Genomic DNA, 63,427 nt, shown 5'->3' on the forward strand with positions numbered 1-63,427 from the left:
ATGAACGGAGTGGGAATGGAGGGATACAAAAGAATGGTCTAGTTTGGACCATGGAGCGGCGCGGGCTTGGAGGGCCGAAGGGCCTATTCCTGTGCTGTATTGTTCTTTGTTCTTTGGTCTGTGCCTGTATAGACATAAGAGGGAAAGGTGTCTGGAAACACTGGACACAGCTAAAATTACACAAGGGAACAAATAAGTAATTAAATTGACGAACTAACAGAACTGCTTTCCTCAACTGCTGCTGCCCGGTGGATCCAGAACTGGCTTGCCCAAAGGAGGCAGAGAGTGGGTATAGATGGGTCTTTTTCTAAATGGAGGTCGGTCACCAGTGGTGTGCCCCAGGGATCTGTTCTGGGACCCTTGCTGTTTGTCATTTTCATAAATGACCTGGATGAGGAAGTGGAGGGATGGGTTGGTAAGTTTGCTGACGACACGAAGGTTGGTGGGGTTGTGGATAGTCTGTCGGGATGTCAGAAGTTACAGAGGGACATAGATAGGATGCAAGACTGGGCGGACAAGTGGCAGATGGACTTCAACCCAGATAAATGCGTCGTGGTCCATTTTGGCAGGTCAAATGGGATGAAGGAGTACAATATAAAGGGAAAGACTCTTAGTACGGTAGAGGATCAGAAGGACCTTGGAGTCCGGGTCCATAGGACTCTAAAATCGGCCCCGCAGGTGGAGGAGGTGGTTAAGAAGGCGTATGGTGTGCTGGCCTTTATCAATCGAGGGATTGAGTTTAGGAGTCCGGGGATAATGATACAGCTATATAAGACCCTCGTCAGACCCCACTTGGAGTACTGTGCTCAGTTCTGGTCGCCTCATTACAGGAAGGATGTGGAAAAGATTGAAAAGGTGCAGAGGAGATTTACAAGGACGTTGCCTGGATTGAGTGGCATGCCTTATGAGGATAGGCTGAAGGAGCTCGGTCTTTTCTCCTTGGAGAGACGTAGGATGAGAGGAGACCTAATAGAAGTGTATAAGATGTTGAGAGGCATAGATTGGGTGGACTCTCAGAGGCTTTTTCCCAGGGTGGAAATGTCTGCTACGAGAGGACACAGGTTTAAGGTGCTGGGGGGTAGGTACAGGGGAGATGTTAGGGGGAAGTTTTTCACACAGAGGGTGGTGGGCGAGTGGAATCGGCTGCCGTCAGTGGTGGTGGAGGCAAACTCAATAGGGTCTTTTAAGAGACTCCTGGATGAGTACATGGAGCTTAATAGGATGGAGGGTTATAGGTAGGTCCAGAAGGTAGGGATGTGTTCGGTACAACTTATGGGGCCGAAGGGCCTGTTTGTGCTGTAGTTTTTCTATGTTTCTATGTTTGTTTTCTAACACAGGCAAAGACTGCAAGCAAGAATGACTGGCCTGTGCGAGTTAATAGATAATATAACTTGCAAAGATTTTATGAATTATAGTGTTAGGTTTGATATTTGATCATTGCGAATATGGATGTAATCGCGTATGTAACTGTACTACTTTGCGTTGTTGCGACTGTAAATTGAACTGGATTGGAGGATAATCTGTTTTACAAAGCTCACATACATTTACACGGGAATCGAACTGTATGCTACCCATTAGCACAATCGGTAGAAGCCCTATTTGTAGCCACCCCTGGGTGGACCCCTCATGACTTATATACAGTAGATACATCAGACGCACCCTGTAAGGGACAAATTGGCAAATATAAAAGAGGTTTACAGGGGAGATGTGTGGGACTTGTAAATCCCACAGATTCTGTGTGCAGGGGGCTCCAACAGGTGGGAGGAAAAGCTTGTTCAGATACTGCAAGCTATCCGCTTTGTTTTACGGGGCAGGGATGGGGATGTGCCTATGCCTTGTTCCCGAAGAATGATTCCTGCGTACAGACGCAGTGTGTCCATCAACATTGTCGGGTTAATAAGGGACAGTTCACTTGCACTTGTGATGAACAGAAATGTCTAAATATAACCGCGGGAAGACAGCTTATTTGTGGACAATGCAATGGAACTCACGTAAGCTCAGCCAGATGGACATACCCATTTGATACTTACCAGGTGGTGGGATCAAACGGGGAGTCAAGTAAACCGAACAATTGGCAATATGAACAAACTCATAATCAAGACACTAAATGTTACCGGGCTAAGAAGGGATATGTGTTCCTCTTCAATGGTACCTACATGACAGAAACACCAAACCTCCCAAACCGTTTTGCAGTAGGAACAATAGGACCACTGACTGTTCCATGCCCTCAGAAGGGGCATATTCGGAGGAATTCTGCGCTGATTGGGAAGCCCCGGGCACAATGGGATCCTCACTGGGATATGGGTTCCTTGGAGCCTTATCTCTGGGTTGGGGGGGCGGGGGGGGGGGTGCAGCAGGAGTGATTAGTGCAAAGAATAGGAATCGTATTGTTTGTGGACTAACAGTCCTGGGAAACAGCACTTCAAAAGCACTGGAGGCTGTTAACCAAGAAATGGCTGAACTGAGATTATATACACAACAGACACGATACGCAGTGGACTATCAGTTAGCACAACAAGGGGGAGTGTGTACAATTATAGGCAATAAATTCATAACCCATGTCACAGACGAGTCCTATAACATTACACAGGTCATCAATAGCATCAGAGAACAACTTGATAGCTTCAGACAGGGACCCAAGAAAGGAAGTAATTGGCTGGGATGGTTAGTAGGGGGGTCCTGGGAATCTTACTTATTACATGGATTGGTCATGCTCATTTCCATTGTAATTGTCTGTTGTCTCATTGTTGGATGCCTAAAAGTCTGTTGCAAGGTGATGGTGACTAGAATTGTGCCAGGAACCAGTGTATCCATCGAAGAAGAAACCCCGATGAAGATCCCCGAAGACATTAGAAGAAACAAAGAAGGAAAGAAGAAGAACAAAGAATTATAAATATAAAACTGTTGGTCTCGGGATTATTAAAGTCATAATCCGACCAGAAGTGGGGACTGAAGTGGGGAAAAATATACAGATGAGTACACTTTAAAAAATAACTGCCTGGCACATAAACAGACACCTGGGAAAGAGACATTAAAGAGGAACTGACTTTTAGTACAGACAGCCACCTGAGATTAAAACATAAAGGACAGACAGTTATTTAAAGTTAAACATGCAGGAATCAGATCCTGCAGGAAGCCAGCCAGGGCTTCAGGCACTCTTTAGGATAAGGACAATAGGGTTGCGTAAAGAGATTAGCTACAGGTAGGATCGGGAATACATAAATGCAGGAAAACCAATTACTGTAAATTACTGTCTGAATAGACCGAAACTAAAGTCATTGATCGGGAAAATGTACCCATCCTCTGAAACAATGCGATGTTAACGTGCTTATGTCTGTATCTGTCTGTATTTGTCTATAACGATGTGTTAACATAGAAACATAGAAAAACTACAACACAAAACAGGCCCTTCGGCCCCACAAGTTGTGCCGAACATATCCCTACCTTTTAGGCCTACCTATAACCCTCCATCCTATTAAGTCCCATGTACTCATCCAGGAGTCTCCGAAAATACCCTATTGAGTTTGCCTCCACCACCACTGACGGCAGCCGATTCCACTCGCCCACCACCCTCTGTGTGAAAAACTTCTCCCTAACATCTCCCCTGTACCTACCCCCCAGCACCCTAAACCTGTGTCCTCTCGTAGCAGCCATTTCCACCCTGGGAAAAAGCCTCTGAGAGTCCACCCGATCTATGCCTCTCAACATCTTATACACCTCTATTAGGTCTCCTCTCATCCTTCGTCTCTCCAAGGAGAAAAGACCGAGCTCCCTCAGCCTATCCTCATAAGGCATGCCACTCAATCCAGGCAACATCCTTGTAAATCTCCTCTCCACCCTTTCAATCTTTTCCACATCCTTCCTGTAATGAGGCGACCAGAACTGAGCACAGTACTCCAAGTGGGGTCTGACGAGGGTCTTATAGCTGCATCATTATCCCCAGACTCCTAAACTCAATCCCTCGATTGATAAAGGCCAGCACACCATACGCCTTCTTAACCACCCCCTCCACCTGCGGGGCCGATTTTAGAGTCCTATGGACCCAGACCCCAAGGTCCTTCTGATCCTCTACAGTACTAAGAGTCTTTCCCTTTATATTGTACTCGTTCATCCCATTTGACCTGCCAAAATGGACCACGACACATTTATCTGGGTTGAAGTCCATCTGCCACTTCTCCGCCCAGTCTTGCATCCTATCTATGTCCCTCTGTAACTTCTGACATCCCGACAGACTATCCACAACCCCACAATCGATCGATCACCTACTTGATTACAACGATGTGATAATGGATAGATGTCCGATCCATCTATTGTGTAAAGGGTATAAAGATGGACCGCTCCTATTGTCTCATTGAAGGAAGGTTTGCTGCTTGTTGGTGCCTTTTCTCCACGAAGCTTCGTTAAAATAAAACTGTATTCTTGAAACCTTCAAGCCTGACTCAGTGGTACATTTCCCACAACACCCTCTTACCATAACCCTATTCATAGAATAGAATCATAGAATCATGGATTCCTCTTCTATTCCTCTCACACCTCTCTGTGATTTGCCTGAATATCTGCTCCTCTATCTCCCTCTGGCTGTTGGGAGGCCTGTAGTATAATCCCAGCAAAGTGATCGCCCTTTTTTATTTCTAAACTCCACCCATATGGCCTCAATTGAAAAACCTTCTAAGACACCCTCCCTCATTACCGCAGTGATGGGCTTGTTGGAGCCACAAAGATTCGCTTTCCAATTTACTGCACTGGCGACAAGGAAAAACGATGAGAGTTGTTGGGTGATCACAGCGCTCAGTTAGAGGCAGGAGAAACGTGACTGTCAAAGCAGGAGGCAGCTGTGAATGCTGTTTGACCCAGAATTTGAGAACTGGGGTAAGATACCGAAAGATTCTGTCATTTCTTCAAAGTTAATGAGATCACAGCAGAGGAAAAACAACAAGTGAGGAAGCTGACATCAGCTGAAGAATCACATATGCTTCTGATCAGTTCGTGGAATTGTTCCAAGATTATTTTAACCCCTAAACTTCAATCATTGTGTAATGTGTCGAGGTACAAGTTTCATCCTCCCCAAAGGAGACTGTCACTGGATTCATGGCCAGATTAGGAAGAATTCACAGCAGAGCACTGTGAATGCCGCCCAGCCTTGCGGGAGACGTTAAGAGATTGTTTGGTCTGCGGGATTCACAGCCTCACAACATAGAGACGGCTGTTGGCTGAGGCGGAACTCTCTTTGGAAAAAGCCCAGACAAAAAAGTTTATTTATTTATTTATTAGTCACAAGTAAGGCTTACATTAACACTGCGATGAAGTTACTGTGAAATTCCCCTTGATGACTGAATGTGCTGAGCAGGGTACAAGTAAACTGCAAGGCGCGTCCAGTGGGGTGAACCATTTGTGGTGGGAAATGACTGGTGTGTGGAACAGGCCGAGTGAAGGAGCCACAGAGCCCCAGAGCAGGAGCACAGCGCCACGGGAGGAATGCTTCCTGTGTGTCAGAGATCACTCCCAGGAAAGTTGCCAATGCAGAGATGATGTAATTTGCTGAAGAAGGATGGTGCAGAATAAAGCAGGCAAGGCAGAACACAAAAATAACAAGTTTAACACCGTTTAGTTTAACAAAGACCATAAGACATCGGAGCAGAATTAGGCCACTCGGCCCATCGAGTCTGCTCCGCCATTCAATCATGGCTGCTATTTATCTCATCCCCATTCTCCTGCCTTTTCCCCATAACCCCTGATCCCCTTATTAATCAAGAACCTATCTATCTCTGTCTTAAAGACACTCAATGACCTGACCTCCACAGCCTTCTGCAGCAAAGAGTTCCACAGATTCACCACTCTCTGGCTGAAGAAATTCCTCCTCATCTCTGTTTTAAAGAATCGTCCCTTTAGCCTGAGGTTGTGCCCTCTGGTTCTAGTTTTTCCTACTAGTGGAAACATTCTCTCCACATCCACTCTATCCAGGCCTCGCAGTATCCTGTAAGTTTCAATAAGATCCCCCCCTCATCCTTCTAAACTCCAACGAGTACAGACCCAGAGTCCTCAACCGTTCCTCATACGACAAGCTCTTTATTCCAGGGATCATTCTTGTGAACCTCCTCTGGATCCTTTCCAAGGCCGGCACATCCTTCCTTAGATATGGAGCCTAAAACTATTCACAACACTCCAAATGGGGTCTGACCAGAGCCTTATACAGCTTCAGAAGTCCATCCCTGCTCTTGTATTCGAGCCCTCTCGACATGAATGCTAACATTGCATTTGCCTTCCTAACTGCCGACTGAACCTGCACGTTAACCTTAAGAGAATCTTGAACAAGGACTCCCAAGTCCCTTTGTGCTTCTGATTTCCGAAGCATTTTCCCATTTAGGAATTAGCTGAGAAGCCCAACAAGGGCTGTCTTGAGGCAAATCAGAGTGGATAAATCCCCAGGACCGGACAGGGTATTCCCACGGACCTTGAGGGAAGCTAGTGTTGAACTTGCAGGGGCCCTGGCAGACATATTTAAAATGTCAGTATTCACGGGGGAGGTGCCGGATGATTGGAGGGTGGCTCATGTTGTTCCGTTGTTTAAAAAAGGTTCCAAAAGAAATCCGGGAAATTATCGGCCAGTAAGTTTGACATCGGTGGTGGGCAAGTTATTGGAAGGTGTGATAAGGGATAGGATCTACAAATATTTGGATAGACAGGGACTTATTAGGGAGAGTCAACATGGCTTTGTGCGTGGTAGGTCATGTTTGACCAATCTATTAGAGTTTTTCGAGGAGGTTACCAGGAAAGTGGATGAAGGGAAGGCAGTGGATGTTGTCTACCTGGATTTCAGCAAGGCCTTTGACAAGGTCCCTCATGGGAGGTTAGTTAGGAAGGTTCAGTCGCTAGGTATACATGGGGAGGTAGTAAATTGGATAAGACACTGGCTCAATGGAAGAAGCCAGAGAGTGGTTGTGGAGGATTGCTTCTCTGAGTGGAAGCCTGTGACTAGTGGTGTGCCGCAGGGATCGGTGTTGGGTCCATTGTTGTTTGTCATCTATATCAATGATCTGGATGATAATGTGGCAAATTGGATCAGCAAGTTTGCTGATGATACAAAGATTGGAGGTGTAGTGGACAGTGAGGAAGGTTTTCAAAGCTTGCAGAGGGATTTGGACCAACTAGAAAAATGGGCTCAAAAATGGCAAATGGAATTTAATTCAGACAAGTGTGAGATATTGCACTTTGGAGGGACAAACCAAAGTAGAACGTACAGGGTAAATGGTAGGACTCTGAAGAGTGCAGTTGAACAGAGGGATCTGGGAATACAGGTACAGAATTCCCTAAAAGTGACGTCATAGGTGGATAGGGTCGTAAAGAGTGCCTTTGGTACATTGGCCTTTATAAATCGGAGTATCTTTTTATAAAAGTTGGAGTGTTATGGTAAGGTTATATAAGGCATTGGTGAGGCCAAATTTGGAGTATTGTGTACAGTTTTGGTCACCTAGTTACAGGAAGGATGTAAATAAGGTTGAAAGAGTGCAGAGAAGGTTCACAAGGATGTTGCCGGGACTTGAGAAGCTGAGTTACAGAGAGAGATTGAATAGGTTGGGACTTTATTCCCTGGAGCGTAGAAGATTGAGGGGAGATTTGATAGCGGTGTATAAGATTTTGATGGGTATAGATAGAGTGAATGCAAGCAGGCTTTTTCCGCTAAGGCGAGGGGAGAAAAAAACCAGAGGGCATGGGTTTAGGGTGAAAGGAGAAAAGTTTAAAGGGAATATTAGGGGGGGCTTCTTCACGCAGAGAGTGGTGGGAGTGTGGAATGAGCTGCCGGATAAAGTGGTAAATGCGGGGTCACTTTTAACATTTAAGAAAAACTTGGAGGGGTTCATGGATGAGAGGGGTGTGGAGGGATATGTTCCAAGTGCAGGTCAGTGGGACTAGGCAAAAAATGGTTCGGCACAGACAAGAAGGGTCAAAAGGCCTGTTTCTGAGCTGTAATTTTCTATGGTTCTAAGGGATCCGGATTGTATTCTTAAACCAGGTCCAATTCAACAAGGTGCCACCGAGAGAAATCGCCTTGATGGTTAATGGCAGATCTCTCAAAATGGAAGTGGACACAGAGCTGCAGCCAAAGACACAGGGAAGCAAGCATTCTGAAAGCTCCAGAAAGATCTGCAACACCTGAGGTTGAGTCATTCAGAAGCCATTTTGTCTACGTACACAGGAGGGACTCTGAAGACAGTGGAATTAGAAACAGTAATGGTGTCCTACAGAAACCAAACAGCACAATTTCCTGTTCGAGTGATTGAGGATCATTGGCCTTCGAGACTGATTGTAACAGATAGAATCAGATTAGCTGGAGATATGGAATATTCGGGATGGAGGTTTCAGGAGTTACTTTTCAGATTCTTTGAGGATTTCCAAAAGGCACTGGGACGAATAAAAGGGGCTAAAGGCAACATTTATTTATGCCCCAAGGCAATGGCAACATTCCTTCAGGCCCGTCCATTGCTTCATCGTAAAGTCAAAGGGGAGTTAGGAAGATTGGAAGACATAAATGTCATAAAACCTCGAGAGTTTCTGAATGGACTGCACCGATAGTCCCTGTTGTGAAGCCAGATAATGCTGTAAGAATCTGTGCAGATTATAATGTTACTCAGCTGCTAACTTCAACTCCTTCCAGACCCACAGTTCAGTGTGGTGACAAAACCAAAGGACAGGAACCAACTCAGATTCACTTCACAAACTTCCATCCATTTAACACTTTTGGTACCAAGCTCTAGCTTACAACAGTTGTAACACTTTAACTCTTTCACTGAACTCAAACTCTTTCACTGAAAACAGATGCTGCCCAGTTTGGAACAAAGTGGCCAGGTCCATTCCAGATGTAGACTCCATTCCCATGGTGCTTCTCTGAAGATGATCTCTCAGGACATTCTTGTGATATTTGGTCTCGAGTTCTGACTGAAGACAAAGACTGAAACTCATCTTTCTTTCCCAAACTGTCCCAACCTTCCGGAAAGTTCTCTGGCACTCAGCCAATGGCATAACCGGAAATTGATCACATTGTCCGACCAGCCAATGGAGTTACTCCTAAACTATGTACGGATCCACAAGAGTGGAGTGAGATCCGAAGGATTTCTACTCCTGCCTCTGGCAGCTTGTTCCAGACACTCAACATCCTCTGTGTGAAAAAATTGCCCCTCTGTCACCTTAAACCTTTGCCCTCTAGTTTTAGACTCCCCTACCTTTGGGAAAAGATATTGACTATCTAGCTGATCTGTGCCCCTCATTATTTTATAGACCTCTATAAGATCACCCCTCAGCCTCCTACATTCCAGAGAAAACAGTCCCAGTTGATCCAGCCTCTCCTTATAACTCAATCCATCAAGTCCCGGTAGCATCCGAGTAAATCTTTTCTGCACTCTTTCTAGTTTAATAATATCCTTTCTCTAATAGGGTGACCAGAATTACACACAGTATTCCAAGTGTGGCCTCACCAATGTCTTGTACAACTTCAACAAGACGTCCCAACTCCTGTATTCAATGTTCTGACCAATTACGTAGAGATGCTGATTTTGTAAATTGAGTTTGTGTCTTTACATGCCCTGTTTGTGAACAGAACTCCCACTCACCTGATGAAGGGGCAGCGCTCCGAGCGCTAGTGGCTTGTGCTACCAAATAAACCTGTTGGACTTTAACCTGGTCTTGTGAGACTTCTTACTGTGCTGACCGATGGAACCAAGCATGCCGAATGTCTTCTTCACCACTCTGTCCACCTGTGATTCCACTTTCAAGGAGCTATGAACATGTACCCCTAGATATCTTTGTTCTGTAACTCTCCCCGATGCCCTACCATTAACTGAGTAAGTCCTGCCCTGGTTCAATCTACCAAAATGCATCACCTCACATTTATCTAAATTAAACTCCATCTGCCATTCGTCAGCCCACTGGCCCAATTGATCAAGATCCCGTTGCAATCCTAGATAACCTTCTTCACTGTCCACTCTGCCACCAATCTTGGTGTCATCTGCAAACTTACTAACCATGCCTCCTAAATGTTCATCCAAATCATTAATTTAAGGGCGGCACAGTGGCACAGTGGTTGGCACTGCTGCCTCTCAGTGCTAGGGACCCAGGTTCGGTTCCCAGCTCGGGTCACTGTCTGTGCGGAGTTTGCACATTCTCCCCTTGTCTGCGTGGGTTCCCTCCGAGTGCTCCGGTTTCCTCCCGCTCTCCAAAGATGTTATTTTTATCTTTGCCAATATTTTATTTCTGCTTGTTTAATTTATTTAACTGTTGCTAGGTTACCGTCCATTTCCAGCGTGTTGTTTATGTTTTCTGCATGTCACAAATGAGCAATATAGTTGGAGGTTAATGGATTTGAGAATTGGAGGATGAGTTTGGTTCTGTGAATTTGTTTGGCTAATCACAATCTCGGAGAATGATGTTCTTAAACAGTGACAGCAGCTGTGGAAAGAATCCGATTCTAACAATGTCACTGAGAGGCCAACTGGCCAAAAAACTCCCAACAAATCAAGCTGCTGTCGGATTTTCCTTAACCTTGTTAAATTAAGCTGTTTTGTCAAATGTAAAAGTTAATTGCTGTGTGGCAGCAGGATAAAAGCTCCTTCAGTGACCCGCAAGATCGAATTCTCATGTTCCATTGCATCAACACTTCCTTATCAGGTATTCCGAGCAGAAACACTGACCACTGGCTAAACATAAGAAAGAGGAGCTGGAGCAGGCCATTCAGCCCATCAAGCCCCTCTCTCTCAGTCAATCAGACAGTAGCTGGTCTGCCCCCGATGCCGTGTCTATCAGAACTGTCAGTGCACTGGCACCAGCCTCCAGTCCACTCTGAGAGAAGCAATGCCACACACTCACAACCCCCCAGTAAGGAAAATCTTCCTCATCTCAAATAGGAAACGCTTCCTTTTAAACTGTGCCTCGCGCGGCCATGCAGAGAAACCCGCTCTCAGCATTCACCCCGTCAAAACCCCTTAACTTAACAATGTTTCAGTAAGATTACCTCTCATTCTCCTGAATTCCTATGAATATCGGTTAAACTTGTTCAACCTTTCCACATCAATTCCTAATTGCCCCTTGAGAGGGTGGTGGTGAGTTGCCTTCTCGAACCCGCTGCAGTCCCTGAGGTGTAGGTACACCCACAGTGCTGTTCGGGAGGGAGTTCCAGGATTTTGACCCAGCGACAGTGAAGGAACGGCGATATATTTCCCAGTCAGACTGTTCCCACGTCCACTCCACCCCCAACCCCCCCAACAGCACAAAGAAATGAATTTCCCCATGAAGCTCCCACTGGGATCCACCTTGGCACTGCCCCCGGCACAGGGTGACACTGTCAGGGTGACACTGTCAGGGTGGCACTGTCAGGGTGACACTGTCAGGGTGGCACTGTCAGGGTGACACTGTCAGGGTGGCACTGTTAGGGTGGCACTGTCAGGGTGACACTGTCAGGGTGACACTGTCAGGGTGACACTGTCAGGGTGACACTGTTAGGGTGGCACTGTCAGGGTGACACTGCCAGAGTGACACTGTCAGGGTGACACTGTTAGGGTGGCACTGTTAGGGTGACACTGTCAGGGTGACACTGTCAGGGTGACACTGTTAGGGTGGCACTGTTAGGGTGACACTGTTAGGGTGACACTGTCAGGGTGACACTGTCAGGGTGACACTGTCAGGGTGACACTGTCAGGGTGACACTGTCAGGGTGACACTGTCAGGGTGACACTGTCAGGGTGACACTGTCTGGGTGGCACTGTCAGGGTGGCACTGTCAGGGTGGCACTGTCTGGGTGGCACTGTCAGGGTGACACTGTCAGGGTGACACTGTCAGGGTGGCACTGTCAGGGTGACACTGTCAGGGTGACACTGTCAGGGTGACACTGTCAGGGTGACACTGTCAGGGTGACACTGTCAGGGTGACACTGTCAGGGTGACACTGTCAGGGTGGCACTGTCTGGGTGACACTGTCAGGGTGGCACTGTCAGGGTGACACTGTCAGGGTGACACTGTCAGGGTGACACTGTCAGGGTGGCACTGTCAGGGTGACACTGTCAGGGTGACACTGTCAGGGTGGCACTGTCAGGGTGCCAACCTGCGCTGGGGGCATTTCCAGCCCGCTGTCTAGACCCACTCCCCTGGGGGCTATCCTCACCTGGCGGGATCCCCACGACAGCGTGAAGCCGGTGTAATTCGCACCGACATTACGCCACATTGATGAGGTTTGAAAATACAGCAAGGGGGCAATATCTGGCGGTGGTGGGTGTGGGGGGGGGCAGTGATATTTAAATTCATTCAAATGGGGTTTCCACCTGTTGTGAAAGGAGAACAGAGAATTAGAACAGAGAGGTGTTTGATGGACAGCACAGTCACAGTGGGCCAAAGGGCCTCATTCTGTGCTGTTCTAACCCCGCTTTCCAGCACTTGGCCCATCGCCTTGTATGCCAGGGCGTTTCAACTGCTCATCTAAATGCTTCTTAAATGTTGTAAGGGCTCCTGCCTCTACTCCCTTTCAAGCAGCAAGTTCTCTCACAGCGCCAGGGACCTGGGTTCGATTCCCGGCTTGGGTCACTGTCTGTGTGGAGTTTGCACATTCTCCCCGTGTCTGCGTGGGTTTCCTCCGGGTGCTCCGGTTTCTTCCCACACTCCAAAGATGTGCGGGTTAGGTTGATTGGCCATGCTAAATTCTCCCTCAGTGTACCCAAACAGGCGCCAGAGTGTGGCGACAAGGGGATTCTCACAGTAACTTCATTGCAGTGTTAATGTAAGCTGACTTGTGACACTAATAAATAGACTTTTTAAAAAGCTTTAAAAGCCTCTGGGTGAAAACATTTCTCTCAAATCCCTTCAAATCCCCCGTTCCTTCCCGTAAACCAATGTCCCCTGGCTACTGACCCCTCTTCCTGATCCACTCATAGGATCATAGAGGTTTACAGCATGGAAACAGGCCCTTCAGCCCAACTTGTCCATGCCGCCCTTTTTTTAAACCTCTAAGCTAATCCCAATTGCCCGCATTTGGCCCATATCCCTCAATACCCATTTCACCCATGTAACTGTCTCAACGCTTTTTAAAAGACAAAATTGTACCCGCCTCTACTACTACCTCTGGCAGCTTGTTCCAGACACTCACCACCCTCTGTGTGAAAAAATTGCCCCTCTGGACACTTTTGTATCTCTCCCCTCTCACCTTAAACCTATGCCCTCTAGTTTTAGACTCCCCTACTTTTGGAAAAGATATTGACTATCTAGCTGATCTGTGCCCCTCATTATTTTATAGACCTCTATAAGGTCACCCCTCAGCCTCCTACGCTCCAGAGAAAAAAGTCCCAGTCTATCCAGCCTCTCCTTATAACTCAATCCATCAAGTCCCGGTAGCATCCTAGTAAATCTTTCCTGTACTCTTCATCATTTAATAATATCCTTTCTATATAGGGTGACCAGAATTGTGCACAGTATTCCAAGTGTGGCCTTACCAATGTCTCGTACAACTTCAACAAGACGTCCTTGCGTCTCTAAATGCCTGTATTCAGTGTTCTGGCCAATGAAACCAAGCATGCCGAATGCCTTCTTCACCACTCTGTCCACCTGTGACTCCACTTTCAAGGAGCTATGAACCTGTACCCCTGGATCTTTGTTCTGTAACTCTCCCCAACGCCCGGCAATTAACTGAGTAAGTCCTGCCCTGGTTCAATCTACCAAAATGCATCACCTCGCATTTGTCTAAATTAAACTCCATCTGCCATTCGTCAGCCCACTGGCCCAATTGATCAAGATCCTGTTGCACTCTGAGATAACCTTCCTCACTGTCCACTATGCCACCAATCTTGGTATCATCTGCAAACTTACTAACCATGCCTCCTATATTCTCATCCAAATCATTAATATAAATGACAAATAACAGTGGGCCCAGCACTGATCCCTGAGGCACACCGCTGGTCACAGGCCTCCAGTTTGAAAAACAACTCTCTACAACCACCCCCTGGCTTCTGTCATCAAGCCAATTTTGGATCCATTTAGATACCTCACCCTGGATCCTGTGAGATGTAACCTTATGCAACAACCTACCATGCGGTACCTTGTCAAAGACCTTGCTAAAGTTAATATAGACAACATCAACTGCACTGCCCTCATCTACCTTCTTGGTTACCCCTTCAAAAACTCAATCAAATTTGTGAGATATGATTTTCAACTCACAAAGCCATGCTGACTGTCCCTAATCAGTCCTTGCGTCTCTAAATGCCTGTAGTTCCTGTCTCTCAAAATACCTTCCAACAATTTACCCACCACAGATGTGAGGCTCACTGGCCTGTAGTTCCCAGGCTTTTCCCTGCAGCCCTTTTTAAACAAAGGCACAACATTTGCCACCCTCCAATCTTCAGGCACCTCACCTGTGACTATCAATGATTAAAATATCTCAGCTAGGGGACCTGCAATTTCTTCCCTAGCCTCCCACAATGTCCTGGGATATACTTCATCAGGTCCCGGGGATTTATCTACCATGATGCGCTTTAAGACTTCCAGCACTTCCTTCTCTGTAATATGTACACTCCTCAAGACATCACTATTTATTTCCCCAAGTTCCCTAACATCCATGCTTTTCTCAACAGCAAATACTGATGAGAAATATTCATTTAGGATCTCACCCATCTCTTGTGGATCCGCACATAGATGACCTTGTTGATCCTGAAGAGGCCCTACTCTCTCCCTTGTTACTCTTTTGTCCTTTATGTATTTGTAGAAGCTCTTTGGATTCTCCTTTGCCTTATCTGCCAAAACAATCTTGTGTCCCCTTTTTGCCCTCCTGATTTCTCTCTTAACTCTACTCCTACACCCCCGATACTCTTCAAGGGATTCACTTGATCCCAGCTGCCTATGCATGTCATGTGCCTCTTTCTTCTTCTTGACCAGGGCCTCAATATCCCGAGTCATCCAGGGTTCCCGACTTCTGCCAGCCTTGCCCTTCACTCTAAGAGGACTGTGTTTACCCTGAACCCTGGTTAACACACTTTTGAAAGCCTGCCACTTACCAGACGACCCTTTGCCTTCCCACAGACTCCCCCAATTAACTTTTGAAAGTTCCTGCCTGATATCATCAAAATTGGCCTTGCCCCAATTTAGAATTTTAACTTTTGGGCCAGACCTATCATTCTCCATAGCTATCTTAAAACCAATAGAATTATGGTCACTGGTCCCAAAGTGATCCCTCACTAACACTTCTGTCACCTGCCCTTCCTCATTTCCCAAGAGGAGGTCACGTTTTGCCCCCTCTCTAGTCGGGCCATCCACAGACTGAATGAGAAATTCCTCCTGAATACACTCAACAAATTTCTCTCCATCCAACCCTCTAATACTATGGCTGTCCCAGTCAATGTTGGGAAAGTTAAAATCTCCGACTATTACCACCCTATTTTTCTTGGAGCTATCTGTAATCTCCTTACATATTTGCTCCTCAATTTCCCGCCGACTATTTGGGGGCCTATAGTACAACCCTATCAAAGTGATTTCCCCCTTCTTATTTCTCAGTTCTACCCATATAGACTCAGTGGGTGAACCCTCGGATATATCCCCTCTCAGTACGGCCGTGATGCTTTCCCTAATCAAAACTGCAACTCCCCCTCCTCTCTTACCTCCTGTTCTATCTTTCCTATAGCATCTGTACCCTGGAACATTGAGCTGCCAGTCCTGTCCCTCCCTTAGCCATGTTTCAGTAATTGCTGTAATATCCCAGTCCCATGTACCCATCAATGCTGAGTTCATCTGCCTTGCCCATCAGGCCTCTTGCATTGAAATAAATGCAGTTTAATCTGGACTTCCCTTGCTCTCTATCTTGCTTTAGAATGTTTTGTAGAATATTTTAAGGTTCAGTTTTTTTTTACAGGCAGTTGGTTTGTCTGGAGGGAATGTAGCTCAGATGCTGAGAAAGCAGGATAATTATTCATTTTAGCCAGGAATGTGTAACTTTGTAGAGTTAACAGGCTGGTGTTTGTATAAGAAGTTCTCCTGGGATTTCAGACTAGGTATACAGGGTGATGTTAGGTTATTGAGTGGAGCGCGGCTTGGAGCAGAGAATCCGTTTCTCCTTCTTTTAGAACAAAGAACAAAGAAAATTACAGCACAGGAACAGGCCCTTCGACCCCCCAAGCCTGCACCGACCATGCTGCCCGACTGAACTAAAACCCCCTACCCTTCCGGGGACCATATCCCTCTATTCCCATCCTATTCATGTACTTGTCCAGACGCCCCTTAAAAGTCACTCATAGGGTCATAGAGGTTTACAGCATGGAAACAGGCCCTTCGGCCCAACTTGTCCATGCTGCCCTTTTTTTTAAACCACTAAGCTAATCCCAATTGCCCGCATTTGGCCCATATCCCTCTATACCCATCGTACCCATGTAACGATCTAAATGCTTTTTAAAAGACAAAATTGTACCCGCCTCTACTACTGCCTTTGGCAGCTTGTTCCAGACACTCACCATCCTCTGTGTAAAAAACTTGCCTCGTACATCTCCTTTAAACCTTGCCCCTCGCACCTTAAACCCGTGCCCCCGAGTAATTGACTCTTTCATCATGGGAAAAAGTTTCTGACTGTTTTAAAAGAGTTGCTGACTGGAGCTGTTTAAAAAAAGCGTCTCTATCTCGCTGCAGTTTCAGGATTTTCGACACTAATTTAAGGTAAATGCCTGAGTTTGCGAATTGTATTTATGTCAATGGAAAGACTGTTGATTATTTGGGACTGAAATTGTGATAAGTTAGAAATTGGGTGTTGTTTCTGTTCATTTTAAAGGTTGTTCAATGGTTCAGAGCGAGACAGAGTGACATTTAAACTGTTATGGAAAAAGCTTGTTTTGATAAAATGCCCCGCATTTGTTGGTGGGGATCACTCCTGGAATGAAGCATTCTATCCCACACTGCCCAGAGTGGATAACTGTCAGGGTCGAATCTGACTGTTAGACTGGTCAGACTGACTCCCTGGGGTTACGGTCCAGGGGGTCAGACTGGCTCCCTGGGGTTACGGTCCAGGGGGTCAGACTGGCTCCCTGGGGTTAGAGTCCAGGGGGTTAGACTGGCTCCCTGGGGATGGGGTCCAGGGGGTTAGACTGGCTCCCTGGGGATGGGGTCCAGGGGGTTAGACTGGCTCCCTGGGGATGGGGTCCAGGGGGTTTGACTGGCTCCCTGGGATTCGGGCCCAGGGGGTTAGACTGGCTCCCTGGGGTTAGAAACAAAGAAACATAGAAAACTACAGCACAAAACAGGCCCTTCGGCCCCACAAGTTGTGCTGAACATATCCCTACCTTTTAGGCCTACCTATAACCCTCCATCCTATTAAGTCCCATGTACTCATCCAGGAGTCTCTTAAAAGACCCTATTGAGTTCGCCTCCACCACCACTGATGGCAGCCGATTCCACTCGCCCACCACCCTCTGTGTGAAAAACTTCCCCCTAATATCTCCCCTGTACCTACCCCCCAGCACCTTAAACCTGTGTCCTCTCGTAGCAGACATTTCCACCCTGGGAAAAAGCCTCTGAGAGTCCACCCAATCTATGCCTCTCAACATCTTATACACCTCTATTAGGTCTCCTCCAAGGAGGAAAGACCGAGCTCCCTCAGCCTATCCTCATAAGGCATGCCACTCAATACAGGCAACATCCTTGTAAATCTCCTCTGCACCCTTTCAATCTTTTCCACATCCTTCCTGTAATGAGGCGACCAGAACTGAGCACAGTACTCCAAGTGGGGTCTGACGAGGGTCTTATATAGCTGCATCATTATCCCCGGACTCCTGAACTCAATCCGTCGATTGATAAAGGCCAGCACACCATACGCCTTCTTAACCACCTCCTCCACCTGCGGGGCCGATTTTAGAGTCCTATGGACCCGGACCCCAAGGTCCTTCTGATCCTCTACACTGCTAAGAGTCTTTCCCTTTATATTGTACTCCTTCATCCCATTTGACCTACCAAAATGGACCACTACGCATTTATCTGGGTTGAAGTCCATCTGCCACTTGTCCGCCCAGTCTTGCATCCTATCTATGTCCCTCTGTAACTTCTGACATCCCTCCAGACTATCCACAACCCCACCAACCTTCATGTTGTCGGCAAACGTACCAACCCATCCCTCCACTTCCTCATCCAGGTCATTTATGAAAATGACAAACAGCAAGGATCCCAGAACAGATCCCTGGGGCACACCACTGGTGACCGACCTCCATTTAGAAAAAGACCCATCTATACACACTCTCTGCCTCCTTTGGGCAAGCCAGTTCTGGATCCACAGGGCAGCAGCCCCTTGGATCCCATGCCCTCTCACTTTTTCTAGAAGCCTTGCATGGGGGACCTTATCGAACGCCTTGCTAAAATCCATATAAACCACATCTCCCGCTTTCCCTTCGTCAATGTGTTTAGTCACATTTTCGAAGAACTCCACCAGGCTCGCAAGGCACGATCTGCCTTTGACAAAGCCATGCTGAGTATTCTTGAGCATACTAAACCTCTCCAAATGCTCATAAATCCTGTCCCTCAGGATCTTCTCCATCAGTTTACCAACCACTGAGGTTAGATTCACCGGTCGGTAATTTCCTGGGCTATCCCTATTCCCCTTCTTGAAAATAGGAACCACATCCGCAATCCTCCAATCCTCCAGCACCTCTCCCGTCTCCATCGACGACGCAAAGATCATCGCCAGAGGCTCTGCAATCTCTTCCCTCGCCTCCCACAGTAACCTGGGGTACATTTTCATAAATGACCTGGATGAGGAAGCGGAGGGATGGGTTGGTAAGTTTGCTGACGACATGCCTTATGAGGATAGGCTGAGGGAGCTCGGTCTTTTCTCCTTGGAGAGACAAAGGATGAGAGGAGACCTAATAGAGGTGTATAAGATGTTGAGAGGCATAGATCGGGTGGACTCTCAGAGGCTTTTTCCCAGGGTGTAAATGTCTGCTACGAGAGGACACAGGTTTAAGGTGCTGGGGGGTAGGTACAGGGGAGATGTTAGGGGTTCGTTTTTCACACAGAGGGTGGTGGGCGAGTGGAATCGGCTGCCGTCAGTGGTGGTGGAGGCAAACTCAATAGGGTCTTTTAAGAGACTCCTGGATGAGTACATGGGACTTAATAGGATGGAGGGTTATAGGTAGGTCTAGAAGGTAGGGATGCGTTCGGCACAACTTGTGGGCCGAAGGGCCTGTTTGTGCTGTAGTTTTTCTATGTTCTATGTTCTATTCAGCACCTCTGCCATTTCTACTGGTTCCGTACAGATTTTCCCGCCTTCCCCTTTTATAGGCCCTATTCCTTCATGTCTCATCCTTTTACTCTTCACATATTTATAGAACGCCTTAGGGTTTTCCTTAATCCTATCTGCCAAGGCCTTCTCGTGACCCCTTCTGGCTCTCCTAATTTCCTTCTTTAGTCCCTTCCTACAAGCCGTATGCTCATCTGGATCCCTATCTTCACCAAGCTCTCTGAACCTTTTGTACGCTTTCCTTTTCTTCTCGACGAGGTCCCGCACAGCTTTTGTGCACCATGGTTCCTTTAACCTACCAACTCCTCCCTGTCTGCTCGGAATGTTGTGCTGTAGAACTCTAGACAGACATTCCTTGAAAAACTGCCACCTCTCTTCAGTACATTTCCCCGAGAATACCTCATTCCAATTTACTCCTCTAATTTGCTGTCTTATGCCTTCATATTTCTCCTTACTCCATATAAAAGCTTTCCTAGCTTGCCTGATCCTCTCTTTTTCCAATGCAAGCATAAAGGAGATAGAGTTATGATCGCTATCCCCAAGATGCTCTCCCACTGAGAGATCTGACACCTGTCCAGTATCAGATCAAGTACAGCCTCTCCTCTTGTAGGCTTGTCCACAGGCTGTGTCAGGAAACCCTCCTGAACACACCTAACAACTCCTCCCCATCCAATCCCCTTACCCTCGGGATATTCCAATTTATGTTTGGGAAATTTAAGTCTCCCATCACAACAACTCTGCTATTATTGCAACTCTCCAGGATCTGTTTCCCTATCTGCTCCTCCACCTCCCTGTCACTATTGGGCGGCCTATAGAAAACTCCCAGCAAAGTGATAGACCCCTTCCCACTCCAAACTCCCACCCATAGAGACTATGTGGACAATCCCTCCACAGCATACACCTTCTCTACAGCTGTGACACTATCCCTGATCAGCAGTGCCACTCCACCCCCTCTCTTGCCTCCCTCCCTGTCCTTCCTGAAACATCTGAATCCCGGCACCTGGAGTATCCAGTCCTGTCCCTGAGACATCCAAGTCTCCGTAATGGCCACCACATCACACTTCCAGGCATCGATCCACGCTCTGAGCTCATCCCCTTTATTCACTATACTCCTGGCATTAAAGTAAGCACATCTCAATCCTTTGGTCTGAGCTCTCCCCTTCTCTATCCCCCATCCATCCTCCCTCTTGCACTGTCTATAACCCTTCTCTGTTTGCGAGCTAACTCCCTCGCTCCCTAGGGTCCAGGGGGTTAGACTGGCTCCCTGGGGATAGGGTCCAGGGGGTTAGACTGGCTCCCTGGGGATAGGGTCTCGGGGGTTAGACTGGCTCCCTGGGGTTCGGGTCCAGGATCCTAACACTGTCTACCATATCCATACACCTGTCGACCTCAATCAGGATGCCCCCCTCAGCCGTCTCTGGAAAACCCCCAGCCGAACTAGCTTCTCTTCACAGGGGAAAGACTATAGCCCATGCAACATCCTGGCGAATCTCCTCTGCAACCTTTCCTGTAGTGTGATGACAGAACTGCACACAGCACTCTGTAGGGGATGAGAGGAAAACCATTTTATACAGCTCCATAAACTCCCTGGGCTTATATTCTATGCCTCAGCTAATAATGGCAAGTATCCCAGATGCCTTTTTAATCACCTTATCTGCCTGGCCTACTGTCTTCAGACATGCACCCAATCCCTCTGCTATTTCCTAGTGTCTGACCGGTCATTGTGTAATCCTTGTTTTGTTAGTCCTCCCAAAATGCATCAGCTCACACTTTTCAGGGTTAAATTAAATTTGCCATAGCTCTGCCCATCTGACCAGCCTGTCTATATCACCCTGTTATCCAAGGCTTTCCTCCTTCCTATTTACCACACCACCATTTTTGGTGTCATCTGAGAACCTGCTGATCATGCCTCCCACATTCAGGTCCAGATGATTAAACATGTGGACAGTTATTGTGGATGTGGTTGTCAGAGACAGTGTCAGAGACAGTGTCAGAGACAGTGATGCTCTCCACACCACAGAGGAAGCACTGCCATTGCTGTGCGCTTGCTTCATTCATTAAGTTAATTCGTCAATGTCATTTATCAATTTTGCTTACAGTGTTTACTCCCCTGGATTATTCTGGTGACTCTGCTGCTCCCTCTCCCAGGATAATATCTCCTTCCTGGGGTTTGAGGCCCAGAACTGAACACACTAACTCCAGTGCCTGAATGTTACTGATCCCCCCTCCCCCCACCCGAGGCCTATAGAGAATGCCGTTCTGCGCCTCGTCCGCACCAATTCTGGGGGGAGCCAGACAGTAACATTCTGGCCCAGATACGACTTAACCCGAGCTGCGTACAACTGGAAGATAATTTTCACCCCTCACACCAGCCTTTCACATGGAGGGCACCTGTTCCTTTAGTTTGTTAGTTATCTATTGTCAACGGCCAATCAACTTTCAGTGATTTCAGTAGTTGTAACATTACATCTCTCTGGCCCCCCACAAATGCCAGCTTCTCTCTCCCTCTATCTGTCCCTGTCCCTGTCTCTCTCTCCCTCTCTCTGTCCCTGTCCCTGTCCCTGTCTCTCTCTCCCTCTATCTCTCTCCCTCTATCTGTCCCTGTCCCTGTCTCTCTCTCCCTCTATCTGTCTCTCTCTCCCTCTGTCTCTCTCTCCCTCTGTCTCTCTCTCCCTCTGTCTCTCTCTCCCTCTATCTATCTCTCCCTCTATCTATCTCTCTGATGCGCTACTCAAACAGGAGGCCTGAAGCTCAGTAAATGAAAGGCTTTTATTTACTGTTAATGAAGCTACCAGAACTTATATACACTATCCCAGACTGAAGGGGTCCCGGCCAGAGCAGGGACTTTTATACCTCTCCCAGGAGGCGGAGCCCGACTGGGATGTGCCACAACACTACAGTACAAAGGTGTAACAACCCCACCCTAACCCAACAGCAACAATAGCACAATCCAACAGTAACATATGTACATCCTTGTAGTACTGGCCAGCCCCTGGCTCAGTACTATCCAGTGGGAACCAACGATGGTTCACCACATTCACCCCTCCTTTGAGAACAAAGGCCGGTGGGGTACAAAAACAGAATAAAGTGTCAACAGTCTATAAGTTCAGACGGTCAGGGGGACCGCACCGTCGTTGTGACCTCCTCAATACCGGCGGTGACACCGGAGTAGGCACTTGCGGTGGCGTTCTCCCCAAGGCGGCGTCCAGCTGTTCTTCCACGGACTCACAGGCCGGTTGACCCTGAGGTGACGGTAGTCCATGGGATCCTGACACGCCCTGCGGTGGCGACCATCTTCTGGGCTCAGGCAAGCTGTACATGGGAGTAAAATAGTTAAGCAACGGTCCCGATGCTGCCCGCGCCGTGTCCGGGGAAGAAATAAGAGATAAAGGGTTTGTTACAGGGGGTATGGGAGCGACAGGGGTTGCTACGTCCCCTGCTGGCGCCAGGTCTCGGATCGAGACCGTGTCCTCTCGCCCGTCAGGGTATGCCACATAGGCATACTGAGGGTTGGCGTGGAGGAGATGGACCTGTTCGACCAACGGGTCGGACTTGCGGGCCCTTACATGTTGCCGCAGGAGGACAGGTCCTGAGTACGTCAACCAAGACGGTAATGAGGTCCCCGAGGAAGACTTCCGAGGGAATGAGAACATCCTCTCGTGGGGAGTAGCGTTGGTTGCCGTACACAGGAGTGAGCGAATAGAATGGAGCGCATCAGGGAGCACCTCTTGCCAACGGGAGACTGGAAGACCTTTTGACTTCAACGCCAGTAAGACAGCCTTCCAGACTGTAGCATTCTCGCGTTCCACCTGTCCGTTACCCGTAGGGTTGTAGCTCGTGGTCGTACTAGAGGCAATCCCGTAGGAGAGCAGGAATTGCCTCAAGTCATCGCTCATGAACGACGAGCCCCTGTCGCTATGGATGTAGCTGGGGTACCCGAACAGGGTAAAGAGATCACGGAATGCCTTGATAACCGTGGCAGCGGATGTATCAGAGCAGGGAACAACAAAAGGGAACCGAGAGTACTCGTCAATGATATTGAGGAAGTACACATTCCGATCTGTTGAGGGAAGGGGGCCCTTAAAATCGACACTCAGTCTCTCGAAGGGACAAGTGGCCTTGACTAAATGTGCCCGGTCAGGTCGGTAAAAGTGCGGTTTGCATTCCGCGCAAACCCGACAGCTCCTTGTTACGGACCTGACGTCCTCCACCGAGTAAGGCAGGTTGCGGGCTTTTATAAAGTGGTAGAGCCGAGTGACCCCAGGATAGCACAGGTCATTATGGAGAGCCTGCAAACGGTCCTCCTGAATACTAGCGCATGTTCCACGCAAGAGGGCATCCAAGGGCTCATTGAGTTTCCCTGGACGGTACATGATGTCGTAGTTATAGGTGGAGAGTTCAATTCTCCACCGCAAGATCTTGTCATTCTTGATCTTGCCCCTCTGCGTGTTGTTAAACATGAACGCCACGGACCGCTGGTCCATGATCAGGGTGAACCGTTTTCCCGCCAAGTAATGGCGCCAATGCCGGATGGCCTCCACAATGGCCTGGGCCTCCTTTTCCACCGCTGAATGCCGAATTTCGGGGCCTTGGAGGGTGCGGGAAAAAAATGCGACGGGCCTGCCCGCCTGGTTAAGTGTGGCGGCCAGGGCGAAATCAGATGCATCGCTCTCCACCTGAAAGGGGATGGACTCGTCTACAGCATGCATCGTAGCTTTCGCGATGTCGGCTTTCAATTTATCGAAGGCCAATCGGGCCTCTGGCGTTAAGGGAAAAGTCGTGGACTTAATGAGCGGACGGGCTTTATCCGCGTAGTTGGGAACCCACTGCGCATAATAAGAGAAGAAGCCTAAGCATCTTCTCAGTGCTTTTGCACGAGCAGGTAAGGGAAGTTCAGAAAGGGGGCGCATACGGTCTGGATCAGGGCCAATGACCCCGTTTTCCACCACGTATCCTAGGATGGCTAAACAGCGCGTACGGAACACACACTTCTCCCTGTTGTAGGTCAAGTTCAGGCGAGATGCAGTGCGTAGGAAATTCAGGAGATTCATGTCGTGGTCCTGCTGGTCATGGCCGCAGATGGTGACATTATCCAGGTACAGGAAGGTAGCCCGCAACCCGTTCTGGTCCACTATTCGGTCCATAGCACGCTGGTCCTCTGGGCGAATGGGGAGTTGGTGGTAGGCAGACTTGAGGTCTATAGTGGAGAACACCCGGTACTGCGCAATCTGATTGACCATATCAGATATGCGCGGGAGAGGATACGCATCCAGCTGCGTATATCGGTTAATGGTCTGACTGTAGTCAATGACCATCCGGGGTTTGTTCCCGCTCTTGACCACCACGACCTGTGCTCTCCACGGACTAACACTGGGTTGTATGATCCTTTCTTTGAGGAGCCGCTGAACCTCAGATCTAATGAAGATCCGATCCTCAGTGCTGTAACGCCTACTTTTCGTCGCGATGGGCTTGCAGCCTGGCACAAGATTCTGAAACAAGGAGGGTGTGGTGATCTTCAGCGTCGAGAGGCTACAGGTGGGGCGCGTTGAGTAATTTGGAGGCTGCTGCTGTTTTCCCACTGCCAGTGAAGGGAGTGGCCCACCGTACTGTAGGATTACACTCCTCAAGTGGACCATGAAGTTTAGTCCGAGAAGTATTGGCGCGCAAAGATACGGCAACACAAGGAGCTTGAAACGCTCGTAAACTGTGCCTTGCACCTTCAAGGTTACCACGCAACTCCCTAGCACGGCAACAGACCGGGACCTTGATGCCATAGAGATTGTCTGTTTGGCAGGTTGAATCTGGAGTCCACACCGCTTCACAGTGTCTGGGTGGATAAAGCTCTCAGTGCTCCCGCTGTCAAACAGACAATAAATCACATGATTATTTACCTGGATATTCATCATAGATTTGTCAAGTCTATGAGGCTTGGCCTGGTCCAGGATGATCGACGCCCCCGTTGGTTCATGAGCGCCACTGCAGGCAGCTGAAATCGATGAGGAGGACCCCTGCTGGTCGTTCGTGGTCAGTGTCGACCAACATGGCTGCCCCCATGAGTCGCACGGGGGTGAGGGCGCCAAACTCAGCGACCCCTGGTGGTCATACTTCTCCGACTCCGTCGACCGTAATGGCGTCGTCCTGGCCTCGCACGTGGACGAACCCCGCGATGACTTCGACGACGAAGACCCGAGCTCTGAAGAATCGCAGGCCGCACTGCCGTTCCTGGGTTTAGATCGGCACACTTTTGAATAATGCCCTTTTTTACCGCATGCGGTGCACAATATAGCTTTAGCGGGACACCGTTGCCGAGTATGCTTCGCTCCTCCACAGAAATAGCACCGCGCGCCGTCCGGGGCTGCTGCCGTCGTCTGGCCCGAGTGTGAGCACGCCATTACGCAGCATTTCGAACCCGAGGGACGAGGAGGGATTGGCGACTGCTCCTGCCACGTTGTCTCCACGTGGTCTTCCGGATACAATACTAAGCTTTTGGAGGCCGTCTCGAGCATCTCCGCTTGCTCGATGGCCTGGGTAATATTAAGGTTACGCTTCTCCAACAGTTTAAGTCGAATGTACGACGATCCGACCCCGGCCACAAACGCATCTCGGGCGAGGTCGTACATGCTCTGCTCAGCCGACACAGCTTTGCAGTTACAGCCCCTGGCTAGCTGTAGGAGCTCATTCGCATATTCCTCCATCGTTTCGCCAGACTGCCGTCGTCGAGTGGCTAGGAGGTAACGAGCGTGTATCTCATTGGATGGTTTGATATAGCGCTTCTTCAGAAGCTCGAGGGCCCTAGGGTAAGTGGTGGCCGCACGGATCGCGAGGTAGACAGTGTCGCTTACCCTCGCATGGAGGACCCGGAGTCTGTCATCATCTGTGGTGACCGCTGCGGAGGCTGCCAGGTAGTCTTCGAAACACTTCAGCCAGTGGTCGAAGGTGTTAGAAGCGCCCACCACACGTGGATCTAGTGTAAGGTGTTCCGGCTTCAGAATTTGCTCCATACTCTCTCTCTTTTTTTTTTCTCGACGAGAGTTTAACGACAGTAAATAAAATTGATGCGCTATTCAGACACGAGGCTTGAAGCTCAGTAAATGAAAGGCTTTTATTTACTGTTAACGAAGCTACCAGAACTTATATACACTATCCCAGACTGAAGGGGTCCCGGCCAGAGCAGGGACTCTTATACCTCTCCCAGGAGGCGGAGCCCGACTGGGATGTACCACAACACTACAGTACAAAGGTGTAACAACCCCACCCTAACCCCAACAGCAACAATAGCACAATCCAACAGTAACATATGTACATCCTTGTAGTACTGGCCAGCCCCTGGCTCAGTACTATCCAGTGGGAACCAACGATGGTTCACCACACTCTCCCTCTCTCTATCCCTGTCCCTGTCTCTCTCTCCCTCTCTCTCCCTCTATCTGTCTCTCTCTCCCTCTATCTGTCTCTCTCCCTGTCTCTCTCTTCCTCTGTCTGTCTCTCTCACCCTCTATCTGTCTCTCTCTCCCTCTCTCTGTCTGCCTCCCCGTCTCTCTCTCCCTCTCTCTGTCTGCCTCCTTGTCTCTCTCTCCCCCTATCTGTCCCTGTCCCTGTCTCTCTCTCCCTCTCTCTGTCTGCCTTCCTGTCTCTCTCTCCTTCTATCTGTCCCTGTCTCTCTCTCCCTCTCTCTGTCCCTGTCCTTGTCTCTCTCTCCCTCTCCCTCCCTCTATCTGTCTCTCTCTCCCTTGATCTGTGTCTCTCTCCCTCTATCTATCTCTCTCTCCCTGTCTCTCTCTCCCTCTATCTGTCCCTGTCTGTCTCTCCCTCTATCTGTCTCTCTCCCTGTCTCTCTCTCCCTCTATCTATCTCTCTCCCCTATCTCTCTCCCTGTCTCTCTCTCCCTCTATCTGTCCCTGTCCCTGTCTCTCTCTCCCTCTATCTGTCTCTCTCTCCCTGTCTCTCTCTCCCTCTATCTGTCTCTCTCCCTGTCTCTCTCTCCCTCTATCTGTCTCTCTCTCCCTGTCTCTCTCTCCCTGTCTCTCTCTCCCTGTCTCTCTCTCCCTGTCTCTCTCTCCCTCTATCTCTCTCCCTCTATCTCTCTCCCTCTATCTCTCTCCCTCTATCTCTCTCCCTCTATCTGTCTCTCTCTCCCTCTCTCTGTCTCTCTCTCCCCCTATCTGTCTCTCTCTCTCCCTGTCTCTCTCTCCCTCTCCCTGTCTCTCTCTCCCTCTATCTGTCTCTCTCTCCTGTCTCTCTCTCCCTCTATCTGTCTGTCTCCCTATCTCTCTCTCCCTCTCCCTGTCTCTCTCTCCCTCTCCCTGTCTCTCTCTCCCTCTATCTGTCTCTCTCTCCTGTCTCTCTCTCCCTCTATCTGTCTGTCTCCCTATCTCTCTCTCCCTCTCCCTGTCTCTCTCTCCCTCTCCCTGTCTCTCTCTCCCTCTATCTGTCTCTCTCTCCTGTCTCTCTCTCCCTCTATCTGTCTGTCTCCCTATCTCTCTCTCCCTCTCCCTGTCTCTCTCTCCCTCTCCCTGTCTCTCTCTCCCTCTATCTGTCTCTCTCAATCTCTACCTGTCTTACATTCTATTCCATACTCTCTCTTGCATCCGTCACTTTCCCCTCTCTCTGTCTTACTGTCTCTCCCTCCATCTCCCTTTCTCTATGTGACCAAAAACATTGACGAAGGAAGAGCGGTGGATGTGGTCTATATGGACTTCAGCAAGGCGTTCGATAAGGTCCCCCATGCAAGACTTCTTGAGAAAGTGAGAGGGCATGGGATCCAAGGGGCTGTTGCCTTGTGGATCCAGAACTGGCTTGCCTGCAGAAGGCAGAGAGTGGCTGTGGAGGGGTCTTTCTCTGCATGGAGGTCAGTGGCCAGTGGAGTGCCCCAGGGATCTGTTCTGGGACCCTTGCTGTTTGTCATTTTCATAAATGACCTGGATGAGGAAGTGGAGGGATGGGTTGGTAAGTTTGCTGACGACACCAAGGTAGGTGGTGTTGTGGATAGTTTGGAGGGATGTCAGAAGTTGCAGCGAGACATAGATAGAATGCAAGACTGGGCGGAGAAGTGGCAGATGGACTTCAACCCGGATAAGTGTGTAGTGGGATGAAGCAGCAGTATAATATGAAGGGTACCATTCTTAGCAGTGTAGAGGATCAGAAGGACCTTGGGGTCCGGGTCCATAGGACTCTTAAATCGGCCTCGCAGGTGGAGGATGCGGTCAAGAAGGCGTACGGCGTACTAGCCTTCATTAATCGAGGGATTGAGTTTAGGAGTCGGGAGATAATGCTGCAGCTTTATAGGACCCTGGTTAGACCCCACTTGGAGGACTGCGCGCAGTTCTGGTCACCTCATTACAGGAAAGATGTTGAAGCCATTGAAAGGGTGCAGAGGAGATTTACAAGGATGTTGCCTGGATTGGGGGGCATGCCTTATGAGGATAGGTTGAGGGAGCTTGGTCTCTTCTCCCTGGAGAGACGAAGGATGAGAGGTGACCTGATAGAGGTTTACAAGATGTTGAGAGGTCTGGATAGGGTAGACTCTCAGAGGCTATTTCCAAGGGCTGAAATGGTTGCTACGAGAGGACACAGGTTTAAGGTGCTGGGGGGTAGGTACAGAGGAGATGTCAGGGGTAAGTTTTTCACTCAGAGGGTGGTGGGTGAGTGGAATCGGCTGACGTCGGTGGTGGTGGAGGCAAACTCGTTGGGGTCTTTTAAGAGACTTCTGGATGAGTACATGGGATTTAATGGGATTGAGGGCTATAGATAGGCCTAGAGGTGGGGATGTGATCAGCGCAACTTGTGGGCCGAAGGGCCTGTTTGTGCTGTGGCTTTCTATGTTCTATGTTCTATCTCTCTCTCTCTACATCATTTGACTTTCCTATCCCACTCCCCCTCTCCTTCGTGTTGTTGAGATTCTATGACTGTTTAAAGTTCACTGCAAAGTTTGGTTAAAGTTTCAGCCAGTTTTCTATTGGTGAGTTTCCTCACCACCCCCTTCTTGCTGTGTATGAGCTGGTTCTATCTGGAATGCAGAGTGTATGCTGCCTCAGAACAATGTCTCCCATGCTGCGTTCGCTGTTTGGAGCAGGGGCGAAGGGCCGTGCAGCAGCGATCAGCCACAGGGAAGTGCGGACTTTCACCACGGGTAAATCAGCATTGAGAGGAATAAACCAGAGTCCAAACAACAGCGAATCCTGTAAAACACTGACCAGGAAAGGGATCGGAGAATGGGACATGGAGCCGGACTGTTTCTCACACAGGCTCCATTGCTACAACTTGGATTATTCGTGCTATCGGGAGAGAGTGAGGCAGTAGGAGTAGTTTGGGGATTGATACAGGGCTATGGGGAGGGGGCGGGGAAGTGGGATTAGTTTGGGGATTGATACAGGGCTGTGGGGAGAGAGTGGGGCAGTGGGATTAGTTTGGGATTGATATAGGGCTATGGGGAGAGAGCGGGGCAGTGGGATTAGTTTGGGGATTGATACAGGGCTATGGGGAGAGAGTGGGGCAGTGGGATTAGTTTGGGGATTGATACAGGGCTATAGGAGAGAGCGGGACAGTGGGATTAGTTTGGGGATTGATACAGGGCTATGGGGAGAGAGCGGGGCAGTGGGATTAGTTTGGGGATTGATACAGGGCTATGGGGAGGGGGCGGGGCAGTGGGTTTAGTTTGGGGATTGATACAGGGCTATGGGGAGAGAGTGGGGCAGTGGGATTAGTTTGGGGATTGATACAGGACTATGGGGAGAGAGCGGGGCAGTGGGATTAGTTTGGGGATTGATACAGGGGTATGGGGAGGGGGCGGGGCAGTGGGTTTAGTTTGGGGATTGATACAGGGCTATGGGGAGAGAGCGGGGCAGTGGGATTAGTTTGGGGATTGATACAGGGCTATGGGGAGAGAGCGGGGCAGTGGGATTAGTTTGGGGATTGATACAGGGCGATGGGGAGAGAGCGGGGCAGTGGGATTAGTTTGGGGATTGATACAGGGCTATGGGGAGAGAGCGGGGCAGTGGGATTAGTTTGGGGATTGATACAGGGCTATGGGGAGAGAGTGGGACAGTGAGATTAGTTTGGTGATTGATACAGGGCTATGGGGAGAGAGTGGGGCAGTGGGATTAGTTTGGGGATTGATACAGGGCTATGGGGAGAGAGCGGGGCAGTGGGATTAGTTTGGGATTGATACAGGGCTATGGGGAGAGAGCGGGGCAGTGGGATTAGTTTGGGGATTGATACAGGGCTATGGGGAGAGAGTGGGACAGTGGGATTAGTTTGGGATTGATACAGGGCTATGGGGAGAGAGCTGGACACTGGGATTAGTTTGGGGATTGATACAGGGCTATGGGGAGAGAGCGGGGCAGTGGGATTAGTTTGGGGATTGATACAGGGCTATGGGGAGAGAGCGGGGCAATAGGAGTAGGTTGGGGATTGATACAGGGCAATTGGGAGAGAGCGGGGCAGTGGGATTAGTTTGGGATTGATACAGGGCTATGGGGAGCGAGCGGGACACTGGGATTAGCTTGGGGATTGATACAGGGCTATGGGGAGAGAGCGGGGCAGTGGGATTAGTTTGGGGATTGATACAGGGCTATGGGGAGAGAGCGGGGCAGTGGGATTAGTTTGGGGATTGATACAGGGCTATGGGGAGACAGCGGGGCAGTGGGATTAGTTTGGGGATTGATACAGGGCTATGGGGAGAGAGCGGGGCAGTGGGATTAGTTTGGGATTGATACAGGGCTATGGGGAGAGAGCGGGACACTGGGATTAGTTTGGGGATTGATACAGGGCTATGGGGAGAGAGCGGGGCAGTGGGATTAGTTTGGGGATTGATACAGGGCTATGGGGGGAGAGCGGGGCAGTGGGATTAGTTTGGGGATTGATACAGGGCTATGGGGAGAGAGCGGGTCAGTGGGATTAGTTTGGGGATTGATACAGGGCAATTGGGAGAGAGCGGGGCAGTGGGATTAGTTTGGGGATTGATACAGGGCTATGGGGAGAGAGCGGGGCAATAGGAGTAGGTTGGGGATTGATACAGGGCAATTGGGAGAGAGCGGGGCAGTGGGATTAGTTTGGGATTGATACAGGGCTATGGGGAGCGAGCGGGACACTGGGATTAGCTTGGGGATTGATACAGGGCTATGGGGAGAGAGCGGGGCAGTGGGATTAGTTTGGGGATTGATACAGGGCTATGGGGAGAGAGCGGGGCAGTGGGATTAGTTTGGGGATTGATACAGGGCTATGGGGAGACAGCGGGGCAGTGGGATTAGTTTGGGGATTGATACAGGGCAATTGGGAGAGAGCGGGGCAGTGGGATTAGTTTGGGATTGATACAGGGCTATGGGGAGAGAGCGGGACACTGGGATTAGTTTGGGGATTGATACAGGGCTATGGGGAGAGAGCGGGGCAGTGGGATTAGTTTGGGGATTGATACAGGGCTATGGGGGGAGAGCGGGGCAGTGGGATTAGTTTGGGGATTGATACAGGGCTATGGGGAGAGAGCGGGGCAGTGGGATTAGTTTGGGGATTGATACAGGGCAATTGGGAGAGAGCGGGGCAGTGGGATTAGTTTGGGATTGATACAGGGCTATGGGGAGAGAGCGGGACACTGGGATTAGTTTGGGGATTGATACAGGGCGATGGGGAGAGAGCGGGGCAGTGGGATTAGTTTGGGGATTGATACAGGGCTATGGGGAGAGAGCGGGGCAGTGGGATTAGTTTGGTGATTGATACAGGGCTATAGGGAGAGAGCGGGGCAGTGGGATTAGTTTGGGATTGATATAGGGCTATGGGGAGAGAGCGGGGCAGTGGGATTAGTTTGGGGATTGATACAGGGCAATGGGGAGAGAGCAGGGCAGTGGGATTAGTTTGGGGATTGATACAGGGCTATGGACAGAGAGCGGGGCAGTGGGATTAGTTTGGGGATTGATACAGGGCTATGGGGAGAGAGCGGGGCAGTGGGATTAGTTTGGGGAATGAAACAGGGCTATGGGGAGAGAGCGGGGCAGTGGGATTAGTTTGGGGATTGATACAGGGCTATGGGGAGAGAGCGGGGCAGTGGGATTAGTTTGGGATTGATACAGGGCTATGGAGAGAGAGTGGGACAGTGGGATTAGTTTGGGGATTGATACAGGGCTATGGGGAGAGAGCGGGGCAGTGGGATTAGTTTGGGATTGATACAGGGCTACGCGGAAAGAGCGAGACAGTGGGATTAGTTTGGGGATTGATACAGGGATATGGGGAGAGTTCGGGGGAGTAGGATTAGTTTGGGATAGATACAGGGCTATGGGGAGAGAGTGGGCATTGGGGTTAGTTTGGGATTGATACAGGGCTATGGGGAGAGAGCGGGGCAGTGGCTTTAGTTTGGGATTGATTCAGGGCTATAGGGAGAGAGGAGGGCTTTGGGATTAGTTTGGGATTGATATAGGGCTATGGGGAGAGAGTGGGGCATTGGGATTTGTTTGGGATTGATACAGGTCTATGGGGAGAGGGCGGGGCAGTGGGATTAGCTTGGGGATTGATACAGGGCTATGGGGAGAGAGCGGGGCAGTGGGATTAGTTTGGGGATTGATACAGGGCTATGGGGAGAGAGCGGGGCAGTGGGATTAGTTTGGGGATTGATACAGGGCTATGGGGAGACAGCGGGGCAGTGGGATTAGTTTGGGGATTGATACAGGGCAATTGGGAGAGAGCGGGGCAGTGGGATTAGTTTGGGATTGATACAGGGCTATGGGGAGAGAGCGGGACACTGGGATTAGTTTGGGGATTGATACAGGGCTATGGGGAGAGAGCGGGGCAGTGGGATTAGTTTGGGGATTGATACAGGGCTATGGGGGGAGAGCGGGGCAGTGGGATTAGTTTGGGGATTGATACAGGGCTATGGGGAGAGAGCGGGGCAGTGGGATTAGTTTGGGGATTGATACAGGGCAATTGGGAGAGAGCGGGGCAGTGGGATTAGTTTGGGATTGATACAAGGCAATGGAGGAAGCAGGGAATTGGGATTAGGTTGGGGATTGATACAGGGCTATGGGGAGAGAGCGGGGCAGTGGGATTAGTTTGGGGATTGATACAGGGCTATGGGGAGACAGTGGGGCAGTGGGATTAGTTTGGGGATTGATACGGGGCTATGGGGAGACAAGGGGGCAGTAGGATTAGTTTGGGGATTGATACAGGGCTATGGGGAGAGAGCAGGGCAGTGGGATTAGTTTTGGCATTGATACATGGCTATGGGGAGAGAGCGGGGCAGTGGGATTAGTTTGGGGATTGGTACAGGGCTATGGGGAGACCAGGGCAGTGGGATTAGTTTGGGATTGATACAGGGCTATGGGGAGAGAGCGGGGCAGTGGGATTAGTTTGGGGATTGATGCAAGCTATGGGGAGAGCAGGGCAGTAAAATTAGTTTGGGATTGATACAGGGCTATGGGGAGAGTTCGGGGGAGTAGGATTAGTTTGGGATTGATACAGGGCTATGGGGAGAGTTCGGGGGAGTAGGATTAGTTTGGGATTGATACAGGGCTATGGGGAGAGTTCGGGGGAGTAGGATTAGTTTGGGATTGATACAGGGCTATGGGGAGAGTTCGGGGGAGTAGGATTAGTTTGGGATAGATACAGGGCAATGGGGAGAGAGTAGGGCTTTGGGATTAGTTTGGGATTGATATAGGGCTATGGGGAGAGAGTGGGGCATTGGGATTTGTTTGGGATTGATACAGGTCTATGGGGAGATCGCGGGGCAGTGGGATTAGTTTTGGGATTGATACAGGGCTATGGGGAGAGAGCGGGGCAGTGGGATTAGTTTGGGGATTGATACAGGGCTATGGGGAGAGTTCGGGGGAGTAGGATTAGTTTGGGATTGATACAAGGCAATGGAGGAAGCAGGGAATTGGGATTAGTTTGGGGATTGATACAGGGCTATGGGGAGAGAGCGGGGCAGTGAGATTAGTTTGTGGTTGATACAGGGCTATGGGGAGAGAGCGGGGCAGTGGGATTAGTTTGGGGATTGATACAGGGCTATGGGGAGACAAGGGGGCAGTGGGATTAGTTTGGGATTGATACAGGGCTATGGGGAGACAGCGGGGCAGTGGGATTAGTTTGGGGATTGATACAGGGCTATGGGGGGAGAATGGGGCAATGGGATTAGTTTGGGATTGATACAGGGCTATGGGGAGAGAGCGGGGCAGTGGGATTAGTTTGGGATTGATACAGAGCTATGGGGAGAGAGCGGGGCAGTGGGTTTAGTTTGGGATTGATACAGGGCTATGGGGAGAGAGCGGGGCAGTGGGATTAGTTTGGGGATTGATACAGGGCTATGGGGAGAGTTCGGGGGAGTAGGATTAGTTTGGGATAGATACAGGGCTATGGGGAGAGAGTGGGCATTGGGATTAGTTTGGGGATTGATACAGGGCTATGGGGAGAACGCGGGGCACTGAGATTAGTTTGGGGATTGATACAGGGCTATGGGGAGAGAGCAGGGCAGTGGGATTAGTTTGGGGGTTGATACAGGGCTATGGGGAGAGAGTGGGGCAGTGGGTTTAGTTTGGGATTGATTCAGGGCTATGGGGAGACAGCGGGGCAGTGGGATTAGTTTGGGATTGATACAGGGCTATGGGGGGAGAATGGGGCAATGGGATTAGTTTGGGATTGATACAAGGCAATGGAGGAAGCAGGGAATTGGGATTAGTTTGGGGATTGATACAGGGCTATGGGGAGAGAGCGGGGCAGTGAGATTAGTTTGTGGTTGATACAGGGCTATGGGGAGAGAGCGGGGCAGTGGGATTAGTTTGGGGATTGATACAGGGCTATGGGGAGACAAGGGGGCAGTGGGATTAGTTTGGGATTGATACAGGGCTATGGGGAGACAGCGGGGCAGTGGGATTAGTTTGGGGATTGATACAGGGCTATGGGGAGACAAGGGGGCAGTGGGATTAGTTTGGGGATTGATACAGGGGTATGGGGCGAGAGCGGGGCAGTGGGATTAGTTTTGGCATTGATACACGGCTATGGGGAGAGAGCGGGGTAGTGGGATTAGTTTGGGGATTGATACAGGGCTATGGGGAGAGACCAGGGCAGTGGGATTAGTTTGGGGATTGATACAGGGCTATGGGGAGAGAGCGGTGCAGTGGGATTAGTTTGGGCATTGATGCAAGGCTATTGGGAGAGCAGGGCAGTAAGATTAGTTTGGGATTGATACCGGGCTATGGAGGGAGAGCGGGGCAGTGGGATTAGTTTGGGATTGATGCAGGGCTATGGTGAGAGCGGGGCAGTGGGATTAGTTTGTGGATTGATACAGGGCTATGGGGAGAGAGCGGGGCAGTGGGATTAATTTGGGATTGATACAGGGCTCTGGGGAGAGAGCGGGGCAGTGGGATTAATTTGGGGAATGATACAGCGCTATGGGGAGAGTACGGCAGTGGGATTAGTTTGGGGATTGATACAGGGCTATGGGGAGAGAGCGGTGCAGTGGGATTAGTTTGGGGATTGATGCAAGGCTATTGGGAGAGCAGGGCAGTAAGATTAGTTTGGGATTGATACCGGGCTATGGAGGGAGAGCGGGGCAGTGGGATTAGTTTGGGATTGATGCAGGGCTATGGTGAGAGCGGGGCAGTGGGATTAGTTTGGGGATTGATACAGGGCTATGGAGAGAGAGCGGGGCAGTGGGATTAGTTTGGGTATTGATACATGGGCATGGGGAGACCAGGGCAGTGGGATTAGTTTGGGGATTGATACAGGGCTATGGGGAGAGAGCGGGGCAGTGGGATTAGTTTGGGATTGATACAGGGCTATGGGGAGAGAGCGGGGCAGTGGGATTAGTTTGGGGATTGATACAGGGCAATGGGGAGAGAGCAGGGCAGTGGGATTAGTTTGGGGATTGATACAGGGCTATGGACAGAGAGCGGGGCAGTGGGATTAGTTTGGGGATTGATACAGGGCTATGGGGAGAGAGCGGGGCAGTGGGATTAGTTTGGGGAATGAAACAGGGCTATGGGGAGAGAGCGGGGCAGTGGGATTAGTTTGGGGATTGATACAGGGCTATGGGGAGAGAGCGGGGCAGTGGGATTAGTTTGGGATTGATACAGGGCTATGGAGAGAGAGCGGGGCAGTGGGATTAGTTTGGGATTGATACAGGGCTATGGAGAGAGAGTGGGACAGTGGGATTAGTTTGGGGATTGATACAGGGCTATGGGGAGAGAGCGGGGCAGTGGGATTAGTTTGGGATTGATACAGGGCTACGCGGAAAGAGCGAGACAGTGGGATTAGTTTGGGGATTGATACAGGGATATGGGGAGAGTTCGGGGGAGTAGGATTAGTTTGGGATAGATACAGGGCCATGGGGAGAGAGTGGGCATTGGGGTTAGTTTGGGATTGATACAGGGCTATGGGGAGAGAGCGGGGCAGTGGCTTTAGTTTGGGATTGATTCAGGGCTATAGGGAGAGAGGAGGGCTTTGGGATTAGTTTGGGATTGATATAGGGCTATGGGGAGAGAGTGGGGCATTGGGATTTGTTTGGGATTGATACAGGTCTATGGGGAGAGGGCGGGGCAGTGGGATTAGTTTTGGGATTGATACAGGGCTATGGGGAGAGAGCGGGGCAGTGGGATTAGTTTGGGGATTGATACAGGGCTATGGGGGGAGAATGGGGCAATGGGATTAGTTTGGGATTGATACAGGGCTATGGGGAGACAGCGGGGCAGTGGGATTAGTTTGGGGATTGATACAGGGCTATGGGGGGAGAATGGGGCAATGGGATTGGTTTGGGGATTGATACAGGGCTATGGGGAGACAGCGGGGCAGTGGGATTAGTTTGGGATTGATACAGGGCTGTGGGGGGAGAATGGGGCAATGGGATTAGTTTGGGATTGATACAAGGCAATGGAGGAAGCAGGGAATTGGGATTAGGTTGGGGATTGATACAGGGCTATGGGGAGAGAGCGGGGCAGTGGGATTAGTTTGGGGATTGATACAGGGCTATGGGGAGACAGTGGGGCAGTGGGATTAGTTTGAGGATTGATACGGGGCTATGGGGAGACAAGGGGGCAGTAGGATTAGTTTGGGGATTGATACAGGGCTATGGGGAGAGAGCAGGGCAGTGGGATTAGTTTTGGCATTGATACATGGCTATGGGGAGAGAGCGGGGCAGTGGGATTAGTTTGGGGATTGGTACAGGGCTATGGGGAGACCAGGGCAGTGGGATTAGTTTGGGATTGATACAGGGCTATGGGGAGAGAGCGGGGCAGTGGGATTAGTTTGGGGATTGATGCAAGCTATGGGGAGAGCAGGGCAGTAAAATTAGTTTGGGATTGATACAGGGCTATGGGGAGAGTTCGGGGGAGTAGGATTAGTTTGGGATTGATACAGGGCTATGGGGAGAGTTCGGGGGAGTAGGATTAGTTTGGGATTGATACAGGGCTATGGGGAGAGTTCGGGGGAGTAGGATTAGTTTGGGATTGATACAGGGCTATGGGGAGAGTTCGGGGGAGTAGGATTAGTTTGGGATAGATACAGGGCAATGGGGAGAGAGTAGGGCTTTGGGATTAGTTTGGGATTGATATAGGGCTATGGGGAGAGAGTGGGGCATTGGGATTTGTTTGGGATTGATACAGGTCTATGGGGAGAGCGCGGGGCAGTGGGATTAGTTTTGGGATTGATACAGGGCTATGGGGAGAGAGCGGGGCAGTGGGATTAGTTTGGGGATTGATACAGGGCTATGGGGAGAGTTCGGGGGAGTAGGATTAGTTTGGGATTGATACAAGGCAATGGAGGAAGCAGGGAATTGGGATTAGTTTGGGGATTGATACAGGGCTATGGGGAGAGAGCGGGGCAGTGAGATTAGTTTGTGGTTGATACAGGGCTATGGGGAGAGAGCGGGGCAGTGGGATTAGTTTGGGGATTGATACAGGGCTATGGGGAGACAAGGGGGCAGTGGGATTAGTTTGGGATTGATACAGGGCTATGGGGAGACAGCGGGGCAGTGGGATTAGTTTGGGGATTGATACAGGGCTATGGGGGGAGAATGGGGCAATGGGATTAGTTTGGGATTGATACAGGGCTATGGGGAGAGAGCGGGGCAGTGGGATTAGTTTGGGATTGATACAGAGCTATGGGGAGAGAGCGGGGCAGTGGGTTTAGTTTGGGATTGATACAGGGCTATGGGGAGAGAGCGGGGCAGTGGGATTAGTTTGGGGATTGATACAGGGCTATGGGGAGAGTTCGGGGGAGTAGGATTAGTTTGGGATAGATACAGGGCTATGGGGAGAGAGTGGGCATTGGGATTAGTTTGGGGATTGATACAGGGCTATGGGGAGAACGCGGGGCACTGAGATTAGTTTGGGGATTGATACAGGGCTATGGGGAGAGAGCAGGGCAGTGGGATTAGTTTGGGGGTTGATACAGGGCTATGGGGAGAGAGTGGGGCAGTGGGTTTAGTTTGGGATTGATTCAGGGCTATGGGGAGACAGCGGGGCAGTGGGATTAGTTTGGGATTGATACAGGGCTATGGGGGGAGAATGGGGCAATGGGATTAGTTTGGGATTGATACAAGGCAATGGAGGAAGCAGGGAATTGGGATTAGTTTGGGGATTGATACAGGGCTATGGGGAGAGAGCGGGGCAGTGAGATTAGTTTGTGGTTGATACAGGGCTATGGGGAGAGAGCGGGGCAGTGGGATTAGTTTGGGGATTGATACAGGGCTATGGGGAGACAAGGGGGCAGTGGGATTAGTTTGGGATTGATACAGGGCTATGGGGAGACAGCGGGGCAGTGGGATTAGTTTGGGGATTGATACAGGGCTATGGGGAGACAAGGGGGCAGTGGGATTAGTTTGGGGATTGATACAGGGGTATGGGGCGAGAGCGGGGCAGTGGGATTAGTTTTGGCATTGATACACGGCTATGGGGAGAGAGCGGGGTAGTGGGATTAGTTTGGGGATTGATACAGGGCTATGGGGAGAGAGCGGGGCAGTGGGATTAGTTTGGGGATTGATACAGGGCTATGGGGAGAGAGCGGGGCAGTGGGATTAGTTTGAGGATTGATACAGGGGTATGGGGAGACCAGGGCAGTGGGATTAGTTTGGGGATTGATACAGGGCTATGGGGAGAGAGCGGTGCAGTGGGATTAGTTTGGGCATTGATGCAAGGCTATTGGGAGAGCAGGGCAGTAAGATTAGTTTGGGATTGATACCGGGCTATGGAGGGAGAGCGGGGCAGTGGGATTAGTTTGGGATTGATGCAGGGCTATGGTGAGAGCGGGGCAGTGGGATTAGTTTGTGGATTGATACAGGGCTATGGGGAGAGAGCGGGGCAGTGGGATTAATTTGGGATTGATACAGGGCTCTGGGGAGAGAGCGGGGCAGTGGGATTAATTTGGGGAATGATACAGCGCTATGGGGAGAGTACGGCAGTGGGATTAGTTTGGGGATTGATACAGGGCTATGGGGAGAGAGCGGTGCAGTGGGATTAGTTTGGGGATTGATGCAAGGCTATTGGGAGAGCAGGGCAGTAAGATTAGTTTGGGATTGATACCGGGCTATGGAGGGAGAGCGGGGCAGTGGGATTAGTTTGGGATTGATGCAGGGCTATGGTGAGAGCGGGGCAGTGGGATTAGTTTGGGGATTGATACAGGGCTATGGAGAGAGAGCGGGGCAGTGGGATTAGTTTGGGTATTGATACATGGGCATGGGGAGACCAGGGCAGTGGGATTAGTTTGGGGATTGATACAGGGCTATGGGGAGAGAGCGGGGCAGTGGGATTAGTTTGGGATTGATACAGGGCTATGGGGAGAGAGCGGGGCAGTGGGATTAGTTTGGGGATTGATACAGGGCAATGGGGAGAGAGCAGGGCAGTGGGATTAGTTTGGGGATTGATACAGGGCTATGGACAGAGAGCGGGGCAGTGGGATTAGTTTGGGGATTGATACAGGGCTATGGGGAGAGAGCGGGGCAGTGGGATTAGTTTGGGGAATGAAACAGGGCTATGGGGAGAGAGCGGGGCAGTGGGATTAGTTTGGGGATTGATACAGGGCTATGGGGAGAGAGCGGGGCAGTGGGATTAGTTTGGGATTGATACAGGGCTATGGAGAGAGAGCGGGGCAGTGGGATTAGTTTGGGATTGATACAGGGCTATGGAGAGAGAGTGGGACAGTGGGATTAGTTTGGGGATTGATACAGGGCTATGGGGAGAGAGCGGGGCAGTGGGATTAGTTTGGGATTGATACAGGGCTACGCGGAAAGAGCGAGACAGTGGGATTAGTTTGGGGATTGATACAGGGATATGGGGAGAGTTCGGGGGAGTAGGATTAGTTTGGGATAGATACAGGGCTATGGGGAGAGAGTGGGCATTGGGGTTAGTTTGGGATTGATACAGGGCTATGGGGAGAGAGCGGGGCAGTGGCTTTAGTTTGGGATTGATTCAGGGCTATAGGGAGAGAGGAGGGCTTTGGGATTAGTTTGGGATTGATATAGGGCTATGGGGAGAGAGTGGGGCATTGGGATTTGTTTGGGATTGATACAGGTCTATGGGGAGTGGGCGGGGCAGTGGGATTAGTTTTGGGATTGATACAGGGCTATGGGGAGAGAGCGGGGCAGTGGGATTAGTTTGGGGATTGATACAGGGCTATGGGGGGAGAATGGGGCAATGGGATTAGTTTGGGATTGATACAGGGCTATGGGGAGACAGCGGGGCAGTGGGATTAGTTTGGGGATTGATACAGGGCTATGGGGGGAGAATGGGGCAATGGGATTGGTTTGGGGATTGATACAGGGCTATGGGGAGACAGCGGGGCAGTGGGATTAGTTTGGGATTGATACAGGGCTGTGGGGGGAGAATGGGGCAATGGGATTAGTTTGGGATTGATACAAGGCAATGGAGGAAGCAGGGAATTGGGATTAGGTTGGGGATTGATACAGGGCTATGGGGAGAGAGCGGGGCAGTGGGATTAGTTTGGGGATTGATACAGGGCTATGGGGAGACAGTGGGGCAGTGGGATTAGTTTGAGGATTGATACGGGGCTATGGGGAGACAAGGGGGCAGTAGGATTAGTTTGGGGATTGATACAGGGCTATGGGGAGAGAGCAGGGCAGTGGGATTAGTTTTGGCATTGATACATGGCTATGGGGAGAGAGCGGGGCAGTGGGATTAGTTTGGGGATTGGTACAGGGCTATGGGGAGACCAGGGCAGTGGGATTAGTTTGGGATTGATACAGGGCTATGGGGAGAGAGCGGGGCAGTGGGATTAGTTTGGGGATTGATGCAAGCTATGGGGAGAGCAGGGCAGTAAAATTAGTTTGGGATTGATACAGGGCTATGGGGAGAGTTCGGGGGAGTAGGATTAGTTTGGGATTGATACAGGGCTATGGGGAGAGTTCGGGGGAGTAGGATTAGTTTGGGATTGATACAGGGCTATGGGGAGAGTTCGGGGGAGTAGGATTAGTTTGGGATTGATACAGGGCTATGGGGAGAGTTCGGGGGAGTAGGATTAGTTTGGGATAGATACAGGGCAATGGGGAGAGAGTAGGGCTTTGGGATTAGTTTGGGATTGATATAGGGCTATGGGGAGAGAGTGGGGCATTGGGATTTGTTTGGGATTGATACAGGTCTATGGGGAGAGCGCGGGGCAGTGGGATTAGTTTTGGGATTGATACAGGGCTATGGGGAGAGAGCGGGGCAGTGGGATTAGTTTGGGGATTGATACAGGGCTATGGGGAGAGTTCGGGGGAGTAGGATTAGTTTGGGATTGATACAAGGCAATGGAGGAAGCAGGGAATTGGGATTAGTTTGGGGATTGATACAGGGCTATGGGGAGAGAGCGGGGCAGTGAGATTAGTTTGTGGTTGATACAGGGCTATGGGGAGAGAGCAGGGCAGTGGGATTAGTTTGGGGATTGATACAGGGCTATGGGGAGACAAGGGGGCAGTGGGATTAGTTTGGGGATTGGTACAGGGCTATGGGGAGACAGCGGGGCAGTGGGATTAGTTTGGGGATTGATACAGGGCTATGGGGGGAGAATGGGGCAATGGGATTAGTTTGGGATTGATACAGGGCTATGGGGAGAGAGCGGGGCAGTGGGATTAGTTTGGGATTGATACAGAGCTATGGGGAGAGAGCGGGGCAGTGGGTTTAGTTTGGGATTGATACAGGGCTATGGGGAGAGAGCGGGGCAGTGGGATTAGTTTGGGGATTGATACAGGGCTATGGGGAGAGTTCGGGGGAGTAGGATTAGTTTGGGATAGATACAGGGCTATGGGGAGAGAGTGGGCATTGGGATTAGTTTGGGGATTGATACAGGGCTATGGGGAGAACGCGGGGCACTGAGATTAGTTTGGGGATTGATACAGGGCTATGGGGAGAGAGCAGGGCAGTGGGATTAGTTTGGGGGTTGATACAGGGCTATGGGGAGAGAGTGGGGCAGTGGGTTTAGTTTGGGATTGATTCAGGGCTATGGGGAGACAGCGGGGCAGTGGGATTAGTTTGGGATTGATACAGGGCTATGGGGGGAGAATGGGGCAATGGGATTAGTTTGGGATTGATACAAGGCAATGGAGGAAGCAGGGAATTGGGATTAGTTTGGGGATTGATACAGGGCTATGGGGAGAGAGCGGGGCAGTGAGATTAGTTTGTGGTTGATACAGGGCTATGGGGAGAGAGCGGGGCAGTGGGATTAGTTTGGGGATTGATACAGGGCTATGGGGAGACAAGGGGGCAGTGGGATTAGTTTGGGATTGATACAGGGCTATGGGGAGACAGCGGGGCAGTGGGATTAGTTTGGGGATTGATACAGGGCTATGGGGAGACAAGGGGGCAGTGGGATTAGTTTGGGGATTGATACAGGGGTATGGGGCGAGAGCGGGGCAGTGGGATTAGTTTTGGCATTGATACACGGCTATGGGGAGAGAGCGGGGTAGTGGGATTAGTTTGGGGATTGATACAGGGCTATGGGGAGAGAGCGGGGCAGTGGGATTAGTTTGGGGATTGATACAGGGCTATGGGGAGAGAGCGGGGCAGTGGGATTAGTTTGGGGATTGATACAGGGGTATGGGGAGACCAGGGCAGTGGGATTAGTTTGGGGATTGATACAGGGCTATGGGGAGAGAGCGGTGCAGTGGGATTAGTTTGGGCATTGATGCAAGGCTATTGGGAGAGCAGGGCAGTAAGATTAGTTTGGGATTGATACCGGGCTATGGAGGGAGAGCGGGGCAGTGGGATTAGTTTGGGATTGATGCAGGGCTATGGTGAGAGCGGGGCAGTGGGATTAGTTTGTGGATTGATACAGGGCTATGGGGAGAGAGCGGGGCAGTGGGATTAATTTGGGATTGATACAGGGCTCTGGGGAGAGAGCGGGGCAGTGGGATTAATTTGGGGAATGATACAGCGCTATGGGGAGAGTACGGCAGTGGGATTAGTTTGGGGATTGATACAGGGCTATGGGGAGAGAGCGGTGCAGTGGGATTAGTTTGGGGATTGATGCAAGGCTATTGGGAGAGCAGGGCAGTAAGATTAGTTTGGGATTGATACCGGGCTATGGAGGGAGAGCGGGGCAGTGGGATTAGTTTGGGATTGATGCAGGGCTATGGTGAGAGCGGGGCAGTGGGATTAGTTTGGGGATTGATACAGGGCTATGGAGAGAGAGCGGGGCAGTCGGATTAGTTTGGGTATTGATACATGGGCATGGGGAGACCAGGGCAGTGGGATTAGTTTGGGGATTGATACAGGGCTATGGGGAGAGAGCGGGGCAGTGGAATAGTTTGTGGATTGATACAGGGCTATGGGGAGAGAGCGGGGCAGTGGGATTAATTTGGGATTGATACAGGGCTCTGGGGAGAGAGCGGGGCAGTGGTATTAGTTTGGGTATTGATACATGGGTATGGGGAGACCAGGGCAGTGGGATTAGTTTGGGGATTGATACAGGGCTATGGGGAGAGAGCGGGGCAGTGGGATTAGTTTGGGGATTGATGCAAGGCTATGGGGAGAGCAGGGCAGTAAGATTAGTTTGGGATTGATACAGGGCTATGGGGAGGGAGCGGGGCAGTGGAATAGTTTGTGGATTGATACAGGGCTATGGGGAGAGAGCGGGGCAGTGGGATTAATTTGGGATTGATACAGGGCTCTGGGGAGAGAGCGGGGCAGTGGGATTAATTTGGGGAATGATACAGCGCTATGGGGAGAGTACGGCAGTGGGATTAGTTTGGGGATTGATACAGGGCTATGGGGAGAGAGAGCGGGGCAGTGGGATTATTAAACATTTTGAATGATGGGTTGAATGGGCTGATGTTTAAATCATTGTGAATGTTTTCCTAGTTTGGTGCTCCAGGGGACTGAATTAACTTTCCCCTTTCCCGTCTCGTGACCAAATTGTTTGGAATCTGTGATAAAAACAGAGAATTCTGGAAACACTTAGCAGATTTATCGAACATAGAACATAGAACATTACAGCGCAGTACAGGCCCTTCGGCCCTCGATGTTGCGCCGACCAGTGGAACCAATCTAAAGCCCCTCTAATCTACACTATTCCAATATCATCCATATGTGTGGGTTAGGTTGATTGGCCAGGTTAAAAATTGCCCCTTAGAATACTAACATGCGTAGGTTAGAGGGATTAGCGGCTAAATATGTGGGGGTAGGGCCTGGGTGGGATTGTGGTCGGTGCAGACTCGATGGGCCGAATGGCCTCCTTCTGCACTGTAGGATTTCTATGATATGACAATATGTTTATCCAATAACCATTTGAAAGCTCTTAATGTTGGCGAGTCCACTACTGCTACAGGCAGGGCATTCCACGCCCTTACTACTCTCTGAGTAAAGAACCTACCTCTAACATCTGTCCTATATCTCTTACCCCTCAATTTAAAGCTATGTCCCCTCGTGCTAGCCAACACCATCCGAGGAAAAAGGCTCTCACTGTCCACCCTATCTAATCCTCTGATCATCTTGTATGCCTCTATTAAGTCACCTCTTAACCTTCTTCTCTCTAACGAAAACAACCTCAAGCCCCTCAGCCTTTCCTCATACGATTTTCCCACCATACCAGGCAACATCCTGGTAAATCTCCTCTGCACCCTTTCCAACACTTCCACATCTTTCCTATAATACGGCGACCAGAACTGTACGCAATACTCCAAATGCGGCCGCACCAGAGTTTTGTACAGTTGCAGCATGACCTCCTGGCTCCGAAACCAATCCCTCTCCCAATAAAAGCTAACACACCGTACGCCTTCTTAACAACCCTATCAACCTGGGTGCCAACTTTCAGGGATCTATGCACATGGACACCCAGATCCCTCTGTTCATCCACACTACCAAGTATCTTACCATTAGCCCAGTACTCTGTATTCCTGTTACTCCTTCCAAAGTGAATCACCTCATACTTTTCCGCATTAAACTCCATTTGCCACCTCTCAGCCCAGCTCTGCAGCTTATCTATGTCCCTCTGTAACCTGCCACTTCCCTCCGCACTGTCTACAACTCCACCGACTTTAGTGTCATCCGCAAATTTACGAATCCATCCTTCCACGCCCTCATCCAGGTCATTAATTAAAATGACAAACAGCAGTGGCCCCAAAACAGATCCCTGCGGTACACCAGCCTCTGGGCCAGGAGAAACTGGGTTAACGTTTTGTGTCCAATAGAACTGTTTGTCAGAGCTGTTTTCTGAGTGAATTTCTGATTAATGTTGGATTATTGATAACTCTCGGGTAACTGTCTGTATAAACTGTCGTGTCTGCAATCGCTGTACTGCAGAATATTTTATTTTATTTGTTCATGGGGAATGGTGTCACTGGCTGTGATGTTGAGATGCCAGCGTTAGACTGGGGAAAGCACTGTTCCTGTCACTGGCTGGCCAGCATTTATTGCCCATTGCTAATTGTCCAAGGGCAGTTGAGAGTCACCCACATTGCTGTGGGTCTGGTGTCACATGTAGGCCAGACCGGGTAAGGACGGCAGATTTCCTTCCCTAAAGGACATCAGTGACCCAGATGGGTTTTTCCAACATGGTTTCATGGTCATCAGTAGATTCTTAATTCAAGATTTTTATTGAATTCAATTTTCACCATCTGCCATGGTGGGATTCGAACCCGGGTCCCCAGAGCATTACCCTGGGTCTCTGGATTACTAGCCCAGTGACAGTTCCATTATGCCACTGCCCGCTCATCTCTCACTCTCTTAATTATCACAGTAAGAAGTCTCACAACACCAGGTTAAAGTCCAACTGGTTTATTTGATAGCGCGAGCTTTTGGGGCGCCGCTCCTTCATCAGGTGAGTCACTCACAGAGCAGCGCTCCAAAAGCTCGCGATTCCAAATACACCTAACCTGGTGTTGCGAGTCTTCTTACTGTACCCATCCCAGTCCAACACCAGCATCAACACATCTTAATTATCACACTAACTGAAGCTTCCTCTATCACAGGTGCAAGAGCCACCTTCCCAGCATCGTCTGAGAGAGATTTACCCAAGATACCTCACTGTGACTTCGAACCAGAGAAATATAAGGTCAGACACAGAGACCCACAGAGACAGACTGACACAGATAGAGACAGAGATAGAGACAGAGACCCACAGAGACAGACTGACAGAAATACAGAGATAGAGATAGAGCTAGAGACAGACGGACAGAGATAGAGACAGAGACCCACAGAGATAGACTGACACAGATAGAGACAGAGATAGAGATAGAGTTAGAGACAGACAGACAGAGACCCACACAGACAGAGGTAGGGACTGACAGACAGCGATGGAGAGAGAGAGAGACACAGCTGTAGATACAGATGAAATAACTCCTCAGAGGTCGGTGTCCCTTCACCAGATTCCCTTTATTTACAAATTCAGTTCCACTCCTCAGGGCGCTTCAGGGACACAGTCCGAATATGGACGGCCAGTCGCTCTGACACTCCTCTCTGTGTACACAGGCGAGACGCCGTGATTGGGCAGGCAACCGTTACCTCAATCAGGGAGCTCATACTCCAAGAGGCCAACCTCACGAGCCTCGCTGAGGTCATTACACTCCCTCCCCCACCCCCTCCCGGACGCCCCCTCCCCCCCCCCCCCCGTCCAAGGAACCTCAGCGGTTCGTCCGGTTCGTCCAACTCAGAGTCCGATGTGGACCGGGTCCATGGAACAGTTCTAGACTCTTACACCCTCAGCGCCGGAGCTCCGGTTCACTCCTTTCCTTGGGCAGCAGAGGAGTAGACGCAGCTTTGTCGGCAGTGTCCATTTCAGACTCTGAGGCCCTAACTGGTGATGGAGAGTCGGGGCTGGGGACTCTGGGCCGCCTCTCCTCGGCTCTCGGCCCTCTGGGCTGAATCAGCTCCGGGACAACCTGGGATTCTGTGGCCCGCACCTGGTCCAGATGTTTTTCTGGGTGGCCTCACCCACGTGACTTCTGTACCAGCCCCCGACCGTGAGGCAACTGCTCCTGGTGGGCACGCGGGAACCTTGGTGTAACTCTTTACCCAAACCTTTTCACCGGCCTCCACTGTCTTTGTCGTGGTCTTTGCGTTGGGTTCTTGTTGCTTTCCCACCCCCTTTTTAAAGTCTGGGCCGCTCTCTCCGCGAGGCCATTCGACGATGGATGGGACGGTGCCGTCCTGATATCTCGAATCCCGTTCCACTTCAATAACCCAGTGAACTCCCAGCTGCCAAAAGATGTCCCATCGTCAGAGACCAGCACCTCCCGGAACCCATGTGTCCAAAAGGAGGTGCAAAGTTTCCCTATTGTTATTACTGTGTTTCCCGGATTTGGGCAGGAATTCACTCAAGTGACCATTTGCTGACTGGAAAATGTATCCCCAATCCAGGTGGATTTTTCTCAGCCAGTTTCGCCCCATTAGGCTCGGGTCCTCCGCCTCTGTTACCGTGAATGGTAACCAAACCAGTTACCTTGCGTAACAGACAGGAACAAAGGTTGTTCCCACAACTCCCAGAGGTTTCCCTGTATAAGTTCTCAGTCTTGCCAAAGTCTTGATTAAAGTTAAGGGTTAGAGTCCAGTGCAAATTTACTGAACACTGATTCTCCGACCACCGATACGGTCGCACCTATATCACCTTCTATTAATACTGGATGTCCATTTAATCTTACGGTTATCTTTAATTGGGTCCGATTTGGACATGGCTATACTGTTTAATTGCTCTCTGTCAGATGTGGGTGGACCTTCCAGGGTGTGTTCTCTCTTGGACACCGGCCTACATGTCATTTTCCTAAATCTAGGTCTTAACATACAAACATAGAAGATAGGAGCAGGAGGAGGCCTTTCGGCCCTTCGAGCCTGCTCCACCATTCATCACCATCATGGCTGATCATCCAACTCAACAGCCTAATCCTGCTTTCTCCCCATAACCTTTGATCCCATTCATCCCAAGTGTCATTTCCAGCCACCTCTTGAATACGTTCAATGTTGTGGCATCAACTACTTCCTGTGGGAATGAATTCCACAGCTCACCACTCTTTGGGTGAAGAAAGGTCTTGAAGGTTTACTTTGCTGCTCCGACTCCGCACACCGGCAACCGTTACAATGCCTTCCGGGCGGGATTCTGAAGGGACTGTTGACTGTTTGGTCAAAGCTGGGCTTTGCTTTGGGACTGTCCTGCAGGCAGACATGGGTTTGCTTGTATTCAGATGCTTCCTGAGGGTGGCTAAATGATTGTCTGCACTCAAATGGTGGTCCCCAAACTCAGTCAAACTGGCTTGAGCCTCCACATCCATCAGGAAACCTGGCAACTCTTATGCCCCACTTGCAGCATTTTCCAATGATAAGGCCTGCTGTAACACCTGTTTGAAGTCCAGTTGGACTGCAGCTAACAGCGGTTTCTGGATAGTTATATTATTTATCCCGCATACTAAATGGTCTCTAAACATCTCATTAAGTGTCAACTCAAATTTACATGCTTTTGTCAGCCATCTCAACCTTGCGAGGAAACCCATAACAGACTCCTCCATCTCCCAGAGTACCGAGTAAAACCAGTTCCTTCTCAGGGTCAAGATGTCTTAGGATTATAATATTCCCTCACTAGGTCTGCCGATTCATGGACAGTTTTGGTATCTGGTGCCTCCGGGAAGGTTAAACTGTGAATAATGGCAAATGCCAACAGTCCACAAGCGGTCATAAAGACTGACCCTTTGCTTTTCATCTGCCACAATGACATGAGCCCTAAAAAAGTGACATATGCATTCCCCATACAGGGCCCAGTCCCCCACAGCAGGGTCAACAGAGTTCAGTGTCCCAAACAGAGGCTTGATGCCTGAAACTGGCTTCCCCCCCAATGTGTCACAGCTGTTAGCAAGCAAGTTCCTCAGCGTCATTATTTTCCCTCATCGCCACTGAAATAACTCCTCAGAGACCAGTGTCCCTTCACCAGATTCCCTTTATTTACAAACTCCAGCCCACTCGGGATATTGAAGCCCTGGTCAAGAAGAAGAAAGAGGCACATGACATGCACAGGCAGCTGGGATCAAGTGAATCCCTTGAAGAGTATCGGGGATGTAGGAGTAGAGTTAAGAGAGAAATCAGGAGGGCAAAAAGGGGACAGGAGATTGTTTTGGCAGATAAGGCAAAGGAGAATCCAAAGAGCTTCTACAAATACATAAAGGGCAAAAGAGTAACAAGGGAGAGATTAGGGCCTCTTAAGAATCAACAAGGTCATCTATGTGCTTATCCACAAGAGATGGGTGAGACCCTAAATGAATATTTCTCATCAGTATTTATTGTTGAGAAAAGCATGGATGTTAGGGAACTTGGGGAAATAAATAGTGATGTCTTGAGGAGTGTACATATTACAGAGAAGGAGGTGCTGGAAGTCTTAAAGCGCATCAAGGTAGATAAATCCCCGGGACCTGATGAGGTATATCCCAGGACATTGTGGGAGGCTAGGGAGGAAATTGCAGGTCCCCGAGCTGAGATATTTTAATCATTGAAAGTCACGGGTGAGGTGCCTGAAGATTAGCAAATGTTGTGCCTTTGTTTAAAAAGGGCTGCAGGGAAAAGCCTGGGAACTACAGGCCAGTGAGCCTCACATCTGTGGTGGGTAAATTGTTGGAAGGTATTTTGAGACACAGAATCTACAGGCATTTGGAGAGGCAAGGACTGATTAGGGACAGTCAGCATGGCTTTGTGAGTGGAAAATCATGTCTCACAAATTTGATTGAGTTTTTTGAAGGGGTAACCAAGAAGGTAGATGAGGGCAGTGCAGTTGATGTTGTCTACATGGACTTTGGCATGGCCTTTGACAAGGTACCGCATGGTAGGTTGTTGCATAAAGTTAAATCTCACGGGATCCAGGGTGAGGTATCTAAATGGATACAAAATTGGCTTCTTGACAGAAGCCAGAGGGTGGTTGTAGAGAGTTGTTTTTCAAACTGGAGGCCTGTGACCAGCGGTGTGCCTCAGGGATCAGTGCTGGGCCCACTTGTCAGTTATTTGTCATTTATATTAATGATTTGGATGAGAATATAGGAGGCATGGTTAGTAAGTTTGCAGATGACACCAAGATTGGTGGCATAGTGGACAGTGAAGAAAGTTATCTCCAATTGCAATGGGATCTTGATCAATTGGGCCAGCGGGCTGACGAATGGCAGATGGAGTTTAATTTAGACAAATGCGAGGTGATGCATTTTGGTAGATCGAACCAGGGCAGGACTTACTCAGTTAATGGTAGGACGTTGGGGAGAGTTACAGAACAAAGAGATCGAGGGGTACATGTTCATAGCTCCTTGAAAGTGGAGTCACAGGTGGACAGAGTGGTGAAGAAGGCATTCGGCATGCTTGGTTTCATCGGTCAGAACATTGAATACAGGAGTTGGGACGTCTTGTTGAAGTTGTACAAGACATTGGTAAGGCCACACTTGGAATACTGTGTGCAATTCTGGTCACCCTATGATAGAAAGGATATTATTAAACTAGAAAGAGTGCAGAAAAGATTTACTAGGATGCTACCGGGACTTGATGGTTTGAGTTATAAGGAGAGGCTGAATAGACTGGGACTTTTTTCTCTGGAGCGTAGGAGGCTGAGGGGTGACCTTATAGAGGTCTATAAAATAATGAGGGGCACAGATCAGCTAGATAGTCAATATCTTTTCCCAAAGGTAGGGGAGTCTAAAACTAGAGGGCATAGGTTTAAGGTGAGAGGGGAGAGATACAAAAGTGTCCAGAGGGGCAATTTTTTCACACACAGGATGGTGAGTGTCTGGAACAAGCTGCCAGAGGCAGGAGTAGAGGCGGGTACAATTTTATCCTTTAAAAAGCATTTAGACAGTTACATGGGTACGATGGGTGTAGAGGGATATGGGCCAAATGCAGGCAATTGGGATTAGCTTAGGGTTTTTTTTTAAATGGGCAGCATGGACAGGTTGGGCTGAAGGGCCTGTTTCCATGCCGTAAACCTCTATGACTCTACTGCTTCAGGGACACAGTCCGAATCCGGACGGTCAGTGGACCTGACACTCCTGTAGTTATATACAGGTGAGGCTCCCTGATTGGACAGGCAACTCAATCAGGGAGCTCATACTCCAAGAATCCAACCTCAAAGACCTCATTAAAGCCATTACAACAGATAGACAAACAGAGATAGCGATGGATACAGACAGACAGAGATAGATACAGACAGAGAGACAGAGATAGATACAGACAGACAGAGACAGAGATAGATACAGACAGAGAGACAGACAGACAGAAATAGAGGCACAGGCTCATAAAAAACAGAAAGACTTTTAATTCCAGACTTTTATTGAATTTGTGTTGCACTGGATGATTTCAATTAGTGTGGAGGGGTGGGGGGTGAGGGGTGGGGGGGGTGGAGGGGTGGGGGAGGGGGTGGGGGGTGGAGGGGTGGGGGAGGGGGAGGGGGGGAGGGGGGGAGGGGGGAGGGGGGGAGGGGGGAGGGGGGAGGGGGTGAGGGGTGGGGGGGTGGGGGAGGGGGTGGGGGTGAGGGGTGGGGGGTTGGTGGGTGGTGGGTGGTGGGTGGGGAGTACCAGAGCAGTAGATTAGCCAGTGAAATGACCGAGGAGTTAGAGACTAAGGCCAGTACGGCCAAGAGGAAGAACAGACAGGAGAGGTTACTGAACACAATGGGTCTTGCAGTCTAAAGTATACTTGTTTTAATGCAAGGAGTATAACAGTAAAGGCAGATGAACTTAGAGCTCGGATTCGCACATGTAACTATGATGTTGTAGCTATTCCAGAGACTTGGTTGAGAAAGAAACAAGACTGGTAGCTAAACGTTCCAGGGTTTAGATGTTTCGGACGTGATAGAGGGATGTAAAAGGGGTGGGAGAGTTGTATAACTAATTCGGCAGAATATTACAGCTGTATTGATGGAGGTCAGCTTGGAGACCTCATCCAGCGAGGCCATATGGGTAAAGCTCAGTGATAGGAAGGATGGAGTTGTACTACAGGCCTCCCAACAGCGAGTGAGAGATAGAGGAAGAGCTATGTGGACGAATCAATTCCAGCCTCCTGGATGCCTGGATCCACTACAGCTTGCCTACCGCAACAGGTCCACAGCAGGCGCCATCTCCCTGGCCCTGCACTCAATCCTGGAACAATTAGATAACAAGGACACCTATGTCAGACTCCTATTTATTGACTACAGCTCAGTCTTCAACACCATTATTCCCACAAAACTCATCTCCACACTCCGTGGCCTGGGCCTCGGCACCTCCCTCTGCGACTGGATCCTGAACTTCCTAACTCACAGACCACAATCAGTAAGGATAGGCAACAACACCTCCTCCACGATCATCCTCAACATCGGTGCCCCACAAGGCTGTGTTCTCAGCCCCCTACTATACTCCTTATACACCTATGACTGTGCGGCCAAATTCCCCTTCAATTCGATTTTCAAGTTTGCTGACGACACCACCGTAGTGAGTCGGATCTCAAACAATGATGAGACAGAGTACAGGAATGAGATAGAATCTGGTGAACTGGTGCGGCAACAATAATCTCTCTCTTAATGTGAACAAAACAAAGGAGATTGTCATCGACTTCAGGAAGCGTAAAGGAGAACATGCTCCTGTCTACATCAATGGGAACGAAGTAGAAAGGGTCGAGAGCTTCAAGTTTTTAGGTGTCCAGATCACCAACAACCTGTCCTGTTCCCCCCCCCATGCCAACACCATAGTTAAGAAACCCCATCAATGCCTCTACTTTCTCAGAAGACAAAGGAAATTTGGCATGTCAGCTACGACTCTCACCAACTTTTACAGATGCGCCATAGAAAGCATTCTTTCTGGGTGTATCACAGCTTGGTATGGGCTCCTGCTCTGCCCAAGACCGCAAGGAACTACAAAAGATCGTGAATGTAGCCCAATCCATCACGCAAACCAGCCTCCCATCCATTGACTCTGTCTACACTTCCCACTGCCTCGGCAAAGCAGGCAGCATAATTAAGGACCCCACGTACCCCGGACATTCTCTCTTCCACCTTCTTCCGTCTGGAAAAAGATACAAAAGTCTGAGGTCACGTACCAACGACCCAAGAACAGCTTCTTCCCTACGGCTGTCAGACTTTTGAATGGACTTACCTTGCACTAAGTTGATCTTTCTCTACACCCTGGCTATGACTGTAACACTACATTCTACACTCTTTCGTTTCCTCCTCTATGAACAGTATGCTTTATCTGTATAGCGCGCAAGAAACAATACTTTTCACTGTATTCTAATACATGTGACAATAATAAATCAAATCAAAAATCAATTAAAATCAAAAGATTATGGAAAAATGTAAAAACAACAGGGTTGTTCTGGTGGGTGATTTTAACTTCCCCATGACTTGGACTCTCTTAATACCAGGTTTGGTTTGGGGGGGGGGGGGGGGGGGCGGGGGGGGGGGGAGATTTGTTAGTTGCGTCCAAGAGGGTTTCTTGAAGCAATATGTAAATAGTCCCAATAGGGAAGGATATGATACTGTACCTGGTATTGGGAAATGAGTCTGACCAGGTGATCGAACATTCAATGTGGGAGCATTTCAGGAACAATGATCATAATTCTGACAGTTTTAAGTTATTTATAGACAAGGATAAGAGTAGCCCTCAAGTGAAAGTATTAAATTGGGGGAAGGCTAACTACAATAGTATTAGGCAGGAACTGGGAAATTTAAATTGGGAATGGCTATTTGAGGCGAAATCCACATCTGTCATGTGGGAATCTTTTAAAGGCCAGTTGATTAGAGTTTGGGACCAGCATGTTCCTACGAAAATGAAGGATGAGGATAGCAAGATTCAGGAATCTTGGATGACAAGAGAAATTGTGAGCTTAGTGAGGTTTAGGAAACTGAAGACAGACAGAGTTGTCAAAGGATATAAAGGAAGCAGGAAAGAACTTAATCAAGGAGTTAGAAGAGCTAAAAGGGGCCATAAAATGTACTTGGCAACAGGATTAAGGAAAATCCCAAGGCATTTTATACGTACATAAGGAGCAAGAAAGTCGCGAGGGAAAGGGTGGGTCCATTCAAAGACAAAGGAAGGAGTTTATACATGGAACCGGAGGAAGTGGGTGAGGTCCTTAATGAATACTTTGCATCAGTATTCACAAAGGAGAAGGACATGATGGATGGTGTGTCTAGAGAAGGATATGTTGATATTCTAGATGTGGAGATGCCGGCGTTGGACTGGGGTAAGCACAGTAAGAAGTCTCACATCGAGGTTGATATTCTAGGGCAGGTCAATATAAAAAAGGTGTCGGGTAGACAAGTCCCCAGGACCTGATGGGATCTATCCCAGAATACTGAGGGAGGTGAGGGAGAAAATTACTGGGGCCTTGTATAAAATCCGTATATCCTCTTTAGTAACAGGAGAGGTCCCAGAGGACTGGAGAACAGCCAATGATGTTCCTTTGTTTCAGGGCAATGGGGATTATCCGGGAAATTACAGGCCAGTGAGCTTTACATCATGGCCAGGAAATCGAGGCAGGATTTACTCACATTTGGAAACATATTGGATTTATTAGTGATCGGCAGCATGGCTTTGTGAAGGGAAGGCTGTGTCTCACAAATGGATTGAGATTTTGAGGCAGTGACAGAGATGATTACTGACGGCAGGGCGGTGGATGTTGTCTACATGGACTTCAGTAAGGCCTTTGATAAGGTTCCTCATGGCAGACTGGTGCAGAAGGTGAAGTCACACGGGATCAGAGGTGAGCTGGCAAGGTGGATACAGAACTGGCTCGGTCATATAAGATGGAGTAGCGGTGGAAGGGCATTGTTCTGGCAATCTGTGACCAGTGATGTTCTACAGGGATGGGTGTTGGGATCCCTGTTTGTAATATATATAAATGATTTAGGGGAGAATGTAGGTGGTCTAATTGGTAAGTTTGCGGATGACACAAAGATTGGGAGAGCTGTGGATAGGGAGGAGGATGGTCAGAGGGTACAGCAGGATATTGATAGGCTGGAGACTTGGGCAGAGAAATGGCAGATGGAATTAAATCCGGAAAAATGTGAGGTGATGCATTTTGGAAGGTCTAATGCAGGAGGGAAGCATGTTGTAAATGGCAGAACCCAATAGAAGCATTAGCATAGAGGGATCTAGGTGTACAAGTCCACAGTTCTCTGAAAGTGGTAACACAAGTAGATAAGGTAGTCAGGAAGGCGTACGGCATGCTTACCTTCATTGATCAGTCTTTTTGCAGCTGTATAGACCTTCAGTTAGGCCACATTTGGAATTTAACATACAGTTCTGGTTGCCACACTACCAGAAGGATGTGGAGGCTTTGGAGAGGATACAGGATGTTGCCTGATATGGAGGGCATTAGCTATGAGGAGAGGTTGGAGAATCTTGGTTTGTTCTCACTGGAACGACGGAGGCTGGGGGGCGATGTGATAGAGGTTTACAAAATGGGATGTTTTGCTCGTGCTGTTGGGAGGAGTTTAAACTAATTTGGCAGGGTAAGGAGACTTAGCAGAATAAGGGCACGGAATCATACAGCAAAACAAAGCAGTCAGAGGGAGTGCGGCTGTATTAAGTTTCAAGGGAGTGAGGCCAGGCTGGATTGCCTCGACTTTAACACCAGGAGAATTGCAGGTAAAACGGATGAGTTGAGGGCAATGATTGACACGTGGAAGTGTGATATTTTCGCCATCACAGAGACATGGTTGAAGGAAGGACACAATTGGCAACTCCATATTCTGGGATATAGAATCTTCAGGCGAGACAGAGGAGGGGGTAAAAGAGGAGGAGGCGTTGTATTATTAGGTAAGGAGTCAGTTACTGCAGGAAGGAGAGATGATATCTTGGAGGGGGCATCAAATGAAGCTTTGAGAATACAGCTTAGGAATAAGAAAGAGGCAGTCACATAGTCACGTGTTTATTACAGACCTTCAGATAGTCAGTGGGATATTCAGCAGCAAATATGTGCTCAGTTTGTGGAGATGTGTAAAAACAATAACAACAGGGTTATTATATTCAGTGATTTCAACTTTCCCAACATTAACTGGGATATTCACAGTGTTAAGGGGTGGGATGGAGTAGAGTTTGTGAAATGTGTACAGGAAAACTTTTTAAATCAATATGTGGAGGGTCCACAAGGAGGGAGCTGTGCTGGACCTGGTTCTGGGGAATGAAGCCAGACAGGTGGTTGAGGTGGTGATGGGGGAGCATTTTAGTGATAGCGATCACAACACGGTACAATTTAAGCTTGTTATGGACAAGGAAATAGACACATTGGAAGAAAGGTTTTGGATTGGGGGAGAGAGGATTTGAGTAAAAGAAGACAGGATTTGGTGAAGGTAGACTGGGAACAGCTACTAATGGGAACATCTGCAGAAGAGCAGTGGGGGGCATTCAAAAAGGAAATGGGGAGGGTGCAGCCCAACATGTTCCCTCTCGGGTGATAGGGAGGAATAACAAGCCCAGAGAATCATGGATGACCAGAGATATTCAGCATACAATGAGAAGGAAAAGAAAGGCTTTTGAAAAGTACAAGGGGAGCGAATCAGTGGAGGCTTTAGTGAGGTATGGAAAGTACAGGGTGGAGCTTCAGAAAGCGACTAGGAAAGCAAAGAGGGGATATGAGAAAGCTCTGGCTGGTAAAAGTAGGGAAAATCCCAAGATATTCTCTCAGTATATCAATGGGAAGAGGATAACCAGGGAAAGAGTGGGGCCCATTAGGGAACAAGGGGGCAATCTGTGGGTGGGGCCAGAGGACATTGGTCGAGTGTTGAATACCATAGAAACCCTACAGTGCAGAAGGAGGCCATTCGGCCCATCGAGTCTGCACCAACCACAATCCCACCCAGGCCCTACCCCCACATATTTTACCCACTAATCCCTCTAACCTACGCATCCCAGGACTCTAAGGGGCAATTTTTTTAACCTGGCCAATTAACCTAACCCGCACATCTTTGGACTGTGGGAGGAAACCGGAGCACCCGGAGGAAACCCACGCAGACACGAGGAGAATGTGCAAACTCCACACAGTGGAGTATTTCACATCCGCCTTCACCCAAGAGAATGAGGACGATGGTGTGGAATTCAGGGAGAGAGACTGTGAGGTTCTTGAGCAAATTGACATCGGGGAGGACAACGTATTGGAGGTGTTGGCAGACTTAAAAGTGGATCGATCTCCAGGTCCGGATGAATTGTGTCCCAGGCTGCCGTGGGAGGGAAGGGAGGAGATTGCAGGGGCTCTGACCCAAATTTTCAATTCCTCTCTGGCCACGGGGAACGAGCGGAGAAGGTACGACATCTTCTCCGGAGCCTTCAACATGTCATTGATGAAGATGAACATCTCGCCAAGGCCATCCCCACACCCCCACTTCTTGCCTTCAAACAACCGCACAACCTCAAACAGACCATTGTCCGCAGCAAACTACCCAGCCTTCAGGAGAACAGTGACCATGACACCACACAACCCTGCCACAGCAACCTCTGCAAGACGTGCCGGATCATCGACACGGATGCCATCATCTCACGTGAGAACACCATCTACCAGGTACACGGTACATACACTTGCAACTCGGCCAACGTTGTCTACCTGATACGCTGCAGGAAAGGATGTCCCGAGGCATGGTACATTGGGGAGACCATGCAGATGCTACGACAACGGATGAATGAACACCGCTCGACAATCACCAGGCAAGACTGTTCTCTTCCTGTTGGGGAGCACTTCAGCGGTCACGGGCATTCGGTCTCTGATCTTCGGGTAAGCGTTCTCCAAGGCGGTCTTCCCGACACACGACAGCGCAGAGTCGCTGAGCAGAAACTGAGAGCCAAGTTCCGCACACATGAGGACGGCCTCAACCGGGATCTTGGGTTCATGTCACGCTATCTGTAACCCCCACGAGTTGCCTGGGCTTGCAGAATCTCACTGGCTGTCCTGTCTGGAGACAATACACATCTCTTTAACCTGTGCTTAACCCTCTCTCCACTCACATTGTCTGTACCTTTAAGACTTGATTACCTGTAAAGACTCGCATTCCAACCATTATTTTGTAAATTGAGTTTGTGTCTTTATATGCCCTGTTTGTGAACACAATTCCTCACTCAGCTGACGAAGGAGCGTGACTCCGAATAAACCTGTTGGACTTTAACCTGGTGTTGTGAGACTTCTTACACGGGGGAGGTGTCAGATGACTGGAGAACAACTAATGTGGTTCTGCTATTTAAGAAGGGTTGTAGAGACAAACCAGGGAACAATGGACAAGTGAGTCTCACATCAATAATAGGGAAACTATTAGTAAAACCTCTGAAGGAGAGCATCTATCTCCACTTGGAGAGGCAAAGCTTGATCAGGGATAGTCAACATGGCTTCGTCAAAGGGAGGTCATGCCCAACAAATCTCCTGGTCCTGATGGAATGCATCCCAGGGTACTAAAAGAGACGGTGGGAGAAATAGCAAATGCACTAGTGGTAATTTACCAAAATTCGCTGGACTCTGGGGTGGTTCCCGCAGATTGGAAAACAGCAAATGTGACGCCAGTGTTTAAAAAAGGAGGTAGACAAAAGGCGGGTAACTATAGGCCGGTTAGCTTCACTTCTGTAGTAGGGAAAATGCTTGAATCTATCATCAAGGAAGAAATAGCGAGACATCTGGATATAAATTGTCCCATTGGGACGACGCAGCATGGGTTCATGAAGGGCAGGTCATGTTTGACTAATTTGGTGGAATTCTTTGAGAACATTACATGTGCAGTGGACAATGGGGAACCTGTGGATGTGGTGTATCTGGATTTCCAGAAGGCATTTGACAAGGTGCCGCACCAAAGACTGCTGCATAAGATAAAGGTGCACGGTGTTATGGGTAATGTATTAGCATGGATAGAGGATTGGTTAACTAACAGCAAGCAAAGAGTGGGGGTAAATGGGTGTTTTTCTGGTTGGCGATCAGTGACTAGTGGTGTGCCTCAGGGATCAGTGTTGGGACCGCAATTGTTAACGATTTACATAGATGATTTGGAGTTGGGGACCAAGTGTAGTGTGTCAAAATTCACAGATGACACTAAGATGAGTGGAAGAGCAAAGTGTGCGGAGGACGCTGAAAGTCTGCAAAGGGATATAGATAGTCTAAGTGAGTGGGCGAGGGTCTGGCAGATGGAGTACAATGTTGGTAAATGTGAGGTCATCCATTTTGGTAGGAATAACAGCAAAATGGACTATTATTTAAATGGTAAAAAATTGCTGCATGCTGCTGTGCAGAGGGACCTGGGTGTCCTTGTGCAGGAATCTCAAGGAGTTGGTTTGCAGGTGCAGCAGGTAATTAAGAAGGCAAATGGAATTTTGCCCTTCATTGCTAGAGGGATGGAGTTTAAAAACAGCGAGGTTATGTTGCAGCTGTACAAGGTGCTGGTGAGGCCACACCTGGAGTACTGTGTACAGCTTTGGTCTCCTTACTTGAGAAAGTATATACTGACCATTCTGTCTATATAAATGTCACTAAGCAGAGATAGACAGGCACAGAGACACAGAGACAGAGACAGACACAGAGACAGACACAGAGACAGACACAGAGACAGACACAGAGACAGACACAGAGACAGACACAGAGACAGACACAGAGACAGACACAGAGACAGACACAGAGACATAGAGACAGGCACAGAGACATAGAGACAGGCACAGAGACATAGAGACAGGCACAGAGACAGACAGTAAGTGCGATGGATAATTCAGGCACTTTGAGGAGTGGAATGGGGGTGATGATTGAAAGAGGGAGGATGGAGGGTGAGGGAGGAATGTTATGGGAGATAGACCAAGGGATAGTGAGGGGTGTTGAGGGAGGGGGGTTGGTGGGGAGGGTCAGTCTGGACACTGGGGGATTACTGAGGCTGCTGTGTGTTCTATCTGCAGGGTCTCTCTTACGATGCAATCATGAGGATTCGGAGAGAGAACCTTGCTCCCTTTGCGATGACTTACTACAGTAAACCCCTGCTGATCCACCAGGGACACATGCAGTGGCTGTGGGATGTGGAAGGTCGCAGGTACCTGGATTTCTTTGGGGGAATTGTCACCATCAGTGTTGGACACTGTCACCCGTGAGTATCCAATGTCTCTGGGGAATGGGTTGGATGAAATCTCTTGGTTAAAGATCACCTCTTGTCCAGCCAGTGCTTTTCCTGACTCCCGTTCTCTGGCCCAGGTCCATTCTGACCTCCCTGAAGCAGCTTGGCCTGTTAATTATTCTCACTCTGGAATGTTCTTTGTCCTTTTTCATAGTCAGCCTAAACCTCGGGAAACAATGATCACTCTTCCCTAAATGCTCCCCAGTCACACTCAATCTACTCAACCCACCTCATTCCCAACCGGGTTGCGGGGTGGTTTGCGTGGGCGATGAGGTGACGGAAGAGTTTGTGGATAGGGGGTTGAGAGTTTGGGGGAGGGTATGGGGGTTGGTGTGGAGGCTGGGGGGAAGGGGAGGGGGTGTGGCTGGGGTGGGGGTAATGAGGGGTGTGGGTGGGAGTGAGAGTGTGGGATGAGATTAGGGATGGGGGGTAGGTGGGGGGGGTGGGGGTGTGGGGTGGTGGGGTGAGGGTGTGGGTGGGGGGGAGGTGTGGGGGGAGGGGGCTGGGGGGGAGGGGGCTGAGGGGTGTGGTGAAGGTGAGGGTGGGGGAGGGGGTGAGTGTGGGGGGGAGAGGGCTGGGGGGGAGGGGGCTGGGGGGTGTGGGTGAGGGTGGGGGGAGTGTTGGGGGAGGGGGCTGGGGGGTGATGAGGGTGGGGGTGAGTGTGTGGTGAGGGGGCTGGAGGGTATGGGAGGGTGAGGGAAGAGATGAGTGTGGGGGGAGGGGGCTGAGGGGTGCGGGTGAGGGTGGGGAGGGGGTGACTGTGGGGGGAGAGGGCTGGGTGGGTGGGGGCTGAGGGGTGCAGGTGAGGGTGGGGAGGGGGTGACTGTGGGGGGAGAGGGCTGGGGGGATGGGGGCTGAGGGATGTGGCTGAGGGTGAGGGAGGGGGAGGGGGTGAGTGTGTGGGGGAGGGGGCTGAGGGGTGTGGGTGAAAGTGGGATAGGGGGTGAGTGTGTGGGGAGGGAGCTGTGGGGGTGGGGGCTGAGGGATGTGGGTGAGGGTGAGGGAGGGGGAGGGGGGAGAGGGTGAGTGTGTGGGGGAGGGGATGAGTGTGTGGGGGAGGGGGCTGGAGGGTGGGTGAGGGTGAGGGCGGGGGGAGAAGGTGAGTGTGTGGGGGAGGGGATGAGTGTGTGGGGGAGGGGGCTGGAGGGTGGGGGAGGGTGAGGGCGGGGGTGGGGGGTGAGTGTTGGGGGAAGGGGGCTGGGGAGAGGGGGCTGGGGGGTGTGGGTGGGGGAAGGGTCTGGGGCCGTGGGGAGGGTGAGGGTGGGGGTTGAGTATGTGGGCAGGGGGCTGGGGATGGTGGGGGATGGGGTGTGGGTGGGGGAGGGGTCTGGGGGGTGCTGAGGGTGGGGGTGAGTGTGTGGGGAGGGGGCGTGGGTGGGGGGGGGAGACTGGGGGGGGTGATGAGGGTGGGTGTGAGTGTGTGGTGAGGGGGCTGGGGTGATGGGGGAGGGGGCTGGGGTGATGGGGGAGGGGGCGTGGGTGGGGGAGGGGGCTGGGGGGGGTGGGGGAGGGGGTGTGGGTGAGTGTGTGGGGAGGGGGTGTGGGTGGGGGAGGGGTGGGGGTGGGGTAAGGGGTGGGGGTGAGTGTGTGGGGAGGGGGCTGGGGGGGTGGGGGAGGGGGTGGGGCTGGGGGTTGGGGAGGGGGTGTGGGTGAGGGAGGGGGTGGGGGTTGGGGAGGGGGTGTGGGTGTGAGTGGGGGTGGGGGTTGGGAGAGGGGGTGTGGGTGGGAGAGGGGGTGTAGGTGGGAGAGGGGGTGTGGGTGGGAGAGGGGGTGTGGGTGGGAGAGGGGGTGTGGGTGGGAGAGGGGGTGTGGGTGGGGGAGGGGGTGGGGGTGGGGGAGGGGGTGGGGGTGGGGGAGGGGGTGGGGGTGGGGGAGGGGGTGGGGGTGGGGGTGGGGTGGGGGAAGGGGTGGGGGTGGGGGAAGGGGTGGGGGTGGGGGAGGGGTCTGGGGGGTGGGGGTGAGTGTGTGGGGAAGGGGCTGGGGGGGTGGGGGAGGGGGTGTGGGTGAGTGTGTGGGGAGGGGGTGTGGGTGGGGGAGGGGTGGGGTGGGGGTGGGGGTGGGGGAGGGGGTGGGGCTGAGTGTGTGGAGGGGACTGGGGGGGTGGGGGAGGGGGTGGGGTTGAGGGTTGGGGAGGGTGTGTGGGTGGGGGAGGGGGTGGGGGTTGGGGAGGGGGTGTGGGTGGGGGAGGGGGTGTGGGTGGGGGAGGGGGTGGGGGTTGGGGAGGGGGTGAGGGTGGGGGAGGGGGTGGGGGAGGGGTCTGGGGGTGGTGGGGGTGAGTGTGTGGGGAAGGGGCTGGGGGGGTGGGGGAGGGGGTGTGGGTGAGTGTGTGGGGAGGGGGTGTGGGTGGGGGAGGGGTGGGGGTGGGGGAGGGATTGGAGGTGGGGGAGGGATTGGAGGTGGGGGAGGGGGTGGGGGTGAGTGTGTGGGGAGGGGGCTGGGGGTTGGGGGAGGGGGTGGGGGTGGGGGCTGGGGAGGCGGTGTGGGTGGGGAAGGGGGTGGGGGTTGGGGAGCGGGTGTGGGTGGGGGAGCGGGTGTGGGTGGGGGAGCGAGTGTGGGTGGGGGAGGCTCACGTGTGGGTGTGGGAGGGTTTAGGGTAATGGGGAATAAATGGAAGATAACCTGGGACGTGTGGAGGTCCAGGGGTTGAAACATGAGGCTCACTCACACAGCGTGGCTGGTTAATTTTTAAAACTGTACTACTAGCTTCCAGGAGCACAGGTCCGAGTGGGAGGCAGTCAGCGTGAAATGGGTG

At 50.4% G+C, this 63,427-nt stretch overlaps 1 long non-coding RNA gene across 1 annotated transcript; it reads left to right on the plus strand.

Annotated features, from left to right (window-relative positions):
• Nucleotides 1–29,230: 29,230 nt before the first annotated feature.
• Nucleotides 29,231–60,648, plus strand: LOC144488984 (uncharacterized). Its single transcript, XR_013496808.1, has 3 exons — nt 29,231–29,356; nt 46,598–46,680; nt 60,464–60,648. It is a non-coding gene; the product is annotated as an uncharacterized LOC144488984 (long non-coding RNA).
• The last annotated feature ends 2,779 nt before the right edge of the window (nt 60,649–63,427 follow it).

The sequence above is a fragment of the Mustelus asterias genome, unplaced genomic scaffold (genome assembly GCF_964213995.1).
Source record: "Mustelus asterias unplaced genomic scaffold, sMusAst1.hap1.1 HAP1_SCAFFOLD_1901, whole genome shotgun sequence".
Lineage (NCBI taxonomy): Eukaryota > Metazoa > Chordata > Chondrichthyes > Carcharhiniformes > Triakidae > Mustelus > Mustelus asterias.